We start from the raw sequence: 72,089 nt of genomic DNA on the forward strand, positions 1-72,089 counted from the left end.
TTGAGAATTGAGTTTTCAAATTAAATATTTGTGTGTCATATAACAGCTATTCTCTATTTAGTTTTTTTATGTGCATTTAAGGGAAAGCTGAATAATATGAGTTTTCAACAGAACTGCTTCAAATGCATATCTATTATGGGCTATGAAATTCTAATAGGGTGAGATGAATTTTAGAAATTTCTGATGATCACAATGGAATAAAAAATGTCAGAATCAATCCATGGTTTTCTATTGTTCTTTGAGACACATTCTGGAGCAGGGACCACCTAGAGGGCATTACTTTTAAAGTGAGGAAGCCGCCTTCCACAAGGTGGACCACAATAGCTCCACAGGAGGTGCTATCATCGGCCATGCCAATGATCCATACAAATTCTGTGGCTTATTGTGTCCGTGAGCCAAGGTGAGTGGATTATTCATATGTCTAAAGCCTTTGAAATCATATGTATTATCTTCTCACTTTTAAATCAAGGAGGAAGAGGAATTAATCATCAAAATGTGCATTATTATAAATTAAACTTCTCTAAAAATAAGTTTCATCATCAGAATTACTAACGTATTTGAAGAAGTAAAATATTGCCTGGTTAATTTATTTGAGAGATGATAGGTATAAGCCAAGTATGCTGTGAGCATTCTTAGGTTTCCGAGTTTCATGTCAAGGAGAGAGATTACAACATACATTTATCTAACAGTCCCTCAGGGAATCGTGAAAAACTGCAGACACTGAGTTAGCTGGGTCACTGGCCTAACCCTCCTGGTATTCTCCAGCAACTTGGGAAATTGTTTTGTGAATAGTACAGATATTGGTAGTCACCTTTATTTATAATTATGTGCCTCTAAATAATCTTAAAACTATGTTTGCATACATGATCCCTTGTAACATAGCAATCTTGTAAGAAGGCAGAGAATCTCATGCCCAAAGGAATTCTCACTTTGCTGAAATTCCAGAATTTCCTCATCTAAATGCTGTAAAACTAACCACCACTACTCCATGCAAAAATGAAGGACTTTGAGCCATTGTGGCCCTCGACGCCTTCCATCCCTAGTAGAAATTCAATATCACCAGGGCAGTGAGGTACCACCCACAGCAAGCTCAGACCTTCCTCCCTCAGAATATAGGAGGCCTTTTCTGACTCACCTCATTTCCCATGATGGTTCTTTCCAGCATGGTAAATGATGCTCATAGAGTCAGTACGATGAGCCACAAGACCCAGCACCTTCTCCTGCTCCTTGTGCCTGCTGTCTCTTGGTCATTCATTTGAACATGCATTTTTCTCATCAATAACAAGTTTGGTAACACCGATATTATGCAATATAGTTATTACTGATGCTCATATCAACATGGGTGGGCTTAATGAGACATACAATTAATTCACTCCAGCACCTGTTATGTGCCCAATGTCAAGATGATCTCCAGGGATAAGAGAAGGAAAAAATGCAGTGGATGACTTCAAGGATCACATGGGCTAGCATGAAAAGTAAACATTGTTTATGAGATTATAACAATAGTGGAAATGCATATTAAGGACAATGAAAGCATCTGAGGATGAGAATGTGTATTTGTTCTGCATGGGCTGGAATGAGGGTGGAAATTCAGAGAAAATGAAAGTGCATTCAGCCAGGTGCAGTGGCTCACACCTGTAATCCCAGCAATTTGGGAGGCAGAGGCAGGTGGATCAATGAGGTCAGGAGATCGAGACCATCCTGGCTAACAGGGTGAAACCCCGTCTATACTAAAAATACAAAAAATTAGCCGGGCGTGGTGGTGGGTGCCTGTAGTCCCAGCTACTCAGGAGGCTTAGGCATGAGAATGGTGTGAACCCAGGAGGCGGAGCTTGCAGTGAGTGGAGATCAAGCCACTGCACTCAAGCCTGGGCAACAGAACGAGACTCTGTCTCAAAAAAAAAAAAAAAAAAAAAAAAAACAAAAGAAAGTGAATATTCAATACAAATGTAAAGCATTTCACCACTGTCCTGTACTATAGTTATTTTATAACCCTCATAATATAAATAACCTTATCAGTGTCTTGCACTTATAACATATGAGTAGTATTGATTTCTGAAATGTATGTTAAATACCTCTTCAAAATCCAGTGTAGCATTTATGAAAATGCCTTGAAAATTTTCAAGTGCAATACAACCATAAGGTACATATATGTATACATACCAAAAATTTCCCCCAAATGTCAATTTTTAAAATATAACTAATATTTATTTCTTTAGCATCCAGTCTGGGACCAACATTGTCCCAAGTATTATTTCCCTTTCACAGATAAGAAGACTGAGTTTAGATATCCCAAGGAATTTGGCTAAGGTCATACCACTAAGCAGTTTTAGAGTTAATTTTGTTTTACAAAAGCAGTAATGGCCAGGCGCGGTGGCTCACGCCTGTAATCCCAGCACTTTGGGAGGCCGAGGCAGGCAGATCACGAGGTCAGGAGATAGAGACCATCCTGGCTAACACTGTGAAACCCTGTCTCTACTAAAAATTCAAAAAAATTAGCCAGGCATAGTGGCAGGCGCATGTAGTCCCAGCTACTCGGGAGGCTGAGGCAGGAGAATGGCGTGAACCCGTGAGGTGGAGCTTGCAGGGAGCCGAGATGGCGCCATTGCACTCCAGCCTGGGTGACAGAGCCAGACTCCGTCTCAAGAAAAAAAAAAATATATCCAGTAATTACCACAGCTATAAAGTAAATATCAAAATCAGAAAGGGTAAGACCTCTAATTTTGTTCTTTTTCAAGATTATTTTGACAAGTCAAGGTCTTTTGCACTTCCCTATATATTTTTAGAACCAGTTTGACCAATTCCTCCAAAAAATAAGACTACTGGGATTACGATTGACAAAGCATTGAATTAGCAGATCTGCTTGAGAATAATGGACATATTAACAATATTGTATCCTCCAATCAGTAAACATGATATATTTCAGCATTTATTATTTCATTGTTTTCTATCGGCAATGTTTTGTAGTTTTCAGTGTAGATGACTTGCATACTTTCTGTTACAGTGCACACTTAAGTATTTTGAAATTTTAGGTAAGTTTTAACTGTTTTATAAATACAATTTTTAAGTTTCTTTTTTCTAATTGTGTGCTGCTAATATTTACATATACAATTTTTATATTAACATTTATACTACAAGTTCTTTGTAGATTTCTCAGTTTGCCGGTAAATAATCTTTTCATTAAATAGAGTAATTGCATAACTGTACTTACCTCTTTTTCAACTTTGTAATGCATTTCTTTTTCTTTCTTTCTTTTTTTTTGCTTGTCTTGCCTTATTGAAATGGCTAGTATCTTGGGTATAACATTTGAGTACTAGTGGTTAAAGTAAACATTTTTGCCTTGTTCCCAAATGTAGGAAGAAACTGTTCAATATTAAACCTTTAACTATAATGTATTTTTTTTCATAAATTCAACTTAACAGATAGAGGGTATTTGCTTGGATTCCTTGTTTGCTGAGGATTTTTTCATAAATGAGTGTTAAAGTTTGTCAAGTGTATTTTCCACATCTATTGGAAAAATATATAAGTGTTCTTTTTACCTTGTTATTATGGTAAATTATGTTGATCATTATTCAAATGGTAGAGTAAATTTGAATTCCCAGGGTAACCTTACTTGGGCATGATATATTATCTTTTACATATACGACTGGATTAATGAATATTTTATTAAGGAATTTTACAGTATTTTTCATAATGAATATTAGGCTTCAATGTTATTAATTTATTGTTAAGTCTTTGTCATTGCAGCCCCATAAAATAAGAGTGCTTTCCTGGTATTGCATTTTCAAAAAAAATTCAATATGATATTGGCTTTAATACTTCACTAAGTATATTATATAACTGACCTCTGAAACAACCTGGGCCTGGACTTTTCTTTTTCAGAAGGAATTGACAACAAAATCAATATTTTTGCTAGATAAGGAGTTTTCAGATTTTCTGTTTCATCTTTATTAGTTTTGATAAGTTATATTTTTCAAAGAGTGTTTCTGTTTCTTCTAAGCTGTCCAATTTGTTGGCATCAAGTTGTCTGTAATACTGTCTTGCTTATTTTATTTTCAATGTCTCTATGATCTGTACTGATAACTTCTATTCATGACATTGGTTATTTCGTTCTCATTTTTTCTTCATCAGTCTAGGTAGTGGTTTATCAATTTTGTTATTCATTACAAATAATCAGCTTTTAGATTCATTGAACCTAAAATATTTGTCTGTTCTCTGTTTTACTTATCTATGGTTCTATCTTTCTAAAAAATTTTTATTTATTTATTTTTTGAGACAGAGTGTCGCTCTGTCACCCAGGCTAGAGTGCAGCACAGTGGTGCAATCTCAGCTCACTGCAAGCTCTGCCTCCCAGGTTCACGCCATTCTCCTGCCTCAGCCTCCTGAGTAGCTGGGACTATAGGTACCCGCCACCACGCCCGGCTAATTTTTTTGTATTCTTGGTAGAGACGGTTTCACTGTGTTAGCCAGGATGGTATCAATCTCCTGACCTCGTCATCTGCCCACCTCGGCATCCCAAAGTGCTGGGATTACAGGTGTGAGCCACCACGCCCGGCCTAATCTAGCCTTTTTCTACTATTTACATGAAAGATCTTTTTCTATCCATTTATTTTCAGCTTCTTTGTGTCTGTATAATTTGAATATATCTCTTATAGTTTATGGTTGTGTCTGTTGAATTTTAACCATCCTGACAATTGTTGCCTTTTATTTTGATATTTTTGTACATTACATTAAATAAGTTAAACTTAATTAAAATGATATTCATACATTAAATAATGATGTGGTTGGATTAGTGTCTACCATTTTATTTGTTTTCTTGTTTCTTTTGTAGTTTTTGTCCTTTTGTTTCTCTTTTGCTGCCTTCTTTGGAATTAAATGAAGTCTTGTTTTAACATGCTATTTTAATCATTCACATTTTGACTATAATTATTTGCATTTGTTTTTTTTTTTTGAGATGGGGTCTTGCTCTGTCATCCAGGCTGGAGTACAGTGGTGCCATCTCGGCTCACTCCAACCTCCACCTTCTGGGTTTAAGCGATTCTCCTGGTTCAGCCTCCTGAGTAGCTGGGACTATAGGCGCGTGCCACCACGCCCAGCTAATTTTTTGTGTTTTTAGTAGAGACGGGGTTTCACCATGTTAGGGAGGATGGTCTGGATCTCTTGACCTTGTGATCCACCTGCATTAGCCTCCCAAAGTGCTGGTATTGCAGGCGTGAGCCACTGTGCCCAGCCAATTATTTGCTTTTCTTTTTCTTTTTTTCTTTTCTTTTCTTTATCTTTTTTTTTTTTTTTCTTTTTTTGGAGACGGAATCTCCCTCTGTTGCCCAGGCTGGAGTGCAGAGGTGTGATCTCAGCTCACCACAACCTCTGCCTCCTGGGTTCAAGTGATTCTCCTGCCTCAGCCTCCTGAATAGCTGGGACTTTAGGTGCGGCCACCACACCCAGCTAATTTTGTATGTTTAGTAGAGACAGGATTTCACTATGTTGACCAGGCTGGTTCTGAACACCTGACCTCATGGTCCGCCTGCCTCAGCCTCCCAAAGTGCTGAGATTACAGGTGTGAGCCACCCCTCCTGGCCTGTTTGCATTTCTCTTTTTTTTTTTTTTTTTTTTGAGGCGGAGTTTTGCTCTGTCACCCAGGCTACAGTGCAGTGGCATGATCTCAGCTCACTGCAACCTCCACCTCCAGGGTTGAGGGATCCACTCCCATGACCCAAACACCTCCCACCAGGCCCCACCTCCAGCACTGGGGATTACAATTCATCATAACATTTGGGTGAAGACAAATATCCAAACTTTATCAGTGTGTTAGAGAGAAGTCAGGCCCTGTTCTCTTCCCTGGGGTGTGTAAGTATTTTGTGATGATGGTGATGATGATAACAATGGTGATGATGATGACAATGATGATGATGATGGTGATAATGGTGATGAAAATCATGATGACAATGATGGTGATGATGATGGTGATAATGGTGATGATGATGGTGATGGTGATGGTGATGGTGATGACGTTGGTGATGATGATGATGATATTGATGGTGGTGGTGGTGATTATGGTAATGCTGATTATGGAAGGACCTAGAAATGTGGGTTTGATGGAGAAGTTGCTAATTTGCTTGTATTTATGGATATTCAGTCTCTGGATTTCAGATAGTTCTGATTTCAGATAGTTCTGATTTCAAATATTCCATTCCATTCCATTGTCATGCCATATATTTCAGACCAAAATTTTGACATTGTTTGTTTGAAAAAAGTCTGTTAGCCATATTTTCACAGTTTGGAGATAAGGAGCTTGGGCCTACCTGCCCTGAATTTGTCACTGGTATGCAGTAAAATGAGAAAAATAATGTACTGGGGTTTTTAGAAATCCAAATGTATTAAATGGAAGGGCTTATCCTTTTTTCCCTTTAAATGAGGGTCTTTCTTGTTTTCTGATGATGAGATATCTTTTCTTTCATGAACTGGTGGTGACAATATGGTAGTTTGGGTGTACTGACCTTACTTGAAAAATTAAGAGTTGAGAACTCTTATCCTATTCCCTGAGTGTTGGGAAAATCGTACAGCTCTCTGAAATCTGAAAATCTGAAAACCGTAATCTAATAAATGTGTCATTTAGTTCTTTAATTTTGAAACTTCCTTCCTCTAAAGAAGAGGTAGAAGGTATGGAGGTGGTGAAATAGGAGGCATGCATTTATTAGTTTTGCTAAGTCTTGGATATTTTATAATGTTTTCTGATGACAATTGCAGTAAATTTTCTGTGTTGCAAAAACCCAATATCTTGTAATAAACTGAGATTACATGACATGTTTTATCTTTGAAATTATCTTTTTCCTCTGTGGTTTTAGGGAAAAATAGCTGGGGAGAGTAGTTGGCTGGGAGGAACCTGGTTTGAGTTTCTGATCTGATCTGATATCTGTTGTGTTCGAATATCTCATAGTCAGTGGGAGATGTATGTTTTGTACAAACATTTTGCGTTTTTCAAACTTGAAGTTTTCTCAAGCCTTGCTGTTGGAATAAATTTACCACCAATGCCTACTTGTAGGCACCTTTCTGAAAATGTTCTTATGAGCTTTCATCATTGTTTTGGAATATTTAGGCAAAGTGGTGAAGAAAACATAGCAACTATTCCCCATTAATTTATGTTTGGATAGTTTCCTTGAGACATGCTATTTCTTAGTCATGGGTGTCCTAGCTTTTTGCCTTGATTAGTTGAATGATTGCCTTAATTCTGCATTTGGCTTGGCCTGTGTCAATATAGTTTTATTTGAGGTTTTTCAGATCTTGCCTGATGGCCAAATTCAGTTCAAATTAAGGAAATAAATTATGGACAGTGAGTTTCTCTTCTGTTTTCAAAAGATTCCATCTAACATTTGTTTGGAATTTCTTCAGAAAAAAAATCTGGTTAGCTCTCTTTGATTTTCTTTTATAGATCCGTCATGTTTCCCAGTTTGGTTCTGTTTGCTTTTTCATGTTTATAGATTTTCCTCTTGTTTTCATGTGTTTGATTATTATAGTCAGGGCCACCTTTCTTAGGTCATTAACTTTCCTTTTCTCAAAGATTGCTGCTGGCTTCTTTTAAAGGGTTTCCAGTCTATTAATATCACTTAAAATGCATGTGACTTTTCTTTTTAAAAACAAAGTGACTTAGGACATCCTCTAGCCATTTCCTTTAGTATCTTGGAGTATTTGCTGGTGATGTATATGTATATCTGTATTTATAATTTCCTTTTCTTTTTCTTTTTTTTTTTTTGAGACAGAGTCTTGCTCTTGTCGCCCAGGCTGGAGTGCAGCAGCACGATCTCAGCTCACTGCAACCTCTGCCTCCAGGGTTCAAACGATTCTCCTGCCTCAGCCTCCCAAGTAGCTAGCATTACAAGTGCCACCACCACGCCTGGCTAATTTTTGTTTTGTTTTGTTTTTAGTAGAGTTGGGGTTTCTCCATGTTGGCCAGGCTGGTCTTGAACTCCTGACCTCAGGTGATCCACCCGCCTTGGCCTCCCAAAGTGCTGGGATTACCGGAGTGAGCCACCCTGCCCTGCCCCCTGTATTTATATTTTCTGAAAATTATTTCTTCCATGTTATATGTTCATGACTATTTTTCAAGGTCCTACTTCAATACATTTGCATTTTGCGTCATTATTCTAAAGTCAGGGCTAAGAACTTCCCTACTGAAGTATCTATTCTTTTAAAAAAGACAGACATGGTTGATAATGAGATTTGCATGTATTTTTTTTTTTTTTTTGAGACAAGGTCTCACTCTGTTGCCCATGCTGGAGTGCAGTGTCACAATCACAACTCATTAGAGCCTCAACCTCCTGGGCTCAAGCGGTCCTCCAGCCTCAGTTTGAGCAGTTTGGTATATGTTCTGAATCTAAGGTTTATTATTACTCTTTAGCACTCTAGTATTGCTCTGAGATCCGGAGAAAAAGAAAAAAGAAAATGAAAAAAGATCGGCACTTGACTATGGGCAGAAGTATTTGTTAATATATGATTGTGATTATTCTTGTTCTAAGAGATGCAGTATTTCAGAATAAAAGATGGTATATAGAATTCACTTTTTGGATACTCTTTTTTTTTTAAGCATCTACTTTTTTTTTTAGGAGATACAGAATAATCCCTTAAAAAATACAGCATTAACTATATTAATGGAGAAGTCTCTGGAAATGTCAATTCAGATGGAAACGTTTAGTGTGGATTTAACTTTTTATGGAATTATGCATGCAATGCCATTTGCATTTGCTGAGATTTTGTATTATTAATGGAATAGGTAAATCAGCCTTTTGTCAGTGTATGTAAAACTTTGCTTGTTTTTCCTGTCTTGATTGCTGGTTGCACATAAATTTAGAGTTAGGAAAAGAGTGTAGCACAGAATGGGAGTCGGATGAGTCAAGATTCCCCGCTCCGGTCTCTGCTCTGCTGCAGCTCCAGCTGGAGGCCTTCATTTACAAACTGTCAGACGGGGCCAGGCCAAGAGTCCATGCAGAAAAATCCCACAGTTGTGCCCTGGGGAAGCTGCTCATGGTGAAGGGCTTCATTTGCAGAGTGGAATTGCTATAAGGCCGGAATTTTGCTGAGCACTGGAGGAAAGGCTCTGACCAGCACTGAGTGACAGAGAGAAGCAGAACTCACTTGCCATACTCTGTGTCAATTTCCAGCAAGAGTGAAGTGGTGGGTTTCCGGTGGATTCTGCTGCGTTCATGGGCGTGTTCTGCCCTTTCCTTATTAGTTCAGCTGACCCTTCTCCAGGGCTTCCCCTTTGCTCCCAGCTTTCCATTGGATGTTCTGCCAAAAATGAGCCTCTCCTTGGGTGTGTCTGATTGTGTTGTTGGTAGACTCCCTAAAAACCTTCCAGTGCTAGCAATGCAGTACACTGCTGAGGCCCATGGAGATGGTGGTTAATGTTACTGGGGGTCTGGGGTCACACTGCTTGGGCCTGTGTCCTACTTTAGTGGTGGGACTTCGGACAAGTTCCTTAAGCCCCCGAAGCCTCTGTGTCCTCATCTGTAAAATGGGGACAGTGGTAATACTTGTCTCTCATAGGACATCCATGGGAGGAACTTAGCTCAGTGCCTGGCATACAGCAAGTTTTCAAAAAATATTAGCTGTCAATATTATTTTAATTACCTAAACACAGGGTGATGGACCCTATGACCTTCTGAGTCTTCTTCCATTCTGTGTGTGCATGTACGACAGAGAAAGAGAGAGAGAGCAGGAGAACTATACTGTGGATTTTGGGGGATATTCTGTGGATGTTTGAACAGAATGTCAGTGTCATGTTTTGAAGAGAGCAAGGAATTTTGGCCGTACTGCTGTGCCAGAGAAAACAGGTTCCAGAGAAAGAAAACAGAGGCAGGATCTCTTGCAGAGCAGGAGGTGACCAGGAGTTGTTTAAGGTGGCATCCAGTCAGGGGAATTGCTCAGGATTCCTCAGAGGGCAGCCTCTGGGGCTCCGGCTGAGGTGGGGAGATGGCTTAGCCCTGGGCTGTTGGCCTGGGAACTGGGATTCAGCCACAGTGACTTCCAAGCCTCCTGGTGTTTCCTCTGCCTCCTGTCTCCTTCAGAAATGAGGGCTGGGGCAGGCCCGAGGCTGGCCATCTGCGGAGTGTGTGAGCAAGGAACATGGAGGTCCTACAATGGAGTGGCCACACTCTAATGTGGAAGCCCAGTGGCAGTGGGTGTCTCTATGCTCATTATTATTATTCTTATTGCCCTTATTTTGAGATGGACTCTCACTCTGTCCCCCAAGTTGGAGTGCAGTGGCGTGATCTTGGCTCACTGCAACCTCCGCCTCCCGAGTTCAAGTGATTATCCTGCCTCAGCCTCCCGAGTAGCTGGGATGACAGGCACGTACGTGCCACCATGCCTGACTAATTTTTGTATTTTTATTAGAGATGGAGTTTCACCATGTTGGCCAGGCTGGTCTTGAACTCCTGACCTCAAGTGATCCACCTGCCTCGGCCTCCCAAAGTGCTGGGATTACAGGCATGAGCCAACACGTCCAGCCTCTATGCTCTTTAGAAGAAGGCCTCACCCTGACAGATGATGCAGTGAGCAAGAATGAATACACATCCCCAGGATGTGGGAGGAGAATTAATTACTTGGTAGGCCTCAGTCCAGTAGGTCGGATGAGGCAGAGAACATGCCATCAAAACTTATGACTGCATCACGGACATGCCTTGTGAAAGAAGAAAGCTTGGCCAGCTGTTGACTGATTAGAGATGGAGATGGGCTGGGCAGCTGGCTCATGCCTGTAATTCCAGCACTTTGGGAGGCTGAGATGGGATGGTCACTAGAGGCCAGGAGTTCAAGAGCAGCCTGGGCAACATAGTCACATCCCCATTTCTACAAAAAAATTTTTTGAAAAAATTAGCTGGATGTCATGGCACATGCCTGTAGTCCCAGCTACCAGGGAGGCTAAGGTGGTAGGATTGCTTGAATCCAGAAGTTTGAGGCTGCAGTGAGCTAGGATCGTGCACTGCACTCCAGCCTGGGTGACAGAGCGGGACCACGTCTCTTATTTTTTAAAAAAATTATTTATTAACTTGCACTCCTACTAGCAATGTGTGAGTGCGACCTTCTTATCACATCCTTGCAAGTGATCAGCATTAAATTTTTTTTTCTAATTTGCTAGTCCAAAATGAAACCTTTTAAAAATTATTAAAATTAATCAAGGTATTACCAGAAAACACTTGACTGGTCAGCTGAGCAAACATCCCAATTGCTGGGTGTGTTCTGGAATTGCTGCAGACCCCCACGTGGTGGGAGATGGGGAGTTACTGTCCACCCCTGCCAAGGGATGTCCTGCAGAGTGGCTGTAGATGGGAGGCCTCAGCCAAGGGCGTGTGTGGCCAAAGGCATTGCTCGCAGAACACTTTAGAACAGCTGCCTGTTTCAAAATGGTTGCATGACTTTCCCTATTGAATGAACTTCTCTGTCTCTTTTAGACTTAACATTCAGCAAGGTGCCTGAGAGGTCATCAGTTTCAAACTTCATCATCTCAAATGAATGGCAATCCCTCCTGCCTTTTAAAACAATGGGGATGGGAGATGTTATAAGCTTTAATTACCTTACCATATATTTTCTTAAAACTTGACAGCCATGATCTCATGAATACTCACCCCTACCTTCTGCACTTGTGGGGAAAAAAAAATAAGAAAGGCAAAACTGAGAAAAATAAGCCCAAGGAGGTGAGGTTGGGAGCCTGGGGCCACTGAACTGAAAGTTCCCAGAATAGAATTGGGCTATCCTGGCACCTATGAACACCGGGCAGTAATATTTTCCAATGTTGGTTAGCAACATTTTCCAAATTACTGTGAAAAATGGGAAAATCCACGAGATAACCAGAGCAAAGTCCTGTCTCTTGACTTGTCCACAGCCTTTCTTGACAATATGCAGGGCACATATTTGACATGAGTCACAGCTATGGTTTTCTTAGTCCATAATACTGCACAGCTCACTCCCCACCGGGCCTCAGTGGATTCTGAATGAAGCCAGAAAGTGGTTCAGTCTTAGATCAAAAGAGAAAACATGCATGTGCTTGCGCGCGCACACACATACCCACCCACACACCCAAAAAGCAAAAATACAGTTCCTGTTAACTTCTAGGTTGCAGAAAATACTGGGATTAGAAAAACTGGTTTTGCAGCTGCTTAAGAGTTTCATTGTATATATTGCGTTTTCTGGTTAGGTTTTCTCTTGTAAATAAATAGTTACCACAGTAGCTCTTCCACCAGAGAGATGACTCTGGGTGGATCCTGTTGTCATAGTGATTTAAGAAACTTAATTGAGTTTGTAAGAATTTTTAGTAAGCAGTGAAGAATTAGATAGAATACCTTTTTCAGCCTTAGTGAAAAATCACATCTATGTAACTTTAAAAATTATGGCATTGGCCAGGCGCAGTGGGTCACCCCTGTAATCCCAGCACTTTGGGAGGCCGAGGCAGCAGATCACGAGTTCAGGAGTTTGAGACCAGCCTGGCCAATATGGTGAAACCTCATCTCTATTAAAAATACAGAAATTAGCCAGGTGTGGTGGTGCACGCCTGTAGCCCCAGGTACTCGGAAGGCTGAGGCAGAAGAATCGAGACTCCGTCTCTATGGCATTTTAGTGATAGTGGTACTGGCAGCTGATGTAGTAGTAGTCCTTTTCAAATTACCCCTTGATGCTTCACTTCAAATGAATGAACTTTAATGATTTTACTTTAATAGTTCTTACTACTTTATTAATTATTTTGTTTTGTTTTCATAACTCCAACAGGGCATTATTGGCAATGGATTTTATAGATGAGTAAGATCTTGAGGTAACTGAGGTTTACTGATTTAATTGACCCTTGTTTATTGGTAGGACTGTTTGTTGGACAGCTTAGTCAAATATATTCTTTTTTTTTTTCAGTTGTCTAAAAAAATGGAATATGCCCCAAACCTACTTGGAGATTCTGCATGTTTCTAACAGCCTCTGTCTTGCTAAGAGCTTTTGGATAATCTAGGAAGACGGAGGTTCCAGGAGAAAATGAAGTATATTACATCAGTGCCGTGAAGACCAGTGCCAAGTTACTAACCTGCCTGAGAATGACTCCACTTTCCTCCTATAAAATGAAGTGTTAGATGTGTTTTCTTGCATTTGCAGAGGGCTATCATCTCTCCCCTGGGCTCATGTTGATATCTGGGACAACTGAGGGGTCCAGTACTCAGACAAGGAGGAGGTTAGCTGCTGCAGATGGGGCTCCTGCCGTGTCTGCTCTGTGAGCTCACCTCTTCCTTTTATCTGGGAGAGACAGGTGTATTGGTTTCCCTCATGCCAGAGAAGTCTTTTTATTTTTATTTTTTCTTTCTTTTTTTTTTTTTTTTTGAGACGGAGTCTCACTTTGACACCAGGCTGGCGTGCAGTAGCGCAATCTCGACTCCCTGCAACCTCCACCTCCCTGGTTCAAGTGATTCTCCCACCTCAGCCTCCCAAGTAGCCAGGATTACAGGGATGTGCCACCATGGCCAACTAATTTTTGTATTTTTAGTAGAGACGAGGTTTCACCATGTTGGCCAGGATGGTCTCAATCTTTTGACCTCGTGATCCACCTGCCTCAGCCTACCAAATTGCTGGGATTACAGGCGTGGGCCACCACGCCCAGCCCAGAAGTCCTTCTTGCTGGTTTGAACAGCCCCACTCAGAGCCCTGCAGGCTATATCATATAATCTCCAGCCTTCTACACCTTAGGAGACAGGACAGGCTGAATGGCGTGGTGTTCAGGTGAAGCCAAGTCCAGAATCCATCAATAAATCGAAGACCAAGTGGGTGTAAGCTTCAGGTGGCTGAGCCTGCTCTCCATCCTATGTTCCCATCCCAGGGTAGGAGTAACTTTCTCTCAAGCTCAGATCAGCCTGTGCTTTGATCTGAGAGCTTTACTTTGCAGAGAAAAATCCTGTCAATAAAGCATCTAGTTTCTACAGCTAATGCTGGGAGTCACAGTGTGTGTGGGCAGGACAAGCCCTGTGTGCTTTCCATAATGATATCCCAGAGCTTCAAACCCAGGTGTTCCCTAGCCACAGTGTAGCCAAGTCTAACCAGCATGACCAAACCATAGCCACTGTTTCAGTGTGGGTGCTGCCGTATTCCACTGTCTCCCCTTGGTCATGCTGGGCCATTTATCCAGATTTTTTTTTTTTTTCCTTGAAACAAGGCCTTGCTCTGTTGCCCAGCCTGGAGTGCAGTGGTGCAATCTGAGCTCACTACAACCTCTGCCTCCTGTGTTCAAGTGATTCTCCTGCCTCAGCCTCCCAAGTAGCTGGGACTACAGGCGTGCATCACCACGCCCGGATAACTTTTATATTTTTAGTAGAGACGGGGTTTTGCAATGTTGGCAAGGCTGGTCCTGCAGGACTCCTTTTTATAGTTCCTAATCATGCCCTTGTGTTTTTTTTTCTATTCCCTTGGGGGCAGGCATTTGGGAGGGATTTTTCATTGCTATTTGGTAGTTACATGGTATGAAAATCCTTCTTGATTCAACTGCTAGAAGGTGCTGAGGGGCAAACAAGTCTGGTGGTGATGACTATAGTCAGGATTTTAGTTGTGTATAACAAGAGGAACAAAGAAGGGAGTCTTGCTTTTCTCCGGTTATTCTTGATTTTCAGCATGTATTAGTAATGGGATAATTACACAGTCATCAGAAATGAACTCACTAGCTCTGATTGCAGGTGCCCTATGGCTGGGGCATTGCCACGTGAGAACAGGTCTTACGAGGGGATGTGATCCCTGGATGTGAATGACTGCTGCATTCCAAGCTGCAGTGTGTCCCCTGAGCACCCGGCCAAATGCAAGAGGCCTAGAGCTCTTCCCCTCAAAAAAGACCTTGCAGAGAAATGGAAAACAGGATTTGGACTTGTGGAAATATCTGACATTCTGAGCTCTCTTTGGGAAATATGCGGGTTAATGTAATTTTTTTTGTTTTTTTTTTTTGAGACAGAGTCTCCCTCTTTCACCCAGGCCAGACTGCAATGGCTCTATCTCGGCTCACTGCAAGCTCCTCTGCCTCCCAGGTTCACGCCATTCTCCTGCCTCAGCCTTCTGAGTATCTGGGACTACGGGCACCCGCCACTGCGCCCGGCTTTTTTTTTTTTTTTTTTTTTTGTATTTTTAGCAGAGACAGGGTTTCACCATGTTAGCCAGGATGATCTTGATCTCCTGACCTCGTGATCCACCGGCCTCAGCCTCCCAAAGTGCTGGGATTACAGGCGTGAGCCACCGTGCTGGGTCTTTTTTTTTTTTTTAAGATGGAGTCTCACTCTGTCACTCAGGCTAGAGTGCAGTGGCGTGATCTTGGCTCACTGCAACCTCTGCCTCCTGAGTTCAAGCGATTCTCTTGCCTCAGCCTCCCGAGTAGCTGGAATTATAGGCGCCTGCCCCCACGCCTGGTTAATTTTTTCTATTTTTAGTAGAGATGGGGTTTCTCCATTATTGGTCAGGCTGGTCTTGAACTCCTGACCTCAAGTGATCAGGCCTGCTTCGGTCTTCCAAAGTGCTGGGATTACAGGCGTGAGCCACCAAGCCTGGCCAGTGTAATGGTTTTTGTTGTTAATAATTTACACAATACAACTTGTTTCTTTTTGTGGGGGGGTTGCTTATGTACATGAAACTTGTGCTTGTAGCTAGAAAGTACACGATGTTTTTTTGATGCAGAACAAGGGAGGGAAAAAGGGATGTTTATGCCGCTTCTGTGTTCTACTTGGACTTGGGGGATTTCCTTTAGTACTATCCGTGGATCTCATCTAATATTATACTGGTGACCACTTAACTGTATCATAAAGAAAGGCCCCTTTGGCCATGTGCGGTGGTGCATGCCTGTAACTCAGCACTTTGAGAGGTCACAGTGGGAGGATTGTTTAAGACCAGGAGTTCAAGGCCAGTCTGGGCAACATAGTGAGATCCCATCTCTACAAAAAAGAAGAAAACATTTACTGGGCATGGTGGCTTGTGCTGTGGTCCCAGTTAGTTAGGAGGCTGAGGTGGAAGGATCACTGGAGCCTAGGAGGTTGAGGCTGCAGTGAGCTATGATCACAACACTACCCTCCAGCCTAGGGGACAGAGTGAGGCTGTCGCTAAAGAAAAAAAAGGAAGGCCCCTTCAGTTCTACCTTAAGACAAATAAATTCTATTACCGCCAGCCCCTGTGTGAGTTGCATGTGAATATCCAGAACTCCCAGGTAAAGGGAACCTCTGTTGCTCTGGAAGCGTCAGCGGCAGAAATTCAGTCTTCCTTTTCCCAATCAGATTCAAGCCAACTTGAAATGATAGCTTTGAATGTCTCAGATTTGGATAAAAGAAGCGTTTCCCCTCAGGGTTGTTCAGACAGCCAGGAATGCATTAGCCTAAGTTGATTATTTTAGGGTTTGGTTTCCTGTGGTGCCAAAATCTAGAAAAAGATTTTGAGAAAAAGAGCCTGAATGGTGTGCATCTGAAATGAGAAAAACCTTATGCCTGAGCCTCAGTGATTGAGTCTGCCGCTCTTCGGGGGGTCCTGTGCCTTCCTGTGCAGGGTCTTGAGCTGTGTTGTTTGGTCCCCCCAATCCCCATCAGGTGACATCCTCAAGGCCACCCGTCTCGCCATCTTTTGTCTCTTCATCCACGCCGTGCAGCCTGTACATCCTAACCAGCCATGGAAACTTCTCCCTGCCATGTCACCATCACTGCCCAGTCACGGGGGCACTCGGCGGGGTAATCCCCAAGCCCCCTTACCCAGCCCGGGCCCTCTTCCTGAGCTCTGGCCTGGACACCTCTTAAGTCAGCAAGCTGGACGTGAATCTAAATGAACTTTGTCGTCTGCTCCCTCTCCTCCTCAAACGCTCCCACCAAGTCTATCTCCGTGTGGCCTGACATTCTCCTCTCATCGGCCAAGTTGGATGTCTAGTTACAATTCTGGCTCCTTCCCCCGCCTCTCACCTCTCCTCCCAATCCCCCTTTTCTAATCCCTCCTCCAAATCTGATTGATACAACTTCTCAGATTTCAATTTAAATCTCTTGACCCTACCTATTTTTAGCAACCCCTTCTCCCACCAAACATGCATACTTACCCCTGAGCCCTCACCGCCTCCTCCCTGAATTTCTCCAACAGCACCTTCACTGGTCTTGCTTCCTTCCATCTTGGTCCCTGTCCAGTGTATTTTCCACAATGGGCCCAAAATGATTTTCCTAAAGTACAAATCTGACCATGTTACACCTCTGCTTAAAGCCAATCAGGGCCGGCCGTGGTGGCTCATGCCTGTAATCCCAGCACTTTGGGAGGCTGAGGCAGGAGGATCACTTGAGCCCAGGAGATCAAGCCTGCAGTAAGCTATAATTGCACCATTGCACTCCACCCTGGGCAATAGAGCAAGACCCCATTTCACACACGAAAAATAAAAACTCATTAGGGACTTCCCATCACCCATGAAGCTTAAACTCCCTCTTGCGTCATCTAATAGAGTGACAGACCATATGACGTCTGGTTTGTCTGGTTTGTCCTGGTATATATAATTTTTCCTGGTGTAAATGTATCACTCTTAAACACGTCCTGGTTCAGGTGATATACTGTATGGTTTCCCTATTTATAAGGCCTTCCATGATTGATGTGGCACCCACTTTATCTCTACCTGAGTCACATTCTGCTCCAGCCACACTGGATGGTACAGATTGTGCCACATCTTCATGTTTACCCCCGAGCCTTGACCACATGGCCCATCTGCATGGAGTCTGACCCACTGTCCCCTTTCCCCAGCTGGCTCCTGCACACCCTCTTGGCCTCTGGTTAGATCCCATGCCATGCCATCTGGGAAACCTTCCCATTTTTCTCTTCAGCACTAGATAAGGTGCCCTGCCCTGCCCTTTCTTTTTTGAGACAGAGTCTCGCTGTGTCTTCCAGGCTGGAGTGTAATGGTGTGGTCTCAGTTCACTGGAACCTCTGCCTTCCAGGTTGAAGTGATTCTCCTGCCTCAGCCTTCTGAGTAGCTGGGACTATAGACATGCTCCACCACACCCAGCTAATTTTTGTATTTTTAGTAGAGATGGGGTTTCACCATGTTGGCCAGGCTGGTCTCGAACTCCTGACCTCAGGTGATCCAACCATTTTGGCCTCCCAAAGTGCTGGGATTATAGGCGCGAGCCACCATGCCCAGCTAAGGTGCCCCTTTCCCTACACCCTCCAGAACCTCTACTTAGCCCTGTGCACCACTTACTGCCTGGGATCCAAATTGCCTATTTCTCCTGCTCCTCATCTAGAGCTTCTTCTTAAGGACAAGGATGATATCTTGGGCACAGCTCTCTGAGGTTAGTTGAGTGCCTGCCACATAATCAATGCTTGATACATACTTATTGAACAAGCGAATATATGATCGAGACAAAAGTGGGATTCATCCCAAATAAGAAAATATAATTTATCAGTTGCCCCAATTTATATATGATGACAGGCAGACTTTAAATCCTGCCCTAGGAACATTTTTGCACTCATTGGTGGAAGAACTGAGAATACAGACTGACTAGAAAATTCTCATCCTGCTGTTAAATAATTCAGGCTCACTGGAGAACAGCCCATGCCAGGTGTATGTCACCTCCAACATTAGCTAACTTTAGCTGATCTTGGTATTATTTTATAGTTTCCTCTTTAGTGCACCATTCATGATAAGCTGTTATTTTGAGCGTTGCAACAATTTCTCTTTCATGAGATGTCTTTGGGCCATTCAGTAGTTAGGCTTGATATGGAGTCAGCCCTGGCAATAGGAAGCTCATCCCCCAGCTCAAGACTTGCCTATTTAGGCTGTTGTATTTTTGCTGTGAAGGGATTTTTTTCTTTTTGAGACAGGGTCTTACTCTGTTGCCCAGCCCACGCTGGAGTGCAGCAGTGGGATCAGGGCTCACTGTCACCTTGAACTCCTGGGCTCAAGCGTTCCTCCCATCTCAGCTTCCCAAGTAGCTGGGGCCCCAGGTGCGTGCTACCACCCCCAGCTAACTTTTTTTTTTTTTTTTTGAGACAGAGTCTCGCTCTGTCACCCAGGCCGGACTGCAGTGGTGCAGTGGCTCACTGCAACCTCTGCCTCCCAGGTTCAAGTGATTCTTCTGCCTCAGCCACCTGAGTAGCTGGGACTGTAGATGTGCACCACCATGCCCAGCTAATTTTTGTATTTTTAGTAGAGACGGGGTTTCACCATGTTGGAGAGGCTGTTCTCAAACTCCTGACCTCAGGTGATCTGCCTGTCTTGGCCTTCCAAAGTGCTGGGATTACAGGCATGAGCCACCATGCCCAGGCTTAATTTTGTTTTTTAAAGAAATGAGGTCTCCCTGTGTTGCCCAGGCTGAACTCCTGGGGTCAAGCAATCTTCCTGCCTCGGGCTCCCAAAGTGCTGGGATGCTGTCAATGTTTTTCAGGACAACTGGGCATCGCTGGCATTTCAGATGGAGCCCTGGCAGGAAGGGGAATGCATTCCAGATGGTGAAGATGAAGAGATTTTGATGGAGGGACTGATTCCAGAGGGTGGGTAGGGTTAGGGACCCAAAGGCCAGTTTATCCCTAGGCAAAAGGGACCAAGGGAGGACCCTGGAGAGTCCTGGAGCCATGGTAGGTGGCTGCCCAGAGGGAACTGGGTTGTGGGGATGGCAGTGTCTCACAGCATGGAGAGGACAGGGAAGAATCCACTGATCTCTCTCTTCTTGTCCCCTGCTTTCCTGATGGTGTCTCCCATCAGCCAGTCCCAAAGGTGGAGGACAAGTGGCCTGGGTGATGCCATCTGCCAGGCTTGGCCTCCCAGGACAGGGAGGAGGTGGAGGACAGGACTGGGAGGGCAGAGAATAACGAGCGCCCTGGCCTGGCCTTCCACTGGTCCTCTTGGAGCCTGAAATTAGGCTCCCCTTCATTTGGTTTCAAGCATTTATTCCTAGAGGAATGTCATGGGGCTGGAGATACTTTCCTGGCTTCACTGAACTTACTCTTTCTTACAGGAAAGTGCTGGGTTGTGCCCAACCTGCCCAGAATCCCTGCTAGCTTTTCTGAGCTTTCTCGCCTGGGCTCTTTGTAAATTAGACGGGGAGCTTTTAGTCCCCTGAATGTAGATACTTGTTAAAGACTCTTGCCTCGGGGCAGTGGCTCACACCTGTAATCCCAGTATTTTTGGAGGCCGAGGCGGGCGGATCATGAGGTCAGGAGTTTGAGACCAGCCTGACCAACATGGTGAAACCCCATCTCTACTAAAAATACAAAAAAATTAGCCGGGCATGGTGGCCGGTACGTTTAATCCCAGCCTGAGGCAGGAGAATCACTTAAACCCAGGAGGCGGAGGTTGCAGTGAGCCAAGATCATGCCACTGCACTGCAGCCTCAGTGACAGAGTAAGACTCTGTCTCAGAAGGAAAAAAAAAGACTTTTGATTCTTTCTCACCAAAAATTATTTTCTTTGCCCACTTTCGATATTCTATCTTATGGTATTCTTCAAGGTGCCCGCTTCTCTCTCTCTGCTAATACCACTATGGTCTGAGACATCACCTTCTCTTTTCTGGGTAGATCCAATAGTTTTCCTGTGGTGTTCCACCTTTCATCCTGTTACTCTTCAACTTCACCTCCCCACTCAGCCAGTTCAGCCCCGGTAAGAGGGCAGCGGGATCTGGGCACTGTCCCATGTCAGGCTTCTGCTGTTGCCCACTGCCCTTGGAATACAACCCAGCTTCTTTACTGTAAGGCCTGGAAGCTTGTGTCCTCACAACATTTCTGTGTTGAACTTCTCACCCCCAATAGGATGGTGTTAGGAAGTGGGGCCTTTGGGAGGTGATTAGGTCATGAAGTGGGGGCCCTCCCAAATGGGATTAATGTCCTTATCAAAGAGACCGCAGAGAGCTGCCTCGCCACTGTGTAAGGAAACAGCAAGAAGGTGGCCGCCCACATCTGGAAGAAGGTGCTCACCAGAACCCGACCCTGCTGGCACCTTGACCTTGGACTTCCAGCCTCCAACCATAGGAAGTCAATGTGTGGTTTATGAGCCACCCAGTCTATGATACTTTGCTGTAGCAGCCTGAATGCAGGATGACACTCACTTTGGCCAGGAAGGCCTGCTCGCTGCCATCTCCTACGTTGTGCCTCCCCTCTACTGCCCACCCCTGACACTCTGGCTTGCTTTGAGTTCCTCAGCACCCAAGCCCTCTTTGATCTCAGGGCCTCACACACGCTCTTCCCTCTTTGCTGACCCCTCCTCCCCAACCCTTCTCTCTCATTCTCCAGCCTGCAGTGTGAATACCACCTCCTCCAGTCAGTCTCCCCTGACCACCAAATGTCCCATGCCCCCTCTTCCCCATTCCCCATTCTGTCTTTTTTTTTTTTTTTTTTTTGAGATAGAGTCTTGCTCTACTGCCCAGGCTGGAGTGGAGCAGCACGATCTCGGGTCACTGCAACCTCCGCCTCCCAGGTTCCAGCAATTCTCCTGCCTCAGCCTCCTGAGTAGCTGGGATTACAGGTGCATGCCACGATGCCCAGCTAATTATTTGTATTTTCAGTAGAGATGAGGTTTCACCATGTTGGCCAGGCTGGTCTCGAACTCCTGACCTCAGGTGATCCATCCACCTCGGCTTCCCAAAGTGCTGGGATTACAGGTATGAGCCACCGTGCCTGGACCCCATTCTCTCTTACAACATCCTGTGACCCTGCAGGACCTCCTCAGTCATTGAATTCACTGTGCCCAGCCCTTAGCACATGTGCTGATAAACATTAGCACTAAGTTCAGGTTAGAGGTGGGTAAGACTGAGACCACCGGGTGCATGTGGGAGATGGGGCAGGGGAAGTTGCTGCATGCAGCTGCACTCCACCCGAGGTTTCACTTCTGGTGAATCCCTCCACCGAGAATGCGTGAATGCTTGCATTAATGTACTTGGTTAGCATCCTTTGGACACATGGGCTGGGTGAATGCAGTTCTTAGAAGAACACTGCCCCTCCACAACACTGCCCCTCCCCACCCCAGGGAAACTCTCTCCTTTCACTTTGTCTCCCACACTCTCTCCTGCTTGCTTGCTTACTTTCTTGCTTCTCTTGCTGTTTTCCAGCCTCCTGACTTCCTCTGTTTCATGTTCTTTGCCATACACGGTGGTGAAAATGCTCACATCCCCCCACTGCCTTGCTGTTCTCTCTTGGATGGAAGTCAGTAACTGGTATAATCATAGAAAACCCCTGTTCTGATTCTGCTCTTTTGGGATTTGTGAGCATTTGGATGGGACCAAGCCCCTGTTGACCTTTGCATGCTCTGTGAAAAGTTGGATTGCTCAGCAAAGGACTGTGATCAGTAATTCCCAAATGAACGCCATCCACTCTCCCAAAGAGCACAGCCCTGCAGGGCACTGACCAGCCCTCCTTGTAGGTGGGCTTGCACGTAACAAGTCTGTGGGCACTTGCGCATCCTGTAGCTGTGAGTTTTTATATCTGATGCACTTGAAAGGGATCAGTGTGCTTCAGAAAATCTAGAGCTTTCACTGAATCAGATTAGTCTTTATCCCAAGTCATTTGAATTAATTACACGACTTTTTCTTTGTCCCGTCTGTGGGTCACATGCCAGAGTCTGAGAATGAGGCAGTACATTGCTGATTTTGCAAACAAAGAAACTGAGACCCGAGAGCTGCTTAGGCTGTGAACAACCACATGCTTCCTTAGGGCAGAGCTGGAGCTAGCATCAACTTGCTGAGTGTTGGATTTCTCTCTATTGCAGCTGTCTGGGGCTTTCAGGCTTGGAGCTGTGGTGCATACATGTGATGATGATGATTATTATTATTATTTTTTTTCTTAAGACGGAGTCTCACTGTGTTGCCCCAGCTGGAGTGCAGTGGTGCCATCTCGGCTCACTGCAACCTCTGCCTCCCAAGTTTAAGCAATTCTCCTGCCTCAGCCTCCTGAGTAGCTGGCATTACAGCTGCACACGACCACGCCTGGCTAATTTTTGTATTTTTAGTAGAGACGGGGTTTCACCATGCTGGCCAGGCTGTTTTCGAACTTCCGACCTCAAGTGATCTGCCCGCCTTGGCCTCCCAAAATGCTGGGGTTACAGGAGTGAACCATGTGCCCAGCTGATACATGTGATTATTATTTTTAAATGCAATTATTTTTATTTTTTACTATAAATTAGGAGATGAGCCTCATTTTCTTATTTAAAAAAATGATGCTTTCTCCACCTTGTTCTTACTGCCTTATTCTTGTAGTACAGAAAGGAAGAAAAATTAAAACAATAAACCAAAATGTGAAAGGCAGTTTTGTCAGGAAGTTCATCAAATACACATCTCACCTCCACTGCTGCCCCTTGGAAGCCTGGGGCAGTTTTTTGCAGCTGCACTCTAATCCCCGGTTATTGAGGGCACAGGTGGAAACTGAGATCGGCTCATGGCTTGGAAAGGAGCCGGGTGCACAGGTGGGTATGGGTGAATTGGAGGCTGTGATCAGTGTCTGAGGGGGAGAGACTGGATGGGGTGGGAGAGAGAGGCTGATTCTCAGACCCCCAAGAGAATCAGTTAATCATGTGCACTACCAAGAGGTAGATGCGATCCCCTCACTTTCCCGAGGAATAACTTGTTTAAAAGATACACTGATCCTCAGGGTAATCCAGGGAGATCCTTCAGAGTGCCTGCCTATTCTGCAGCACCTGAGGGCCCCAGGGAGGGAGGAGTGTGCTCTCTTAATCTGGGGCCAGAACTGGGGACGACCCTTCCCTACTTTAATAAAGACTCTGATCTCACCCGCAGGACCCAGTCTGACTTTTCCCCTTCTTTTCTACTTCCTGGAAAGTATTACTGGGAAAGCTAGAAGTGATGGCTATTATCCAGCTTTTCTATATTACATTTTAAGATTTACAACCTCCTCACATCCGCAGAGGATTTGGGGACATTCTTGGCAACCTCTGATGGTTCCTGACATTCCTCCTGGTGTCACAATGCCTCCAGCCATGACTTCCCTTTTGGCCATGCGGTGGAGTCTGGAGATACTCATCATGCCTGGAGAGAGGCAACCAAGAAGGCCTGACTGTGTCTCCTTGAGCAGAGGTCACTGTGGCCAGTCTTTAGCTCAGGTATTCTACATTTGGAAGAGGGGTTTTGGATACATTAGTAGAGAAGTGATTTCCAGATTCCATGGGCTGTCTGGAGACACTGGGCCACATTTCTCTGAGAGCCTGGGAGCTCTGATTTGCCTTTGGAGATGGTGATAGGGAGGGCGGGAACCATATGACCCACAGAGGTGGATTGGAATTTGCCCATGGTGGTGGGGAGACAGCCCCAGATAATTTTTCCTCAATCCCATAAGGCTGTGATTCTGAAGTTTCCTCCCATCAGCCCTATCTTCATTTGTAGGAAACTTAGTCCAAGGTTCATTTGTCTGTTGTCTGTGTGTGTTTCTGGCAGATCCAGCTGGGGCCTGGTTTGAAGCCTTTTGCTTTCCTGCCAAAGTGGGAATGAATAAACAAATGAGTACATGAATAAATGAATGAATGAATAAATAAATGAGTGAATGGATGAGTTAATGTGTGAACAAATGGGTGAGTAAATAAATGAGTGAATTAGTTGAATAAATGAATGAATGAGTGAATGGATGAGTTAATGTGTGAATGAATGGGCAAGTGAACAAATGAATGAGTGAATGAATTACTTGAATAATGAATGAGTGAATGAATGTATGATGTAAGGGTGCCAGCACTTGCCTTGCTTGCCCCCAAAGATTCCCCATTGTCCACCCTCACCGTGTCCTTGTCACTGATGCTCTGCCCTCATGGGGCTGGCTGGTGCTGGGCACTCTTGAAGCCCATATTCCACCCACCTGCTCCCAAGATGGTGCCATCTCAGCAACGGGAGCTGCTGCACAGTGTGGGATGACCCTTTGGGAGAGTCATGTACAAGGTCCGTGGGATTACAGTAAATGCCAGCGCTATGCAGGGATTTCACTGTCGCTGAGCCAGCTCACATGGATCATGGAAAAGAACCACAGACTGTACCCAGATGTGTTCTAGGCATGGGAGTAGGTGGGTCGTGAATTACGTAAGATCCAGAGAAAGAACCATAAAGCATACACCAGGTGCTTGGCCAGGTTTCCTCTCACAGCCTCAAAATTGCTCTCTTTATGCTGTTCTCCTTTAGAGGTTACAGGATCCCCTGTCTCCCTGCTGAAAACCTTTCCCACTCCAGCTGCTTTTTTGCCTACCACATTCATGGAGCTTTGCTGACCATTCTCATCTTACCATCTGCCCTCCCTTCTGCCTGCAGACCCCAGAACTTAATTACCAATGCCTGTTATCTTTCCCTCTGCCCTCATTTCCTGCTCCAGGTACAGGAAATTTTTTTTCTCAGGTGGAAAGGTTTGATTTTTTTTTTAATATTTCCTTTTTCAAACCAAACAGTCTATGCTTCCTTAGAGTCTTCTCCCTTAATTTTGCTTGGTTATTTAATCAACAAAAGAAGGATAAAACTGGGTCGAGGAAAGCAGAATCTGGTGCTCAGAATGCATGGCGTTTTGGAGTGGTTTTTCAGGATTCACCTGATTTGAAGGGGACTGGAGCCTGTGATTAGCATCTCACAATCAATGCCTTACATCCAGAAAGCTGGCATGTGGTTTATATTTGCTGAATGGAAAACCATAGAAAAGAAGGAAAAACAAACTCGTGGATTCAGAGCATTTTTGCAGTAATGTCGATGAACCTGCCAAATAGCCATACACTTAAGCCTCTGCCCCTGGGCATCCATCAGCTCTGCGTCTTCCTGGGGGCTGTGGTTTGCTAAACCCTCCCCTTGTAAGGGGTTATATTTCGAGTCCTAACATACACAGACTCCCTGTCCTTGGGTTGGGATCTCAGGTCCCCCAGTGCTTCCTTCTTCTGGATTTAGTTGCATCTACAGTTGTCTCCTCTGAAGTGGGACTGGGCTCTCTTGAGTTTTATTATGGTTATTGTGGGGAAAGGGTCTTGCTCTGTCACCCAGGCTGGAGTGCAGTTGTATGATCATAGCTCACTGCAGCTTTGAATTCCTGAGCTCAAGTGATCCTCCTGCCTCAGCCTCCTGAGTTGCTGGGACCACAAGAGTGCTTCACTATACCTGGCTAAGAGCTCTCTTACTTTTCTATTGCTTTCTTACTTTGACTAACTAGTCCTAAAATTTTTCTCTTCCAAATTAAAAAAAAAAAGTCTGTTGGTATATTTCTAAATTGTGACTGGGTACAGGATGATGGCACAGAGTTTTTGGGGTTTGGAGTCACACTCCTGACTTGTGACCCCAGGCAAGCTGCTTGGCTTTTCCGAATCTCCTCTGCAAATGAGTGTCCTTCAGGGTTTGAGATTTCCTGATCATGTGTACAAAGGGTCTGGCACTGAGCCTTGGTCATGGGTGCCCATGAGATGCCTACTGCCCTAGTAACCAGGAGTGGGGCTGGATCTAGGAAGAATTGTGAGGTTGGCTTGGCTCCTGGCTTATATAGCCAAGCTGTAGTTCCCACGACCATTACTGGCCTAGAATTAGTTGGTGGCTTTAGGGATAATGACATCCAGCAAGTGACTGCTTAAGGATTCCAAGGATTTAATGACCTAAATTAGCAAATCTCTTTCCATAATTGTAAAGTGAAAAACGTCCTTGTGCCGTTTTCAAATCTGTTAAATAATACTCTCAGCGGTGTGTAAAATACACATTTGATGTGCACCAAGTAATGCTACCCAATGCTGAGTGGTAGCTCAGACACCTTGATCACTTCCAGTCTGTGCTAGGTGTTCTGAGAATTGAAGGATGCAAGAATTGTCCATCTAGAAAAGGCTGGCCCTGGGGCATGACCGTGACCTCCCTGCAGGAGAGTTATCTTTGAGAAAACAGCCCAGGAAGAATCAGGAGGGTAGGGAAGCCCAGGCACAGTGGCTCACACTGGTAATCCCAGCACTTTGGGAGGCCGAGGTGGTTGGATCACCTGAGGTCAGGAGTTCAAGACCAGCGTGGCCAACATGGTAAAACCCTGTGTTTATTAAAAATACAAAAATTTGCTGGGTGTGGTGGCGGGTGCCTGTAATCCCAGCTACTCGGGAGGCTAAGGCAGGAGAATTGCTTGAACCTGGGAGGCAGAGGTTGCAATGAGTCAAGATTGCATCATTGCACTCCAGACTGGGTGACAAGAGCGAAACTCCATCTCAAATAAATAAATAAATAAATAAATAAAAAGAGGGGAGGGAGCAGGAGGCCAACTGCAGCCCCCCAACAAGAAGCCCTGTTGACACTGATGGATCTGCCCTAGGTTTCCATATTCCAAGCCTAACCCCAGGTTCTCTGCTTCTTCCATGGTTTTCTTACCTCACCTTCTCAGCACCTTTAGACAATCCTCATTTCCATCTGTTGTACTTCCTGGGTTGTTTTGGAAGGGCCTCCTGTAGATGCTCACCTTTGTGCAACAGGCTGGAGTTCCTGTTACCTCCAGATAACACCAGTGGCCTGGCCATCCTGTGACCTGCTTGCCTCCTCGGCTCCCAAGCACCCTGTCTGTTGGCAGCTCTGAGTCAGGATGTGAGACCTACTCTGTGACCAGCAGGTTGGAGGATGGCTTAGTGGTCATCTCCAGGCTTTTCTTGCTGCTTTCTACTCTCCTACCCTTTAACACCTGCCAGGATTCCAACAAGACCTCTTTTGTTTGCATTTTTTAACAGATGAGGGATGTAGGTCACTTGTGGCTGGGGGGGTATTTTCAGAGGTTACAGGGAATGCAGTTTTATAACTCAGAGGTGAGCTCTTTGAATGCTGCTCCAAACTCTTCTCATTGTCCTGTATTTGTGCTGCCTCCTGGCTGCCATAAGTCAGTGCTAAATGCATGAGCGGGTCCATCCTTGCATGTTCTTTTACAGAGTAGGTTAAGAAGACATCAGATGCTAGAGTTTGCTGAGGCTCCATCCTTGTTTGTATATGAGCAGAATGGGATTGTAGGGACAGTTGGAACTGAATCTTAGGCTGTCCAGCCCTGAGCTGTAACTGCATGCAGGTGAACAGCCTGAGAGGGCTGTACCCATGTGCCACACAGCTCAGGAAGGGAGGCTCACTTCTGGGGGTGGGAGACTGTGAGTGCCAATGCAGGCCCCCACTTCATCTGTGACTCAAGCCTGTCCTTGGCCTGAAAGCCACTCTGGTTCCTTGGTCTTCCTCTTCCAAGCAAACTCCTTGCATGTGCCCAGGGGTTTGCTCTAGTTCCCTGGGCCAGCCTGGGCATCCTGTCTGTAGAGTCTAGAGTCTGCTGTGGACCTAAGGGTTTGTGGAGTACCTCCTCCTCACAGTCACTAGAAGCCACATGCCCCTTCTCAGGGACATCTCTCAGCCTCGCTGGATGAAGACGTCCAAGGAGGATGAAGGGCAGTGATCCTCGAAGGAAATCTAGGAAGCTGGTGAGAGGCATTATTCTGGATTTTATTGAGGCTTGCTTGCTGATGTTGTTTTTTGAAAGAAAGGACAACTTTTGACTTCTGTGGGGTTTATGTTCACTGGTGGTGAGGAGGTGATGGTAAAGCCTTTGGGGGAAGAGGTTTCCCTACCTGGTGGGATGCCTGACATTCTGATCTCACAAGCCGGGGTGCTGTAGTTAGCCCATCTCAGGCCTCATGCAGGAAGCTGTCTCAGCAGCAGAGCCCCATGGAGACATCTATGCGGGCATGCTGGCATGAGGACTTGACGCAGGATCCCTGAGACCAATGGGTGGGCCTCTTTTCAGGATCTGTGACATTTTTAGAGCTTAGTTGATCAGTCACAATATATGTATTAAGTGCCCATGCATTGGCCCCCAGGACCGCCCCCAGGTTTGATGATTTGCTCCACGGACTCAAAGCTCAGCCTATGGTCATAGTCATGACTAAGATTTATCACAGTGAAAGGACACAGAGCAAAATCAGCACAGGGGAGAGGCTCCAGGGGCAAGGCACAGGTCAGGTGGGCACAAACTTCCCAGCATCCTCTCCCTGCGGGGTGGGCACACAGGACATGCTTAGTTCCATCAGCAACGAGTGATGGTGACATGTGTGAAATGGTGTCTACCAGGGAAAGTTGTTAGACTCAGCAGCCAGATTTTTTTTTTTTTAAACAGACTTTCTCTCTCTCTCCCTCCTTCCTTCTCTCCTTCCTTCCTTCCTTCCTTCCGTCTGTCCGTCTGATGGAGTCTCACTTTGTAGTCCAGGCTGGAGTGCAGTGGCACAATCTTGGCTCACTGCAACCTCAGCCTCCCAGGTTCACGCGATTCTTCTGCCTCAGTTTCCCAAGTAGCTGGGATTACGGGTACCTGCTACCATGCCTGGCTAATTATTTGTATTTTCTTAGTAGAGATGGGTTTTCACCATGTTGGCCAGGCTGGTCTCAAACTCCCGTCCTTAGGTGATCTGCCCGCCTTGACCACCCAAAGTGCTGGGATTACAGGTGTGAGTCACTGCACCCACCACAGACTTTACTTTTTAAAGCATTTTTAGGTTCATAGTAAAACAGCATGGAAGATAAGAAGTTTTCCTATATACTCACTATCCCCCACACATGTACAGGCTCCCCTACTATCAACATCCCCCACCACAGCTGTGCATTTGTTTATAGTTGATGAATCTGCAGTGACACATCACGATCACCCTGAGTCCATAGTTTACATTAGGGCTTACTCTTGGTGTTGCACAGTCTATGGATTCGGACAAATGCATAATGACATGGGGGATCCACCATGATCATATCATAGAGTAGTTTCACTATCCTAAATATCCTCCCTCTTCTGCATATTTTCCCCTCCCTGTCCCCAACCCCTGGCAACCACTGACTGTTTTCCTGCCTCCATATTTTGCCTTTTCTAGAATGTCACGTATTTGGAATCCTGTAGTATGTATTCACGTCAGCTTCTTTTTAGGGATCTTATTGAGAGCTGGTCACATAGGCACCTGCTGCCTAGCACAGACCCAAATTCCAGAATCTCAGAAGGAAAGGAGATGTTCAGCAAAAACCACTTTGCTTGCATAAACTGCTGAGGTGCAGTGAATTACTCTTCAGTTCGGATGGTGGGAACCCTCCCCAAATCCAAATTTTCAGGTGCCAGCCAAGGGCCAAACTTGTGAGGGGGCCTTTCGCAGCATGTGCTCTTTTCTGCACACCCCATGATGGGCCAGGCTTAGCAAAGTGCAGTTCAGGTGCTTGAAGTCATGGGTCCTTCACCTTGAGCATGGGGCCTTTTCTTTTTGTCTTTGATCACTGCATCGCTGACCTCCTTGAAGAAGGACCACATGTTAAGCCGCTCTTGGTGTCTTTTTTCCATCTCTGATACTTTACTTCCCCTGTCGTGATGGAATTATGCATGTGGCTATTATCCTTGCTGAATTGGGAAGATGAAAAAGGCATAATCCCCCATGACATTTATTCAGTTCCTTTCTTAAGAAGCTTCTAAGAAAACACTGTTTTTGAAGCATCGGGTATTCCATCAGTTGAAATTCCTGGATATATCTTTCTTTAAAAAAATTTGTTTTGAGGTCACATTTTCTTATCTTTACTGGGACCATTTTTACATGTTGTTTCACTGGTTTGGGAATGAAACATTTTAATGAAATTTGCAATGACTGCTGACCTCTTACCCAGGAGTAGAGGTTGTACATTTTTGCCATTGCACTAAGAATGACTTGAGACTTGGAATTCTCACCATGGCTTCTGAAGGTTGAAGCATTGCGGTAGAGAGATGGAATAAATTGTTTCTCCTTAGAGGAAGCGTTTGTTTTTCTTTCCTGCCTAACTCACTCCATTCTACTACACAGTTAATGGTCTTGATTTTGGTGAAACAACAACAGCAAACCTGCCTTTTGACGTTAAATGCAAACTGCATCCTTGGACAGCACTGTGTTACTTTAATTTTTTAAGAAAGACTTAATATTTCTAATTGATTTTTTGCTTTCTATGAAATTTTCCCCAAACCTCAACTTTCTCATGCAGGCTCTTTCCTGTATCTTCCCCTCCTGTTTATTAAAATAGAGTCATACGCCCGTCACGTGTGGGAGACTGTCGCCAGGGTAGGACAGACGTCAGGCACTATTGTCTATGTCTACCAGGACCTATTATCCCAGGTTCCATTGTGCAGGCTGAGGACTTTGCCTTGTGTCTCACAGACTAACATTATTTTTCCTTTTCATAACTCATATTCAAAGTCATTCTTGACAGGTGCTTTCTGTGGGTGAAAAGGCTGCATACATCTCAGAGCCCCGAGCCGTTGTTTGTTATGGTTTAATATTTAATGAAAGTTCTCATCTATGGGGGCACTTATTGACTGGAGGCCAGACTGGAAGAGCCACATGTTTTTCGAAATTACTCTGTCTGTGTGTACGTCCCTTTATTTTTTTCAGGGAGCATTATTGCCGTTTAGTGAGTGACAGAGGAGTTTAAACGGGCATGACTGAAAGGAGGTGCATTTTATTGTTTGCCTATGTTTTAGGGCTTGGCTATGATAACAGCTGTGGGGTTTGCTCTCACCATTCCTCCGCCCTGCTGTAGGTTGTGTTGTCAGTGTGCACGTCGGTGAAGGGTCCCGGCTGCAGAGCTGCACTGCTGAATGCTTTGCAGTTGGACTCACCGTCCCTGGAATCTTGAGAGGGATGGAGGACTTACTTGTTTCTTCTGCTGTGTCTTTGACATAAGACAATCCGAGGAGATTTTGTTTTTCTAAATAAAATGGAAAAAATGTTAGTGGTGTAGAATTGTTGTATTAGTCCGTTTTCATGTTGTTGATAAAGACATACCTGAGACTGAGTAATTTACAAAGAAAAAGCAGTTTAATGGAATCAGTTCCACATGGCTGGGGAGGCCTCACAATCATGGTGGCAGGCAAAAGGCACATCTTACATAGCAGCAAGAAAGAATGAGAGCCAAGTGAAAAGGGAAACCCCTTATAAAACCATCAGATTTTGTGAGACTTATTCACTACCAGGAGAACAGTATGGGGGAAACCGCCCCCATGATTCAGTGCTCTCCCACTGGGGCCCTCCCACAACACATGGGAATTATGGTAACTATAATTCAAGGTGAGATTTGGGTGGGGACACAGCCAAACCGTATCACTTGTCTTACTTTCTAGCAACAAATTCTCTAAGTCAGAGAAAGGCAGATATGGGTTTGGCCTGGGATTCATTCCTTGAAAGTCCTCATAAAAGTCTTACTTGAATTATGTCATAATTATGAAACAGTAGGTCTTTTTTCTGCCATTTCTACTATATGTTAGTCTTTTGGATATCTTTTTTTTTTTTTTTTTTTTTTTTGAGATAGAGTCTCACTCTGTCACCCAGGCTTGAGTGCAGTGGTGTGATCTTGGCTCACTGAAGCCTCCACCTCCTGGATTCAAGCAATTCTCCTGCCTCAGCCTCCTGAGTAGTTGGGACTACAGACACATGCCACCATGCCTGGCCAATTTTTGTACTTTTAGTAGAGATGGGGTTTCGCCATGTTGGTCAGGCTGGTGTTGAGCTCCTGACCTCAGGTGATCCACCCGCCTCAGCCTCCCAAAGTGCTGGGATTACAGGTGTGAGCCACCGTGCCCTGGATATCTATTTTTTTAATTTGGTGTTACAATAGTTGAACTCTTGGCACATTTTAAATGAATGCAGTTTACTGCAGATAAACTATACTTTGATAATGTATATGAGATGCTGTGCATGCCAGGTGTTGTGCTGAGGTCTTGGGAAACACACAGGTGATAGATAAAACATGGTTCCTATCCTGTAGGCTTCATAATGGAAAATGATCTGTGTTGATGATGGGATGCAGGAAATGCTACCTGAAAATATGGCATCTTGGCATACTGAATATTTTAGGCTGAAGGAAATGGAGAAAACTGCAGAAGCAGGAAGGTCACTCTCTAACCTTCTCTAACCCTTCTCCCCTAAAGTGGGCAAAAAAGAATTCTCTGATCTGCCTGAAAGTAGGTCATAAGACCCTCATTTCAGTGGGTTCTGCCCTATTCCCAGAGGCCAAGAAGAATTTGAAAAAGCAGGCCTTGCTAAGTTTCTCGTAGTTTATTACCATTAAATGATACCCCTTTTGTCCTCCAATCATACTTTAGCATGAGTGTCCATGCAAATAGAGAGTTTTTCCTGGGTTGTTTGGTCTTCCGTTCTGAAGGCTCTCATGTCACATATGACTGTATTAAATTACTGTTTTTCTTTTGGAGACAGAGTCTTACTCGTGTCACCTGGGCTGGAGTGCAGTGGTGCAGCCTTGGCTCACTGCAGCCTCCATCTCCTGGGCTCAAGTGATCCTCCTGCCTCAGCCTCCCAGGTAGCTGAGACTACAGGCACATGCCACATGCCTGGCTAATTTTTGTATTTTTTGTAGAGATGGGTTTTCACCATCTTGCCCAGACTGGGCTTGAACTCCTGGATTCAAGTGATCCACCCACTTTGGCCTTCCAAAGTATTGGGATTATAGGTGTGAGCCACTGGGCTTGGCCTTTAAATACATTTTTATGTGTTTTGTTTGTTAAAAAAGTTCTCACACCTGTAATCCCAGCACTTTGGGAGGCTAAGGCAGGTGGATCACTGGAGGCCAGGAGTTCGAGACCAGCCTGGCCAACATGGTGAAATCCTGTCTCTACTAAAAAAAAAAAAAAAAAAAAAAAAAAAAAAAAAAAAAAAAAAGATTAGCTGGGTGTGGTAGTGCATGCCTGTAATCCCAGCTACTTGGGAGGCCGAGGAACAAGAATCACTTCAATCCAGCAGGTGGAGGTTGCAGTGAGCCAAGACTGTGCCACCACACTCCAGCCTGTGCAACAGAACGAGACTCTGTCTCAAAAAAAAAAAAAAGAAAAAAGAAAAAAGAAAAAAAAAGTAAGGAGCCAAGCTCTTCCCCCCAACCACCAAGGCTAAACTTACCTTTTATTTTTATATTCTATTCCATACTCAAAGATGACAACTAAAATCCCCAGATAAACTGAGAAGCACTTGTTTATAGTCAGTTTCAGTCAAATCTCTAGGACACAGAATGGATTGGAAGTTGTATAAAATAAATTTTCTTGCACAAAAATGTGGGGATAAAAGGAAATGTGTACTTTATTTTTCAAGTTATAAAACAGAGTCTCTTTGATGGTATAAAATGCAGCAGTTAAAATTCTTCAAGTCTTATTATTAAAGAATTCAAATGGACCAAAACTCAATAAAATATAAACTGTAGGCTCAAGGACCTGTGAACGTAGTCTTTCTTAGTAACTTGTTTTTCTTAAAACTTTGATTTCTCTTACACATTACATGGAAATGGAATTTTATTCTATGAATGTGTTATTTCAGATAGACTTGCAAAGCCCTTCTATACATCGTCACTGTTTTTAGTTTTTAGTCACCCCAAACCTTGAATATTCATCTCAGCCTAAAAGACTTTCTAGACTTTTCCTGAGTCCAAAGTCATCCTGCTGATGTCACGCTTTAGGTTCTGAAAGGTTTTATCTGCAGTGTTTTTTTCTTCTTTCCTAAGAAGGAAAAGATCAGAAAGGAACTTCTAACCATTGTTGAGCATTTTGGGAAAAGTGAAAACCTACTTCATCTGTTTCGTTTGTAAGGAGAAGCATGCTAGATGTGAATATATTTGGAAGCATCCAAAATTTAACCATAACAGGAAACAGCAGTGTGATGGCAAATTTCAGGCCAAAGTCTGGTATTTCTTTGCTTTCTTCCCATTTTATCTTGTCTTCTCATTTCTTTTACTTTTCTACTTCTCTTCTATTTCTTTGCTTTCTAATGTTTCCCTTCAATTTTGAGCCATTTTCTTTATTCTCTCTACGTGTGAACTCACAGCAGTAGCAAAAACACTGACCTCTCAGAAATATATTTATCTATATATCTAAGGACTCTGGAAAACAGATTCAAAGACATTAAGCCTCAGTAGTGAAATTGTGACTTGGCTAGGAAAGATGTTTATGTGCAGCAGATCTTCTCAGGGTTTGTCTATTTGTAAAATGTATTCAGGATTCATGGAACAGATATGATGGGTGCCCACTCTACACCAGGCACCAGGGTCAAACACAGAGGGCTAACCTATGTTGCCTCCATTCTCAGGATCCCTGAGATGATGCAGGAGGGGACAGAAACATGGATAGAAATTTGTAGTTGCAATATAGTGTCAAAATGACCCTCATGAAGGCATGAGCCATGTGTTGTGATCCTACAGTCATGTTACAGGAAAGGGGTCCTGATCCAGACCCCAAGAGAGGGTTCTTGGATCTCACGCAGGAAGGAATTCAGGGCGAGTTTATAGAGTAAAGTGAAAGCAAGTTTCTTAGGAAAGTAAAGGAATAAAAGAATGGCTACTCCATAGATAGAGCAGCCCCAAGGGTTGCAGGTTTTTTTTTTTTTTTTTTTTTGGAGACAGAATCTCACCCTGTCACCCAGGCTGGAGTGCAGTGGTGTGATCTCGGCTCACTGCAAACTCTGCCTCCTGGGTTCATGCCATTCTCCTGCCTCAGCCTCCCGAGTAGCTGGGACTACAGATGCCCACCACCACGCCCGGCTAATTTTTTTGTATTTTTAGTAGAGACGGGGTTTCACCATTAGCCAGGACGGTCTCAATCTCCTGACCTCGTGATCCACCCGCCTTGGCCTCCCAAAGTGCTGGGATTACAGGTGTGAGCCACCGCGCCTGGCCTTTTTTTTTTGAGACGGAGATCTCTCTCTTTTGCCGAGGCTGGAGTGAAGTGGTGTGATCTTGGCTCACTGCAACCTCCACTCCCTGGGTTCAAGCGATTCTCCTGCCTCAGCCTCCCGAGTAGCTGTGATTATAGATGCTTGCCACCACGCCTGGCCAATTTTTGTATTTTTAGTAGAGATGGGGTTTCACCATGTTGGCCAGGCTGGTCTCGAACTTCTGCCCTCAAGTGAGCCACCCTCCTTGGGCTCCCAAAGTGCTGAGATTACAGGTGTGAGCCACCTCGCCCAGCCTGGTTTCCCATTTTTATGGTTATTTTTGATGATATGCTAAACAAGGGATGGATTATTCATGCCTCCTCTTTTTAGACCATATAGGGTAACTTCCTGTCGTTGCCATGGTATTTGTAAACTGTCATGGTGCTGGTATGAATTTAGCAGTGAGGACAACCAGAGGTCACTCTCATTGCTATCTTGGTTTTGGTGGGTTTTGGGAGGCCGGCTTCTTTACTGCAAACTGTTTTATTAGCAAGGTCTTTACGACCTGTATCTTGTGCGGACCTCCTCTCTCATCCTAGGACTTAGAATGCCTTAACTGTCTGGGAATGCAGCCCAGTAGGTTTCAGCCTTATTTTACCCAGCTCCTATTCAAGATAGAGTTGCTCTGGTTCACATGCCTCTGACAGTCAGGCATAAGAACCATCATGGAAACCTCCATTTCCTTAGCCTCTGAGACTTTAAGGAGGAGTATATGCTGATGTCGATGAAGGGAGTCAAACTCTTTAAAATATTTAAAGAGGTTTATTCTGAGCCAAATATGAATGACTAAGGCCTGTGACACAGCCGCAGGAGGTCCTGTGAACATGTGCCCAAGGTGGTTGCACTACAGCTCGATTTTATACATTTTAGGGGGACAGAAGTTAGAGGCAAACATCAATCAATACTGTATTTAAGGTGTACATTGGTTTGGTCCAGAAGGCCAGAACAACTTGAAGCAGGTGTTTCCAGGTCGTAGGTGCATTCAAAGATTTTCTGATTAGCAATTGGTTGAAAGTGTTAAGTTCTTATCTAAAGATGTGGAATCCATAGAAAGGAATGTCTGGGTTGAGATAAGGTGTTGTGGACACCAAGGTTTTTATTATGCAGATGAAGCCTCCAGGTAACAGGCTTCAGAGAGATCAGACAGTAAAGGTGCCAGACTCTTAGTTAAATCTCTCCCGGGACAAGAGATGTGGGAAGGGAATGGAATTCACTAAAGAATGTAGATTTTCCCCACAAGAGACAGCTTTGCAGGGTTGTTTCAAAATATGTCAAAGAAAAATATTTTGGGGTGAGATACTTTGATTTCTTTCAGGGCCTGCCATCTGTCACGTGATGCTATACTAGATACAGGCTGGAATTTGGTATCTTATTGATACAAAGCATTTGTTTTCTCAGTCTTTTCTGTTTTAATGTTAATGTATACTGGCCAGTGGTGCCTGAATACTGGAGGTTAGAATGAGGCATGTCTGGCCCTCCCTTCCCATCATGGCCTGAACTGGTTTTTCAGGTTTACTTTGGAATTCCCTTGGCCAGGATGAGGGTCCTCCATTCACTGCATTGGGGGAGCTTAGAATTTTATTTTTGGTTTACACTGATTAGAGTTCATGTGAGAGTTCTGAAATGAAACCACCTTGAAACCTGTTTAAATGGTGCATGACTACAATTTAGTCTGACTTAGCTTTGGTTCTACCATTTTTTTTTGGCTTCCTTTGGCATGAAGATAGGCCATTGTCCTGTTCCGTCTTGTTCCTTGGCTGGTTTCAATGTTAGCATCACCCTTACAGACTGAGTTGCAGAGTAGACAGACTTTCCTTTGAGCATTCAAAATATCACCATCAAGTACTGTTAACATGCTTTTTTACACTGGAAACTTTATCAAGGCCTTTTTTTTCCCGACTTGCCTTTAGCTATGATAATCATTGCTTTTGTACTGTCTGCAAGAATAAAAAGAAAAAGTTCCAAGTCCTTTTAATGTAAAAGTCATAAACCGTGGCCTGACAACTGCGGATAATTACATTACTCATTTGCTTTTATGTTAGTATAACTTTTAATTGTCTTCCATATCTTCGTGCCTATTGTTTGCTGGGCTGAAGTTAACGATGTTTTGAAAGCCAGTTCAGAGGTGAACGAATGGTGAGATCATAATGAGAGACAGGACTAGCTGGATTTCCTAGGCTAAGAATCCCTAAGCCTAGCTGGGAAGGTGACCACATCCACCTTTAAACATAGGCTTGCAACTTAGCTCACACCCAACCAATCAGAGAGCTCACTAAAATGCTAATTAGGCAAAAACAGGAGATAAAGAAATAGCCAATCATCTATTGCCTGAGAGCACAGCGGGAGGGACAAGGATCGGGATATAAACCCAGGCATTCCAGCCGGCAACGGCAACCCCCTTTGGGTCTCGTCCCTTTGTAAGGGAGCTCTGTTTTCACTCTATTTCACTCTATTAAATCTTGCAACTGCACTCTTCTGGTCCATGTTTGTTAGGGCTTGAGCTGAGCTTTGGCTTGCCGTCCACCACTGCTGTTTGCCACCATCGCAGACCCGCCGCTGACTCCCATCCCTCTGGATCCGGCAGGGTGTCCGCTGTGCTCCTGATCCAGCGAGGCACCCACTGCCACTCCCAGCTGGGCTAAAGGCTTGCCATTGTTCCAGCATGGCTAAGTGCCTGGGATCGAGCTGAACACTAGTCATTGGGTTCCACGGTTCTCTTCCGTGACCCACGACTTCTAATAGAGCTGTAACACTCACCGCATGGCCCAAGATTCCATTCCTTGGCATCTGTGAGGCCAAGAACCCCAAGTTAGAGAATACGAGGCTTGCCACCATCTGGGAAGTGGCCCACCACCATCTTGGGAGCTCTGGGAACAAGGACCCCCGGTAACAATAATAGCAGATATAGATGTGCTGTTGGCGTTTTGTGAATGTTAAATGCTAATTTAAACAATAACAAATTTTGAAAAAGAATGAAAAGTTCCCAGCAAGGGAAATAAAGGTATTCTGTATGAGAGGCACCTGTTATATGTGGATAGTACTGTTCATTTCTTTTGCAGATATGAAATATTGTCACTTTGCCTCAATTATTACTTCATCCTACAGTTTGCTCATGTTACAGGAAAGGGGTCTCCATCCAGACCCCAAGAGACGGTTCTTGGGACTCGAACAAGAAAGAATTCAGGGCGAGTCCACAGAGTAAAGTGAAAGCAAGTTTAAGAAAGTAAAGGAACCAAGAATGGCTACTCCATAGACAAAGCAGCGCTGCAGGCTGCTGGTTTCCCATTTTTATGGTTATTTCTTGAGGACATGCTAAACAAGGGGTAAATTATTCATTCCTCCCCTTTTTAGACCATAAAGGGTAACTTCCTTGCATGGCCATGGCATTTGTAAACTGTCATGGCACTGGTGAGAGTGTAGCAGTGAGGATGACCAGAGGTCACGCTCATCGCCATCTTGGTTTTGGTGGGTTTTGTCCACTTCTTTACTGCAACCTGTTTTATCAGCAAGGTCTTTATGACCTGTATCTTGTGCTGACCTCCCATCTCATCCTGTGACTTAGAATGCTTTAACTGTCTAGGAATGCAGCCCAGTAGGTCTCAGCCTCATTTTACCCAGCTCCTACTCAAGATGGAGTTGATCTGGTTCCAATGCCTCTCACACTAGTATTTGAGGAAGCTCAGATGTTTTTAAAGTATGGATAGTAGCCACAATATAAATCCTTTCTCTTTTTGCAGTTGGAGACTTTGCAGCAACCTCTGTGCCAGTGATTCCCAAGCCCTTTGGAGTTAAAACTCTCTTTGTTGGTCTGGTTTAAGTCTACCCTTCCTTCCCTGCTGTCAGGTACTATGTGCTGTATCTTAATTGAATATTGACTTCCTTTGAGAATTCTTTGACCTCTTCTGAGATTACATGAGATACCTTAAATGTATTCCTGTTGGGAATAATTTGACTAAATGTAGGGAAGGTATTTTGGAATAGAACTAGGCAACCAGTCCCAACTGGCAACTTCCCCAATTTATCGTAAGACATTTCACCGTTTCTAAGATGGGTTGTTTAAGACACCTCTCCTTTTCTGGGATCAGTTGTTTGGATCTAAGTTTTTTTGCACCGTCTCTCTCTGTCTTTTTTACTGAGTATATTCTTCTGCAGAATGGTCAGTGTCTCATTTTTGCTTTAGAAGGCACCACTTTGAAGAAGTAATTAAATTATAATGACTAGTCAAAGTCATTGTCAATACTGGAGAAGTTAGCAAAGGTATTGGAAGGCCAACTACATTCTTCTTTATTTCCCATGTGACTTTTTCTGTAGAAACTCACCTGTCTGACGTATCTTGGTGAGAGGCCTCTGTTGGCCACTGGGCAGCTTTCAGATAGCTTTTTCCTTTTTTTCTTTATTTTTTTGAGAAAGAATCTCGCTCTGTTGCCCAGGGTGGAGTGCAGTGGCGTGTTCTTGGCTCACTGCAACCTCCGCCTCCCAAGTTCAAGCGATTCTCCTGCCTCAGCCTCTTGAGTAGCTGGGACTACAGGCATGCACCACCATACCCAGGTAATTTTTTGCATTTTTAGTAGAGATGGGGTTTCATCGTGTTGGCCAGGATGGTCTCAATCTCCTGACCTCGTAATCCACTGGCCTCAGCCTCCCAAAGTGCTGGGATTACAGGCAGAAGCCACCAGACCCAGCTGTTTTTTCCTTTTTTAGAATGTTTAACTTTTAGGGCTGGGTGTGGTGGCTCATGCCTGTAATTCCAGCACTTTGGGAAGCTGAGATGGAAGGATTGCTTGAGACTAAGAGTTTGAGAACAGCCTGGGCTACATAGCAAGACCCTGTCTCTACAAAAAATTAAAAAATTAGCTGAGCACAGATGTGTGCACCTGGGGTCCCAACTACACAAAAGGCTGAGGTGGGAGGATTGCTTGAGCTGGAGAGGTTGGGGCTGAAGTAAGCCAAGATTGTGCCACTGAATTCCAGCCTTGGTGACAGAGTGAGGTCCTATTTCAAAAAAAATAATTTTTAATTAAAAAATTTTATAGCTCACTGCAGTCTTGAACTCTTGGGCTCAAACGAGTCTCCTGCCAAAGCCCCGAGTAACCAGGACTACAGGTGGGCACCACTATGCTTGGCTAATTTACTTTTTCACTTATTTGTATTATTATTTTTTGAGACGAAGATTTGCTCGTTGCCCAGGCTGGAGTGAAATGGCATGATCTCAGCTCACTACAACCGTCGCCTCCTGGATTCAAGTGGTTCTCCTGCCTCAGCCTCCCACGTAGCTGGGATTACAGGTGTGTGCCACCATACCTGGCTAATTTTTTTTCTATTCTTAGTAGAGATGGGATTTCACCATGGTCTCGAACTCCTGACCTCATGTGATCCTCCCACCTTACCCTCCTAAAGTGTTGGGATTACAGGCATGAGCCACTGTGTCTGGCCTTTTTTACTTATTTTTATTTTTTTCTAGAGACAGGGTCTCTCTATGTTGCCCAGGCTGATCTTGAACTCCTGGCCTCAGGTGATCCGCCTGCCTCAGCCTCCCAAAGTGCTGGGATTACAGGCGTGGGCCACAATGCCTGGCCCACAGAGTTCTCTGGAGGAGAAACTGAATAGCTGTCTGGACTTCTTGCCTAGCTTTGTTTGGAGAAGAGAGTCAAGCAGTACTTGAGTGATTTGAATTTTTGTTGAGAAAAACAAAGTGAAAAAAAATTTTTGACATCAGATATGTTGTTTTGGCCTCTGAGGCAGATTTTATTTTTCTCTTTTACATTTTGGTTTTATCCTTTTGTACTATTTTTAAAGACAGGAATGAGAAGAAATTATCCCCGAACCATTCCTCCCAGTGAAAAACATGAAATATGACTATCCGGAAATGGACTGTGATCACCGGAGCATGTATGGCTGAGTCATCCAAAATGCTGAGTGTAGTGTAGGTCTCTGTGGTTTTGGCGGGTTTCTTAAATTCTCTATGCCCTGGTTACTTCATCAATGCGATGGAGATAATAATCTCATCGGATGTTGTGATTTATTGAGATCATTCTTGTAAACACTTAGTCCCTGGTCCACAGCAAGTGGTTCATGATTATTATTGTATGATTATATACAGATTCTATTATGTCATGTTACTGTGTTATGAAAGATTCAAGTTCCTTGGTGTACTGATGTGGTCTTTGAAACTCAGAACAAATGTTACCTGGGCCAATGTGAAATGAGTATTTGGCCATTAAGATCAGAGAAAGAAGCCAACCTAATAACTTACTCTTTCATCGAAGTGTGGTTTGTCTGCCATCCTCATTGGGAGTACATAGAACCTCCCCAAGCTGATTGGGCAGGGTCCGCATCGCTGTCCAAAGGGCCCCGTCGTCTTGTGTAGCTGTTCCCGTGTTGAGTACAGCACATTGAAAACAGCCCTGGCAGGAACCACACTTGCTGTTAATCAGCTCGCCCACTAACAAGCTGTGTATACTCTGGGTCAGGCCAGCTGTTTATTTATTACAACTCACTCCATTAAAAAAAAAAAAAAAGTGAAGATATTTGCTGAAACAGCAGATCTCAAGTGCTATCATCACATGCACACAAGGGGTGAGGATGGCAGGTGATAGATATGTTAATTAGCTTGGTTGTGCTGATCGTTTCACTATGTATACATATATCAAAACACCATGTTGTAAACCCTAAATATATACATTTTTTATTTGTCAGTTGTACCTCAATAAAGCTTAAAAAAAAGGACACATGTCAGCAGGGCGTGGTGGCCCACGTCTGTAATCCCAGCACTTTGGGAGGCCTAGGCTGGTGGATCACTGGAGGTCAGGAGTTTGAGACCAGCCTGGCCAACGTGGTGAAACTCCGATTCTACTAAAAATACAAAAATTATCTGGGCATGGTGGCAGGTGCCTGCAATCACAGCTACTTGGTGGGAGAATCGCTTGAACCTGGGAGGCAGAGGTTGCAGTTTGCCGAGACTGTGCCACTGCACTCCAGCCTAAGCTACAGAGCGAGACTCCGTCTAAAAAAAAAAAAAAAAAAAAAAAAAAGACTCATGTATATTAAAAAACTGAATTAGAGACATCTTGATGTTACACCCATGCTAACAGTAGTGTTAATCTCTGTTGCTTCACCCAAGGAAGAAGGAAGGGAGGGAGGGAAGGAGGGAAGGATGGAGGGAGGGAGGAAGAGAGGAAGGGGAGAGAGAGAAAGAAAGAAGGAAAGAGAAGGAAGTTTCCATATGTAATCAAAATAGCATTATCACAACTAATACAATTAATACTAATTTCTTAATATCCAGTTTATATTCCAGTTTCCCCAGTTATAGGTGGGTTATATACTGAATTTATAGTTCCACAGTCACTTCATCTGGGGAATGAGGATGTGGAACTAACTACCTGATCTCTCAGGTTTATATAAGCATGAAAGTTTTATGTTTGGTACAATTAGGAAATGCTGTTGTGATTTTGTTAATTTCTTGTTCTTGAAGAAGGAGTTAAGCTTTAGAGACCTAAACATGGCTCTCTAGCAAGATGAAATGGAAATCTGGAAATTATTTGGTTAATAGAATAAATAGGGATGGGTTGGTGGTGTCTCCAGCTGGGCTTGGCATGTAGATTGGACAGATCACGCATTGACAGTGGTTGGATGACTTGTGTACTGGCCAGAGAGAAGGAGGCTGTGTCCTGGTCTGAGGCCCAGCAGGTTTTGGGTCTTGTATTTTCTAGTTCCATAAATGCTCCTAACGCCATTTCGAGTTACAGTGACGACTTGGACAACCCCTTGGATTTGGTTTTGTTTTGTTATTTGAGACTTCTTCAAGGAGACTAAATGCTGGACCTATTGGGTTACCTGTCTAAGGAAACTCCCATTGTTCCAGAAGAAAAGAGAAATGAAAAAGTCATGGTTTGACTGCCTGGTGGATATCAGGTGCTGCTGGCCCCAGAGGCTATGAGCCAAGTGGCATGTCCTGTGCCTTGTGTGGGCTTCCATTGTGAGAACTAGCTTTGAAGACTTCCCACCCAAACCTGCCTGCCATGTAGGAAGCACGGTGCTGGGTGTGTCAGGAATGGGTGGGGTAGTGAGGAGAACCATTCTTTCCCACATGAGCTCTGAACCAGTTGAGAAGTAGGGCTGAAGGGCCAGGCAGATGGAGATCAAATTGTTAAATTCATTCCTGATAAAAGTTCCATCGGAGGACTGGGACGTTTTAATAAAGGGCTTCCTCACTCTCAACCTCAGAAGCAGTCCGCCTAGCCCCCTGCAACCTCTTTCCCTGGGCCAGATGAGCGAAGTAGTCTGTGGGCTTCCAGCGGGTTCCCAAGAGAAAGGAGGGAGAAGGAGCTGGGCTGGTACCTCTCCATCCCATCCTGGCCAGTTAGGCAAGTCCATTCTTCTGGCCTGGGAGGAGGAAGAGGTAGGAGGCCCTGGGAGATTCCACTGTAGACATTGGGCATGTGGGATACCTGCTCCCTCTTCACTCTTGCCTTCTTCTTGGGACCTGGTATCCCCAGGGACCCAGCACGCTGGTCCTATTTGTGGATTTCCACCCGTCGGGCAGCTCTTTCCTATGTCTCAGCTTCACAGACTAATTTATTTATAGGGTGTGAGAAAAATGAGATAAATTCTGATAATAGTGGCACTTAATAAATTTTAATTGTCATTCGTATACATGATAGGCATTTCTTGAACTGGTAAACCTTTTAAAGAATTTATTTTACAATTTCTCTCAAACTCTGAAATTTGTGGAGTGAATGAATATACCAACCCTTTGTTGCATTGGGAGGCAGAGACTAGAGGATGGTTGTGTGTTTGTGTGTGTGTGTTGGAGAGTGGGTCAGAGAGGAAGTAGGACAGGGAGCTAAGGCTTCTGGAAGATTGCCTGGGGGATGCCCATGTTCTGAGTGTCCTGGGGGCTCCTGTGGCCAATGGGCCTTTGATACCCTGGGTCCCGGGAACCAGAGCAACATAGACATTGAGGCCTTGCAGCAGCACCTGTTCTGGGAGCCTCCTCCTTTCCTAAGTGGTCAGTAGTCCCTTCATTGAGGGAGAGGGTTGGGAGGAACCATCTAGGTTCAGAGACAAAGCCCACGTGAGAGGGGAGGGAGGAGAGGCTTGTGGAGCAGACGGGTCAGGTGGACGGCATTTGCTGATCTCTTCTCAAGCCTAGAATCCACACCTTGTTTTCAGGTATATTCTGAGAGCACAGTATGGAACCTGACAATGAGACAAGGGAAATGAGACCTGAAAACACACAAAATGATACAGAACTTGGAAGTTATAAGATCTTGTCATGGGTTAGCATTGGCAATCTTGGACTCTAAATGAAAGATTCTGTAACGCTGGTCATAAAAACTGGACTGCAACCATCAGTTCAGTTTACAGACTGTGCATTCGGATTGAAAGCCATTAGAAAGACCTTGCTATCCACCACTTTTTTGTTTGTTTTGAGACCGAGTCTCACTCTGTCACCCAGGCTGGAGTGCAGCGGGGCAGTCTCGGCTTACTGCAACCTCTGCCTCCCAGGTTTAAATGATTCTCCTGCCTCAGCCTCCTGAGTAGCTGGGATTACAGGTGCATACCACCACACCTGGCTAATTTTTGTATTTTCAGTAGAGATGGGGTTTCACTGTGTTGGCCAGGCTGGTCTCAAACTCCTGACCTCGTGATCTGCCTCCCAAAGTGCTAGGATTACAGGCATGAGCCACCACGCCTGGCCGGGTTCACCACTTTTTCACACCTCCTGTGGTTTCAAATGTAATGTGCTGGAAGAACCACCATACCTTCTGGGATATTCAAAGGAGGCCGCCTTGTTTTACCACTGCAGGCAGCACTATTCCAATTCTGTACAATTCTACAAATTGCATTGTGGACAGAACCCTCTGCAATTGTGCACAGAGACAGCCATGTTGATGCAAATCATCCCAGAGTTCTAGACTACAAAGAATTAACTGGAACTTAACATGTAGCATGGTGTAAAGGGCTTTGCCATTTTGGCTCCCTGGTGGACTAGAAACAGCCACAGCCTTAAATAACCCTCATCAGAGGCTCCACAGGAATGTGGGAGCTGGCCAGATATCAGTACCAGGTAGCAATGCTGACCAACTTGAGCTCTGCTTCTCCGTGATGCTGCTTAAAATGCCTGCCCATGTCGCATGGCTGAAGTTATTTCACCCTTGGTAGTAGGACACAGATTCTGATCTGCTTACATCTGCAGGTTCTGACAATATATTAAAATGAAGATAATAAAATGTTTGATATCAATAAACAATATAAATATCATATTCATCAATACACCCAAATCATAAAAACCTTTCTTTTGGATTTTGTTCATAAGTTAAAACTTTAAAAATATCAGTGTGGGATGGAAGCTTTTTCTTATTTCATGACTAATTATTGTGCAGGGTTACTGAAACTCTGCAGTAGTAACTTTTCAAAATAATTGGTTACTTGACTGAATTCTAGTATTTACAGATAAAAAGGTCTATTGATCACAATTAACTCCTCAATCAACAACAAAATGATTTAATATATATGACAACTGAAAAAAAGATGGCTCCTCTTTCTACACATAAAAGCAGAGAATTCACCTATCTTGAGAACCCCCCATAAGCTGGTCACTAATTGGGGTCTTTGAGTCCATCAGGACATAAAAGAGAAAGACGATAGACAGATCAAAGAAGCTGGTATTTAAATTATGGAGCCCACTTAATTCCTGTCCAAACACATTTTACAGTTTTTGCTCCAGGAAAACATACAAAGAAAAACTGTATTTCTGAAGATGCCTGAGAGAATTAAAGAGAAAAATATAGTAAGCCACCTAAGATATGCAGTCATAGGATGGTATTAAAAAAACTTGGTCAGTTACAACTACTTTGCAAACCACTGTACTTCCTTGGTGGGATAGAGATAGAGTATGAGTGAGATGCAATTGCTGCCCTCAATGAGCTTCCTCTACAATAAAGATATGAAATAAAACACTAGGATACAGTACAGACCATGATGGTGAATGTTATTTGTCAACTTGACTGGACTACGAGATTCCCATATAGCTGGTAAAATGTTCTTTTCCAGGGTCTGTGAGGGTGTTTCCAGAAGAGATTAGCATTTGAATCAGGGGACTGAGTAAAGAAGACCCACCCTCACCAATGCATGTGAGCAATAACCAATTCATTGAGTGCCTCAATAGAATAAAAAGGCAGAAGAAGGGAGAATTCCTGAAGATCCATCGTCTCCCGCCCTCAGACATCAGAGCTCCTGATTCCTGGGCCTTCAGATTCTGGGACTTGCATCAGTGACATGCACCTCTCTTGTGACTCTCGAGCCTGTGGTCTTGGACTAAATTACATCACCAACTTTCCAGGTCCTCCAGCTTGCAGACAGCACATCACGGGACTTCTTAGCCTCCATAATCACCTGGGCCAATTTCCATAATATATATATATATATAAAATATATATTTCCATAATATATATTATATATATTTCCATAATACATATATAATTATATATTTCATACATATTTCCATTATATAATTATATATATTTCATATATATATTTCCATTATATATAATTATATATATATTTCCATTATATATAATTATATATATATTTCATATATAATTATATATTTATATATATTTCATATATAATTATATATATTTATATATATTTCATATATAATTATATATATTTATATATATTTCATATATAATTATATATATTTATATATATATTTCATATATAATTATATATATTTATATATATATTTCATATATATATAATTATATATATATTAAGGAAATTGGCCCAGGTGATAATGGAGGCTAAGTCCCATGATATGTATCTATATATATCAATATATATAGATACAGATATATACATACATTGCCTATTGATTCTGTTTCTCTGGAGAACTCTGACATGCAGAAGACTTGTACCATAAAAGCAGTAAGCTGCTTTGAAACTCCCATTAAAAGGGAAGTGCCTGAAAGTTTTTTTAGGGTTAATAAAGCCTTCAAGGACCAGAGTCCATTTTATTTTATATCTAACTACCTTCCTACTCCGCCTCCTCCTTTTTCTTTTTGGCTTATTTGTATCGACTAATTTTTCTAGCATAAACTATTTTATTTGTGTAATACAAGACGTATGTATTATTGGAAATCATGGTTGTAGAATGTTAGAGCCAAAGGAACCCGAGAAATCAAAGAACTTAAGCTCCTCAATTTACAGATGAGAAAACAGTGGCCCACAGAAGTAAAGGAATTCTTCCAAGTTTCCACAGGCCACCAGAATCAGAACTGAGACTACAACCAAGGTTTCCAGATTCTAAATCTTGAGCTTCTTCTTTGCAAACTGGAAAAATAATATTGACACCTGGATAGAATGTTCTTTATAAGATGGCAGAAATTCCAACCATAATAAAAATAATATAAACCTGAACAGAAAATTCCTTCCTATCTAGAATAAAGCAAAAGCAAAGAATAGAATGCACAGTTCCTAGCAGGTGAGACTCACCCTGCAATCCCATGAGATCCTGAGAAAATCACTGGATTGTCCTGGAGCACAAATTCCTCATCTTTAAAATGAAACAAAAGAAAAAAAAGAATTAATATTTATGCAATGACCACTACATTAGTGTGTTGTACTGAGCACTCTATGTATCTGTTCACTAGAATCAAAAAGTGTTAAAACAGTCCCGGCACAGTGGCTCACACCTGTATTCCCAGCACTTTGGGAGGCCAAGGCAGGTGGATCACCTGAGGTCAGGAGTGCAAGACCAGCCTGGCCAACATGGCAAAACCCCATCTCTACTAAAAATACAAAAATTAGCCAGGTGTGGTGGCAGGTGCCTGTAATCCCTGCTACTCGGGAGGCTGAGGCAGGAGAATTGCTTGAATCCAGAAGGCAGTGGTTGCAGTGAGCCGAGATCATGCCATTGCACTCCAGCCTGGGTGACAGAGTGAGACGCCATCTCAAAAAAAAAAAAAAAAAAAAAAAAATTCAAAAAATTTTAAAATAAGGTAATAACAAACAACAATAGCTAATGCTTACCAAATGCTTAAAACATGACTAGCACAGTTCTAAGAACTTTATCAATTCACCTATTTCTCACAATAACCCTACAAGGCAATAGTAGTAGTATCTTCCTCCCTCTCAATTTTAGATGAGAAAAATGAGACACAAGAGGTTATATAACTTGCCTGTGGTTTCAAAGCTAGTGAGCAGAGAGAATCCCCTAAAAGCTGTTTCCAAACAAAAAGTTGATTAATTCTGATACTGTTTTACTGGCTAAACAAATATGCCACTGGTTGCATGCACAATTTGCCAATTACATGGCATTTTATGATGTTCAAAAGACAAGAAGGAGTTTAAGTCCATAAGTTCATTTTTTGCCAAAGTTAAGACATGAGCGGTATTAACTGTGCACACTTTGCATTTCAGAAAATAGGGTGTATCTTCAACCCCCAGGACCCCTAGATATAAAAAACCCACACTCTCTTCCCAGCACTCTCTTCCCAGGGGCTGATGTCAGACGTTTCTCTATGACTCTCCATCCTCCCCTTGAGCAGCAGCTCTCTGCAACCACCTCAACCTTCCCCCATACTTCTCACCTGAACCTGACCCCACATTTCCCTGGGAAAAGCAAACCTCCTTTCCAAGCAGGAGGTGCTGGAATCCTAAACCTGCTGCCTGTACAAAAGCCACATGGCTCTTGGAGCTCGAAGAGTTGTAAGTCCCTCAACAGTCACTAAATATTAGAAGACCACGGTGTGCCACCTGCTCTTACCCAAAGCCAAAACATAATTTGGTCTCACAGGCAGCTCAACCATTATTTTTAACCTTGGATTTTGATTCTCTCCCCACATGATCCCTTATCCTAGCCTCCAAGTGTTGCCTTCTCCAATCCTGTAACCAATCACCCAGATTGACATTGATCATCAACTGGCCCCTAAGTCAAACTTGGGTCTGTTTCTTCTGATCTGCTCCAGGGCCTCCCTAGACCTTCACTGTGCGTGATGTCCTTTTTTCCCAATCCTGCTCCAGTCCATTCCCTCTGCCTTTCTCTCAACACACACAGATGCAGCAAACAAATCTGCCATCAGTGACACCCACAAACCCACACTCTCGTCTCCTTTCCTTGCCCCAAAGGCCCATTAGACTCTTCACCCCCAAATCTCCCACCTCACAGCTTCCATAATAGCAGCTTCAAAACAGACAATGTCTCAGCTCAACAAGTATGAAATTGCCAAACTGTTCGTCACAATGTTTTGAGTACCTGGTCTGCATCAGATACTACAAAGACATTATCCTTCATTTGAGGAGAAGCATATTTTTCCCACTGTGCCAAGGAGGAAAAAGTGTGGGTACAGGAAACATGGAGGCAGCATGGTGGCAGATTTTAGGAATCTTGAACGCCCACATCAAAATAGGGAAACTAGGCGGCAAGAAAAAATTCAAGGACACACTTTACAACAAAACTAGATAAAGTGTCCCCACAAAACACTCCAAAATACAAGTAGATGAGGACAAGCTACCAATAACCCAAAGATTGACATGATATCAGCATGCATGTGATGAAAGCAGAGAGAACCAAAGGGGCATCTAACAAACTTGAGAACAGAGAACCCCCAAAAGGCTAAACAAATTCAGCAGAAAGCCCAGAAGACCTCTTTGAGAAGAGCAGCTGAAATTAAGAATGGTTTGTCCATTCCAACAGTGGGGCCTGCAGTAGGGTCTCATGGATCAGGACAAGTCTAGGCCCAGTGACCTGGAAACTGACCACCTAGGGCTCCCTTGCACGACAGGGCCTAGAATCAAAACTGGATAAGACAGAAATAATAGAGACCAAGGATGGAGGCACACTGCTTATAGGGTAGCCCTACTCCACAAGGAGCAGTAAATAACAATAAAAATGTAAAATATAAAAAGAGAGAAAAAAGAAGAGGCCAAGGATAGAGAAGATCCAGATAAAAGTGGGGAGAAGGACTGAACCAAGTCATCTGAAAGCAAGCCACTGTATTTTTGAAAACTACATAAAAATCAACCAGAGGATAGAGCTCTGTGAAGTTAGAAAATCTATCTAGAACTAAGCCTTCCTCTGAAAGTTTAGGAAAATTAATTTCATTTAAAAATGCGTGACATAAAAAATATTGGGAGCAAAACCCATAACGTTATTATGGAATAAATGGAAAAAGAAAGTGTAGAAGAACATAATTGACCATGAAAGCTCACTAACCAAAAAGAGATGCCCAGAAAACAGGGCAAAACTATAATTGACTATTTCAAAACAAGGTAAAAAGACATTACAACAATGATACATGACATAAAACAGAAACATAAACCTGATTTCCAAAGACTCAGAAATAAAGGGACAAAACTTGAGAAAAAAATTAGAAACCAAAAAATTATTTCAGAAATGAAAGCTAAATTCAAAGACATACAACAGCAAATAAACACAATACATAATACTTTTCAAGAAACATAAGTTAAAGTGGGGATTTCTTTTAAAACAAAGAAATGAAGCAGTAACAGAGATCTGGGAGAAAGTGACAAATATTAAAGGTGGGCAAAAAGATCAACATACAGACCCCAGAAAACCCCAAAGAAGAACATAAGGGAAGAGCTCATAGACTAAAAATCACAATAAAAATAATTTCTTGAAATCAAAACTATTTATAACTTTTGATGTGGTTAGGCTTTGTGTTCCCATCCAAATCTCATCTTGAATTGTAATCTTCATAATCCTCATGTGTCAAGGGAGAGACCAGGTGGAGGTAACTGAATCATGAGGGTGATTTCCCCCATGCTGTCCTCCTGTTAGTGAGTTCTCATGAGATAGGATGGTTGTATAAAGGGCTCTTCCCCCTTTGCTCAGCACTTCTCCTTCCTGCTGCCTTGTGAAAAAGGTGCCTTGCTTCCTCTTCTGCCATGATTTTAAATTTCTTGAGGCCTCCCTAGCCATGCTGAACTGTGAGTCAATTAAACCTCTTTCCTTCATAAATTACCCAGTCTTGAGCAGTTCTTTATAGCAGTGTGAAAATGGACTAATACAATTTTCAAACTACAAATTTAAAGAACATACTACATACCTGGGAAATAATCAGACCATAATGGCCTATACCCTACACCAAGTCATACTCCAGTAAAATTACAGGAAATAAAATTCTATCAACAGACTTTCAGACAACACTTTATGCCAGAAGCAATAAAGTAACACATCGACAGCACTCCAGAAAAGAAACTTTGAGTCTCTATACCTGTAAAATTGATTTTCATGTAAAAAGAACACAAAATTTTATGTACTATCCACAGGAAAAACTGGGAATATTATTCTCTTGATACCTTTCTGAGGAATATTCCAGAGTACAAGCTTCAGACAATCAAAATAGAGATACACTGACCTAAGGACTCTTGATGTGCATAAAAGATAGTGGTGCCTGTAGAACTAAGACTATGTGAGGGCTAAAGAAGAGAAAGTATCATAGGAAATGGCTATATGTGCTGAAAATCTAGATACAGTTCAAGTTCTAAGAAGCAGGGAGCCATATTTCCACAATTAAAAACAGATTAGAGATGTATCGTGTTTCTGGTTAGCAAATAGAGTCTGGAAGTTGTCACTACCATGCTCACAGTAAGAAAAAGGCTGAGCAAACAAAACAAACCACTCTTCTGTAGATTCATCAGAAAATTGAGGTCACAGGGCAAGCCACCATACTGAAAACTAGAGACAGGCAAACACAGAGAATCACAGCATACTAGGAGCAGAAATACCTGCTGGAGCCAGCAACCCGTAAGGAGGCTTCACGGATAACTGCCTAATTGCCAGAGACTGAGTGGTAGACTAGTTTGAGAGATTAAAAACAACAACAAAAAACAACTTCTGGGAGCCCGGTCTTAAGGGGTCTCCTGCACTTTGCTGAGTTTTACCTCCAAGAGCCCTATCAGTTTCTCAGGGTGAAAAAATTAGATAGGAAAAAAAAAAATCCCTTTGTGCGTCATGGAAGGGGAGAAGAGCAACCACTGTGAAATAAGCCCAAAGTATTCTGCTCTCCTTAACAAAGGAGAAATGATTTTAGCAGAGCCTAGGCTACCTGGGTTTTACCAGAGCCTGACCAATAGGAAGTAATGGAAATACCCAACTCCAGCCTGCTCACACCTTCCTGTCTCACTTGGGGGACATGCAGGGAAGCTGAGAAACAGCTGTGAAGGTCACAGCCAAGGCTCACTAAAGGACAGAGATCTAAGCACAGGATTACAGAGCATTTCCCTTTTCCCAATCCCGTCTCGTCAGAAGGGCTCCTATAAAGTAACATGGAATTATGGCAGAACTTCAATGCTCACACAGTATTTAAGGATTCAACAGGGAAACTCTAAGACAAAAGGGGAGGAAAAAACAAGGAAGACACAAGAGAAAATGTTACCCTCTGACACCCACAACTACAAAAATGTGAGAACTCACACTAAAAGCCTATTTACCTCAGTTCCTTTTACCCAATGCATCATGTCTGGCTTACAACAAAATTATGAGGTACTCTAAAAAGAAAAAAATACAGGCTGAGGAGAGAAATAAAGCCAAAGAAGCACACTCGGATATACAGCAGATATTTTAAAGTTATCTGACTGGGACTTTAAAATTACTATGATTGATATGCTAAGAGCTCTAATAGAAAAAGTAGACAACATGCAAGAAAAGATGGGTAATGTCAGCAGAGACAAAAAGCCCTAAGAGAGAACTGAAATACTAGAGATCACAAATACTGTCACAGAAATAAAGAGAGCCTCTGACTGGCTCATTAGTAGAATGGATACAGCCAAGAAAAGAATCAGTGATCTTGAAGACATGTCGACAGAAACTTCCTGAACTGAAAAGCAAAGAGAAAAAAGAAGAGTGGAAAAGTGAAACAGAATATCTAAGAAAATGGGAAAATTACAAAAGGCATAACATGCACATAAAGGGACTATAACGAGAGAAAGAACAGAAAAAAATATTTAAATAACTCAGAATATTCCAAAATTAATGGCAGAGACCAAACCACATATCCAAGAAGCTCAGGGAACACAAAAAAGGATAATTACCAAAAAATCTACACCTACACATATCACATTCAAACTGTAGAAAGTCAAAGACAAAGACAAAATATTGAAGGAAGTCAGAGAAAAAAAAAAAAAAACTTACCTATAAAGAAACCAGAACAAAAATTACATTGGATTTTTCTTAAGAAACCATGCAAGCAAGAAGAGAGTAGGGTAAAATATAAAGTGCTGAAGGGAAAAACACCCTCCAATCTAGAATCCTGTATTCACTGAAATTATCCATCAAATATAAAGAAATACTTTCTCACCAAAATAAAAATTGAAGAGACATAAAATGTGTTAAAAACAAGCTCGTCACAGAGAATAAAAACGATACAGCAGAAAATAGCATCTACATAAAGGAAGAGTGTTAAAGAATGAATAAAAGTAATATAAAATGGTTTATTGTTCTAACAGATCACAGATAGTTCAAAATAGTAACAGCAGCAATGTGTTGGTTGATTATGGTTTACGGATAAGTGAAATGAATGCTAGCAATTCTATAAAGGACAGCAGGAAGGAACTGGAAATGTTTGATTGTAAGGCATCTGCACTGGCTCTGAAGTGGCACAGTGTATTTAAAAGTGAGTTAACATTCATTGTAAATGCATATTGCAAACTCTAGGGCTATCATTAAGAAGTTTTTATTCCTTGACTTATCTTCTCTCTAAAAAAATAAATTTTTGGCCGGGCACGGTGGCTCACACCTGTAATCCTAGCACTTTGGGAGGCCGAGTGGAGCAGATCAGGAGATCGAGACCATCCTGGCTAATACGGTGAAACCCTGTCTCTACTAAAAATACAAAAAAAATTAGCCAGGCGTCGTGGCGGGCACCTGTAGTCCCAGCTACTCGGGAGGCTGAGGCAGGAGAATGGTGTGAACCTGGGAGGCGGAGCTTGCAGTGAGCCAAGATTGCGCCACTGCACTCCAGCCTGGGTGACAAAAATAAAAGTAAATAAATAAATTTTTACATGTAAGTTTGCTGAGAGGAGAGAAAATGGAATATGTTTTGAGGAGAGAAAATGAAATCATACAACATGCTCAATTAAAGCCATGGAAAGCAGAAAAAGAGCAGAAGACAAAAAAAAGAAGGGCAAGAATAGAAAACACTTATTATGTAGGTATTAATCTAAGTAATATCAATGATCACATTAAATGTTGATAACCAAACATATCAATTAAAAGACTATAAAAGACTATCAGGGTGGATTTTTCTAAAAGAAAAAAATAGGATCTAACAATATGTTATCTATAAGATATCCACTTTAAATATAAAATATAGAAACAAATTAAAAGTAAAGGGATGGAGAAAGATATATGACACTAAACACTAAGCAAAAGAAAGCTGGAGTAGTCATGTTAATTTCAGACAAAGCTGACTTCAAAGCAAGGAAGATTATCAGAAATAAAAGGGGATATTATATAATGATTAAAAGGTAAACTTTCCAAGAATATACAGTAATCCTTAATATGTATGCATCTAACAACAGTGTCAAAATAGTAAGACAAAAGCTTACAGAAATGCAAAGAGAAAAAAAACAAACCCACTATTATACTTGGAGACGTCAACACTCCATTCTATTTGTAACTGACAGATCCAGCAGGCAGAAAATCAGTAAGGACAGAGTTAAAAACACACCACCACCATCAATCAACTGCATATAACTGGTATCTATAGACTACTCCATCCAACACAAAAATACACATTCTTCTGAAGCTTGCACAGAACATTCATCAACATAGACCACATTCTGGGCCATAAAACACCCCTTAAAGAGAATACAAATTATATAATATATGCTGTCAGTCCACACTGGAATTAAACTAGAAATTAAACAGAAAGATAGCTGAAAAATCCCAAAACAACTGGTCGTTAACAACATATTTGTAAATAACACGTCAAAGAAATCTCAAAAAAATGTTTAAAATATTTTAATTAAATGAATATACTACTTATCAGAATTTGTGAAGTGCAGGGGCTGGGTTCAGTGGCTCAAGCCTGTTATCCCAGCACTTTAGGAGGCCAAGGCGGAAAGATCGCGAGGTCAGGAGATCGAGACCATCCTGGCTAACACAGTGAAACCCCGTCTCTACTAAAAATACAAACAATTAGCTGTGCGTGGTGGCGGGTGCCTGTAGTCCCAGCTACCTGGGAGGCTGAGGCAGGAGAATGGCGTGAACCCGGCAAGCGGAGCTTGCAGTGAGCAGAGATCATGCCACTGGACTCCAGCCTGGGCGACAGAGCGAGAGTCCGACTCAAAAAAAAAAAAAAAAGAAAAAATTGTGAAGTGCAGCAAAATCAATGCTAACGGAAATTTATAGCATTAAATGCATGTATTACAAAACAAGAAAGTTCTATTAGGTTGGTGCAAAAGTAATGGCTAAACGGCAATTACTTCTGCACCAACCTTATAAAACCAATAATCCAAACTTCTACCCTAGGAAACAAGAAAAATGAGAATGAATTGAACTACAAGTAAGCAGAAAAAAAATTAATAAATATTAGGGCAGAAATCAGTGATACTTAAAAGGGGAAATCAATAGAGAAAATGTCTGAGTCCAAAAGCTGGTTTTCGGAAAAGATCAATAAAACTGGTAATCCTCTAGGGAAGCTAGCCAAAAAAAAAAAAACTAATTACTAACAACAGAAATGAAAGAAGGGCCATTACTACTGATTTCATGGATGTTAAAGGGATAATAAAGTAACATTATGAATAACTCTATGTCCAAAAATGTTATAACTTAGATAAAATGGACCAACTGCTGGAAAGGCATAATCTACCAAAACTCACACAGGGAGAAATAGATCCTTTTAGTAGGCCTATGTCTATTAAAGAAATTGAATCAAAAATATTAATAACCTTCTAAAATAGAAAGCACCATGCCCAGATAGGTTTACTCATGAATTCTATCAAACATTTAAGGAAGAAACTATACCAATTCTCTACAATGCCTTTCAGAAAACAGAAGCAGGAGAACAATTCCTAGCTCATTCTATGAGGTCAGCATTAAGCCAAAGACATTACAAAAAGGAGAAACTACAGAGGAACATCTCTCATGAACATAGATACAAAAATTCTCAACAAAGCATTTGAAATTAATTCAAAAATGTATTAAGAGTATACACAATGACCAAATGGAACTTACTCCAGGCATGCAAAGGTGGTTCAAATTCAAAAATAAAAGCAATCCATCACTTCAAACAGGTGAAAGAAGAAAATCCACATGATTATATCTATAGATGCAGAAAAAGCACTGGACAAAATCCAACACACATAAAAACTCTTAGCCAACTAGGAATAGAGGAAAATTTTCTCAACTTAATAAAAAAAAATGTACAAAAAACCTACAATTAACATGATACTTAATGGTAAGAAACTCGTTTCTTTCCTACTATGGTTGGGAACAAGGCAAGGATGTCCCCTGTCACAACTTCTAGCCAAAATCATATTGGAAGTCTTAGTTAATGCAGTAAGAAAAAGCAGAAAAATGTATGCAGATTGGGAAGGATGAATTAAAACTGTCTTTATCCATAGAACATATGATGTCTATGTAGAAAATCCCAAATCATCAATAAAAAAGAACTGAAACTAATAAACAACTACAGCAAGGTTGCAGGATACAAGGTTATATACAAAGGCAATTGCTTTTCTATATAATTAGAATTTTAAATTATAAACACATCATTTACATTAACACCAAACAAATGAAATAGTTAGATATATAGCTAACAAAATATGTATAAGATCTATATGAGAAAAGTTTCAAAACTAGTATGAAACAAATCAAAGACCTAAATAAACAGTGAGATATCCCATGTTCATGAATAGGAAGACCCAACATTGTTATGAGGTCAGTTCTTCCCAAGTTGATCTACATATCAATTCCAGTCAAAATACCAGAAAGTTTATGGATATCAACAAACTGATCCTAAAATTTACATGGAAAGGCAGAACGGCCAACGCAATATTGAAGAAAATACAATCACAGCATTGACACTGCCCAACTTCAAAACTTAATATTAGAGTATGGTATTGGTGAAACAATAGACAAATAGATCACTGGAATAAAACAGCCCAAAAATAGACCATACAAATATAATCAACTAATCTTTAGCAGAAGTGCAAAGGCAATTCAGTGGGAAAAGGAGAGTCTTTTCAACAAATGATGCTGAAACAGATGGACATCAACACACACAAAAATCAATCTAGACAAAGACCTAACACCTTTCACAAAAATAAACTCAAATCACAGACCTATTATATAAAACACAAAGCTATCAAAATTTCTAGATATAACAAAGGAGAAAATCTAGTTGACCTGAGATTTGCCAATGACTTCTTAGATACAATACCAAAGGCACAACTTATGAAGGAAAAACTTGATAAGTGAGACTTCATTATATTTAAAAATTTCTGCTCCGTGAAAGATATCATTAGGGAAATGAAAGACCAACTCAAACAAGGAGAAAATATTCGCAACACACATATCTGATAAAGAACTGGTATCCAAAATATATAAAGACGACTTAAAACTCAACAACAAAGAACCCAATTAAAAAGTACATAAAAGATCTGAATGGACAGCTCACCAAAGAAGATATACATATGGGAAATAAGCATACGAAAAGATGCTCAGCATCATACAGTCACTAGGGAATTGCAAATGGAAACAATGAGATACTACTGCATACCCACTAGAATGGCTAAAATCCAAAATACCAACACCACCAAATGCTGGTGAGGATGTGGAGCAACACAAAATCTCATTCTTTATTGGTAGGACACAAAATGGTACAGCCACTTGAGATGACAGTTTGATAGTTTCTTCCAAAGCTAAACATAGTCTTATCACATGATCCAGTAATCACATTCCCAGGTATTCACCCAAAATCTGCACAAGAATGTTTACAACAGCTTTATTCATAATTGTCCAAATTTAAAAGCTGCCAAAATGTCATCCAACAGGATAAGCACAGTATGGTACATCCAGACAATGGAGTATTATTCACTGCTAAAAAGAAATGAGTTATCAAACCACAAAAGACATGGAGGAATCTTAAATGCATATTGCTAAGCAAAAGTAGCCAATCTGTAAAGACCTTATACTGTATGATTCCAACTATATGACATTCTGGAAAGGGTAAAATTATAGAGACAAAGGCAAACTGTAACATTTTAGTGGTTGTCTGAGATTTAGGAGGTAGATAATGAGGGAGAGGGGATGAAGAGGTAGAGCAGAGAGGATTTTTAGGGCAGTAAAACTGTTCCATATGATACTGTAATGGTGAATACATGATGTTAATTTGTCAAAACCCATAAAACTATACTACATAGAGTGAATCCTGATGTTAGCTATAAACTTTAGTTAATAATAATGCACCAACAGCCTGGCCAACATGGTGAAACCCCGTCTCTACTAAAAATAAAAAAAAAAATTAGCTGGGTGTGATAGCGCCCACATACCTGTAATCCCAGCTACTTGGGAGGCTGAGGCAGGAGAGTCACTTGAACCTGGGAGGCAGAAGTTGTAGTAAGCCGAGATCACACCATTGCACTCCAGCCTGGGTGACAGAGTGAGACTCTGTCTCAAAAATAAAAATAAAAACAATAATAATGCATCAATATTGGTTCAGCAATCATAGCAAATGTAACACACCAATGCAAGATGTTAATATGGGAAACTAGGAAGGGGATATGGGGGAGAGGTGTGAATCTTTACTTCCTGCTCCAGTTCTCTGTAAATCAAAAAGTGCTCCTAAAAAAAATAAAGCCTATTTTTTTTAAAGAGGGAGAATGAAGATAGCATATGCATAAAACAATTGTTTTTAGCAATACTGACATTAGTAAAATTAGTACTGTTAATTGCGTGTCAGGTACCAAATATGTGATTGTGAGATGTCCTAATTCTATCATCACCGAAATCTGTGAGAGGCAGGGTTCTGAGAGGAAGGGAGGAGGCCCAGATGAGGCATAGAAGGAGTTAAATAAAAGCCTTGTAGTCTGTTATGTATTTCCATTGGAACTACCAGTATAAGCTCACCATGCTGGCAGTCTCATGACTTAAAGGGAGAGTGACTGGGGAGAGCAGGAGCTCCCAACCTACTAATGTTTCTTGCTTTGAAAATCTGTCAACTTGTACTGTCATATATGCACTTATCTATATGAATACTTCCGTAAAGTTTTTTGGAGTAGGATTTTTTAAAAACTATGTGTAAGTATTTTCAGAAGATGAAGGTTCATGTTTCCCTGGTTCAAATGGTATCAACATAGGTAGGTTGCGTCCCTGAATGCATTCCTAAATCAATACAGAATCATTAGCCCAGACACAGGGCAGCTACCATAGCTTCTAGATCATGACCAGATGGCCGCAGGCACTCAGCATGCTTGCTGAATTAGCTGTTCATCCTCTTCTCCTCCACAGGGTATGTGTATATGACTGTCAGAAACGAGTAAGGCAAAACAGGATAAGCTAAGAACACTGCTTCTGAAGTCTGCTGGCGTGGGTTCAAATTGGGGCTCTACCACTTATTTTCTGGGTGACTTTAAGCAAGTTAATGAAGCTCTCTAAATCTGTTTCCTTACCTATTAGATAATAACAATTAAACTGTGAGGTTTGAAAGATTAATCCATACAGAGGGCTTAGCACAATGCCTGGGACATTAATAAATGTGTGTGTGTATTAATATACCCCATGCATATATGGCATGGTATTTCAATCATATTATCTGTTATTTTCATCCTCCTAAGGGTGTACAACTTTGTAGAATACAACTATATAATTAATCATATAGGTATCTTTGACATGGCCTAAAGACTTAAGCATTTACAGCTGTTTTATTATTTGTTCATTTATTTTGAAACAGAGTCTCACTCTTGTCACCCAGGTTGGAGTGAAATGGCATGATCTTACCTCACTGTAGCCTCCATCTCTCGGGTTCAAGTGATTCTCCTGTCTCAGCCTCCCAAGTAGCTGGGATTACAGGCGTGGGCCACCATGCACAGCTAATTCTCATGTTATTTGTAGAGACGGGGTTTCACCATGTTGGCCAGGGTGGTCTCAAACTCCTGACCTCAGGAGATCCACCCACCTTGGCCTCCCAAAGGGCTGGGATTGCAGGTGTGAGACACTGCACCTGGCCTCACTTACAGCTGTTAAGAAAACCAAGTTACATAGACTACCGTTCAAATATTGAGAATGAAAACCACATTACCATTCTCTGGTCTGCACTATGTCCTGAAAAACTATGAGGCCAAACCCCCGTTCCAAGTAATTGCCCATTCTGATGTGTGCCTTTTATTTGACCTCACCCTTAAAACTATAAGCTATACAGAGTCCAAAGGAATAATTAATGGATATGCAGAGAAATAGATGAAATAAAAAGGATATTTATGAGGTATGGGTACTATAACTAAAACTACCATTTAATGTAATTCACGTTTATTCTGTTTGATACATGAACCAATATTTCCCCAACATAATCTTTTCCAGCACCACACTTTGTACTGTTTTAAGCTAATGTTCTAAGTTTGAAGACAGAAGAAAATGAATTAATATATGGTATAAAAAGATCTCACATCTGATCATTCCATTCTGTTAATAGTTTTTTGGAAACCATGAAGAAAGTGGGGACGGTTCTGCTAATATTAATCAGATGGAGATTAAGTTGCTTCTTATTTTTTTTCAATAGTTAAAGCTCTGCAATCATCCTGTAAATCCAAGTTTCCAAGCTGGCAGGGTTTTCAATTATTATCCATACCAATTGTAGCACTGGTTATAATGGCAAAGCAGTGGGTGTTAACGGTTTCTTATGGTGAAAAATTAACTACTTCACCATCTAATAAACACCTTATCATCATCTTAACACAGCAAATAATACTTCGTCACTAGATAATTTTAAAATTCAATATAAAGCTGGGCGAAGTGGCTCACACCTGTAATCCCAGCACTTCAGGAGGCCAAGGCGGGCAGATCACTTGAGGTCAGGAGTTCGAGACCAGCCTGGCCAACATGGGAAAATCTCGTCTCTACTAAAAATACAAAAATTAGCCGGGCATGGTGGTAGGCACCTGTAATCCCAACTACTTGGGAGGCCGAGGCAGGAGAATCACTTGAACCCGGGAGGCAGAGGTTGCATTGAGCCAAGATCGCACCACTGTACTCCAGCCTGGGCAACAGAGACTGTGTCTCAAAAAATAAAAAAACTGAAAAAATAGAAAAAATAAAATTCAACACAAACTCCCAAATGGACTCTGCTTACATAATGCCTATCATAAAAAATACATTCAATAAGTTGTTATTGCAGGACATAGAATATTTTAATTATTACTGGAAAAATTACCAGTTTCCAAAGCATGTCTTTCATTCTCAACAGAAACTTGGCCGCAAGCACATCCCAACAAAAATCCTGCTGCTGTTCCCCCAGCCACCCCCGGGCTATCCACAGCTCTGAACTCACTAGTGTGTGGCCATAGCTGTTCCTCTTGACCCCAGCACACTGGGCCCAGCCACCCAACTTCTCCTGGGAATTCTGAATCAGATGAAGAATGAGGCAGTGGGTGTGCTGGTACGATGAGACCATGAGACAGGTGGGCAAAGACCACTGAGAAGTACCATCACTAAGATTTCCAAGAAATAAAGAGATATTGTTTTGCACTGGTTATATTATCACAGATAAAACGGTTTTTAAAACAGTCATGCACCGCTTAATTATGTTTCACTCAACAATGGACCACCTGGGAGGCCAGGGCAGGCAGATCGCTTGAGTCCAGGAGTTCAAGACCAGCCTGGGAGACACAGCGAAACCCAGTCTCTATAAAAATTATCTGGGAGCGGTGGCATGTGCCTGTAGTCTCAACTTGGGAGGTTGAGGTAGGAGGATCACTTGAGCCTAGGAAGCCAAGGCTACAGTGAGGCAAGATCATGCCACTGTAGTCCAGCCTGGGCAACAGAGTGAGACCTTGTCTCAAAAAAACAAACAAACAATAGACCACAAATATGACAGTGGTCCCATGAGACTACAATAATGTACTGTATTTTTGCTGTATCTTTTCTATAAAGACACAAGTACCACTGCTACAATTCCCTATGGTATTCAGTACAGTCACATGCTGTGCTGATTTGTAGTCTAAAAGCAAAAGCCTTAGTCACAAGCATACCGTCTAGCCTAGGAGTGTAGTAGACTACACCATCTAGGTGTGTGTAGGGACACTATATGATGATCGCACAATGACAAAATCATATTAAGCATTTCTCATAACATATCCCCATCATTAAGTGACACATGACTGTACTAATAGCGAGTATTATTAAGACCAATAGGTACCAGGTGGTATGCTAGGCCCTTATAGATATTAACTCACAACAACCCTATGAGGTGCTCTTATTATTCCCAATTTATAGATGAGGCACCTGAGGCACAGAGAGGTTAAGCAACTTGCCCAAGGTTACACAGCTAGTAACAAACAAAAAAGATGCTTACAAAAAAGCCACCGTGGCCACTGGGGCCGGAATGTCAGAGGACTGAAAAACAGTCAAATGTCATTACTGGCTCAGTTATACCAAAGAGGCTACAACTTTTGTTTCAATGAAACATTTCCAGTTTTAACCCTATCCTACAATCAAAAATAGAAGTTGTCAGTTCCATCTTGTTCCTGATAGCTGGAAACTACTTCACTCTGGAAATTGGGGAGAAGCCTGCAAGAAGGAGACAGAGTACATGCTCTTTCTCCAGAGCTATGCTTTCTTCATTAACTAACCTGAATCTCTTTACTAAAAGCAGTAACATTCTTTCTTCAATAAATTTTTCCCAATCACTATGCCAAGTACAGAGACACTTCAGCTAGGTTGGATGGGATGGTGGGTCAGAACTGAGTATACTCGAGGGGCTTCCTGGAGGAGGTGACATGAAATGGAGTCACGTGAATAAATAAGTCCTTCCTTCTTTCAACAAGCACTAACTGACAAGGGGGCAAGGGCTAGCTGGAGAGAGAAAAAGGAAAAGAGCTTCTCAGGCCAGGATGTGGCATGTTTAAAAACACAAAGGTGTGGCCGGGCGCGGTGGCTCAAGCCTGTAATCCCAGCACTTTGGGAGGCCAAGGCGGGTGGATCACGATGTCAGGAGATCTAGACCATCCTGGCCAACATGGTGAAACCCCATCTCTACTAAAAATACAAAAATTAGCTGGCTGTGGTGGTGCACACTTGTAATCCCAGCTACTCAGGAGGCTGAGGCAGGAGAATCGCTTGAAACCAAGAGGTAGATGGAGGCTGCAGTGAGCCAAGATCATGCCACTGCACTCCAGCCTGGGCAATAGAGTGAGATTCTGTCTCAAAAAACTAAATAAATAAAAAATAAATGATTTTAATAAAGATTATAGCTAAAATTACAGGTTCTCCCCAGCTCTTTTATCTTTCCCCCAAAGAAGGTCTACATGGATGGCATGTGTTCTAGGCTTAACAAGATTTTGAGACAGCTCTTCCAGATAACCCATGATCATATTTGTTTACTATTTTGCCTGGTCCTTTAGAAAGACCACTCACTTCCTTGAAAGCAGGTTGTTTTTCAAGATTTATCTGAAAAATATCAGTCTAACCTGGAAAAAAAATAATAAAGGCTTGGCCACCCAGAGAGGGCAATAAACTTGAAGAGATTAAAAAATTAGGAAACAAGAGAAATGAAAGAAAGTTCCCCTGGCTGCAGCTGGGATTCTGTCTCTATGGAAATGGAAGCTGATTACAGGGCCCTTCAAAAATCAACTTTATCAACCAGCTGAAGACAGTTGCTGCTTGGGAAAGAGTTTCTGCAGTGAAATCTCTTTAATAAATAAAAACAGCAGCATTACGATTATGCTTGGAAGCTTTTTTTTTTTTTTTTTTTTAAAGAGGCAAGGTCTTGTCCTGTTGCCTAGTAACAGGATCATAGCTCATTACAAACTCAAACTCCTGGGCTCAAGCAATCCTCCCACCACACCCTCCCTGACAGCTGGGACTGCAGACTTGCACACCACCCTCAGCTTGTTTTTTAATTTTTTGTAGAGATGGGGTCTCACTCTATTGCCCACACTGATCTTCTTGGAAGCTTTGAGAATGTGTGTGCAAATTACATGTCATGTTAAAACAAAAAGAAAGAAAAGAAATAAATCAGGACAAATTTTAAATAAATAGCTATCTAAATCAATTAGAACCCTAGGCAAAAGTACCAAACACTACAGGTTCTAATAAGCCACACAAAAAATCCCAACACCATTACAAATGCCTTACCCAGTCTAGCTAATGAAGTGAAATTCTTAGTTCAGGCCATTGACTATGTTGGAACTGGGTATGTCTGAGGCATTTGGGCCTATAGCTGGATATTCACATTAATAGTTAACATTTAATGTACATTATTGCATCTAACACTAAGTAGTTAATAACTAACATTTAATGTGCATTATTGCCTTTAAAGTGAACCATTAAACCAGTCTTATGAAGTGGTTACTTAGGTTACCATTTGTTAAGGAACTTGAGGATCAGGGAGGTTAAGTAGCTTCTCTAGATTACATAGTACTAAGTAGCAGAATTTGAACCCACATCTATCCAAATCCAAGTTCCCCTCATATGCTCACTGTACTCCTCTGCCTCTTACAGTAGGAACTGAGCATTTCTAGAATCTGGCTGGACTATAAGAAAACTGTAGGATCTGTCTAATATATGTCTCCAGCCTAAGAAGTTTTCCCCATCAGGAAGCTCTTGGTACCTCAACTCCTCAAAACAGCTTTCAAAGGTAATTTGCTGTCTCTAAGGAAGTGCTGCGTTAGAAGATACAACTCTCCCAAGAAGAAAGACGGGCATCTCATACGCTTAGTAGTACAAAACCTTACTGTTATCTTCAAAGCTTAGTTCTTACCTTTTGAGAAATTAAAGTAAAATAATGAAGGGAAAGCTTGAGATGCAAGAACTATTCTCTGTACATGCCAGTTAAGTGTTCCCTGTGTTTAATCTGGATACTAATATATAAAACTTCCTGGTAACAGCTAAAATTTTATCAGTAAAGAAATATGGAGGAAGGTGTGGTGGCTCAAGTCTGTAATGCCAGCACTTTGGAAGGCCAAGATGGGAGGACTCCTTGAACCCAGGAGTTTGAGGCCAGCCTGGGCAGCATAGCAAGACCCCATCTCTACAAAAAAATAAAACCATTAGCCAGGCATGGTGGTGTGTACCTACAGTCCCAGCTACTCAGGAGGCTGAGGTGGGAGGATCACTTGAGCCTTGGAGGTTGAGGCCACAGTGAGCTGTGAATGCACCACTGCATTCCAGCCTGGGTGACAGAGCGAGACCCCGTTTTCAGGAAAAAAAAAAAAATTTTTTACACTTATAATTAATGTAGCCAAGTGAAATATTTTAATACTTGTATATATTAAGCACTGTGTCACTGTCTGTGCACTGCTGAGAACTGAGCCCTAGTGGAGGCTCCAAAGAGCATCCTGGAACCCCCTAGGCTCCGAGGAGTCCCGAGGGTAGGGAGTTTGCAGAGAGCAGCCTTGGGTCAATGCTACAGACGCCAGAGGAGGTGGACTCTTGAAATCTCCAAATTCACTTCCACCCAACTTCCCAAAAAGCACTATTATTCTTCGTTAGCTACTTCTTTAGGAAAATTTAAGAATGATCTTGCTTTTCAGTACCCAATGTTATACCGGAAATATACTTCAGGAAGCAAGTGGCTATCTTTTCTTCCCTAATAAAAGCAAAGGCTTCAAAGAGATAACAGAGCTGAACCGAAATAGCTAAGCCACTCTCCCCATTTATAAATATTACATAAAGTCAGTGGAGCCAAGATGGCCGAATAGGAACAGCTCCGGTCTACAGCTCCCAGCCTGAGCGACACAGAAGATGGGTGATTTCTGCATTTCTGTTTGAGGTACCGGTTTCATCTCACTAGGGAGTGCCAAACAGTGGGTGCATGACAGTCGGTGCAGCGCACTGTGCGCGAGCTGAAGCAGGGCGAGGCATTGCCTCACTCGGGAAGTGCAAGAGGTCAGGGAGTTCCCTTTCCTAGTCAAAGAAAGGGGTAACAGACGGCACCTGGAAAATCGGGTCAGTCCCACCCTAATACTGCGCTTTTCCAACGGGCCTGGAAAACGGCACACTAGGGGAATGTGTCCCGCACCTGACTCAGAGGGTCCTATGCCCACGGAGTCTCGCTGATTGCTAGCACAGCAGTCTGAGATCAAGCTGCAAGGCGGCAGCGAGGCTGGCGGAGGGGCGCCCGCCATTGCCCAGGCCTGCTTAGGTAAACAAAGCAGCCAGGAAGCTCAAACTGGGTGGAGCCCACCACAGCTCAAGGAGGCCTGCCTGCCTCTGTAGGCTCCACCTCTGGGGTGAGGGCACAGACAAACAGAAATTCAGCAGGAACCTCTGCAGACTTAAATCTCCCTGTCTGACTGACAGCTTTGAAGAGAGTAGTGGTTCTCCCAGCACGCAGCTGGAGATCTGAGAACAGACAGACTGCCTCCTAAAGTGGGTCCCTCACCCCCAAGCAGCCTAAGTGGGAGGCACCCCCCAGTAGGGACAGACAGACACCTCACTAGGCCGGGTACTCCTCTGAGACAAAACTTCCAGAGGAACTATCAGACAGCTGAATTTGTGGTCTCATGAAAATCCGCTGTTCTGCAGCCACCGCTGCTGACACTCAGCCAAACAGGGTCTGGAGTGGACCTCTAGTAAACTCCAACAGACCTGCAGCTGAGGGTCCTGTCTGGTAGAAGGAAAACTAAGAAACAGAAAGGACATCCACACCAAAAACCCATCTGTACATCACCATCATCAAAGACCAAAAGTAGATAAAACCACAAAGATGGGGAAAAAACAGAGGAGAAAAACTGGAAGCTCTAAAAAGCAGAGCACCTCTCCTCCTCCAAAGGAACACAGTTCCTCATCAGCAACGGAACAAAGCTGGACAAAGGATGACTTTGATGAGTTGAGAGAAGAAGGCTTCAGACGATCAAACTACTCCGAGCTATGGGAGGAAATTCAAAACAATAGCAAAGAAGTTAAAAACTTTGAAAAAAAATTAGACGAATAGATAACTAGAATAACCAATGGAGAGAAGGGCTTAAAGGAGCTGATGGAGCTGAAAGCCAAGTATCGAGAACTACGCGAAGATTGCAGAAGCCTCAGTAGCAGATGCGATCAACTGGAAGAAAGGGTATCGCTGACGGAAGATGAAATGAATGAAATGAAACGAGAAGGGAAGTTTAGAGAAAAAAGAATAAAAAGAAATGAACAAAGCCTCCAAGAAATTTGGGACTATGTGAAAAGACCAAACCTATGTCTGATTGGTGTACCTGAAAGTGACGGGGAGAATGGAACCAAGGTGGAAAACACTCTGAAAGATATTATCCAGGAGAACTTCCCCAATCTAGCAAGGCAGGCCAACATTCAGATTCAGGAAATACAGAGAACGCCACAAAGATACTCCTCGAGAAGAGCAACTCCAAGACACATAATTGTCAGATTCACCAAAGTTGAAATGAAGGAAAAAATGTTAAGGGCAGCCAGAGAGAAAGGTCGGGTTACCCACAAAGGGAAGCCCATCAGACTAACAGCTGATCTCTCAGCAGAAACTCTACAAGCCAGAAGAGAGTGGGGGCCAATATTCAACATTCTTAAAGAGAAGAATTTTCAACCCAGAATTTCATATCCAGCCAAACTAAGCTTCATAAGTGAAGGAGAAATAAAATACTTTACAGACAAGCAAACGCTGAGTGATTTTGTCACCACCAGGCCTGCCCTAAAAGAGCTCCTGAAGGAAGCACTAAACATGGAAAGGAACAACTGGTACCAGCCCCTGCAAAAACATGCCAAATTGTAAAGACCATCGAAGCAAGGAAGAAACTGCATCAACTAATGAGCAAAATAACCAACTAACATCATAATGACAGGATCAGATTCACACATAACAATATTAACTTTAAATGTAAATGGGCTAAATGCTCCAATTAAAAGATACAGACTGGCAAACTGGATAAGGAGTCAGGACCCATCAGTGTGCTGTATTCAAGAAACCCATCACACGTGCAGAGACACACAAAGATTCAAAATAAAGGGATGATCTATCAAGCAAATGGAAAACAAAAAAAGGCAGGGGTTGCAATCCTAGTCTCTGATAAAATAGACTTTAAACCAACAAAGATCAAAAGAGACAAAGAAGGCCATTACATAATGGTAAAGGGATCAATTCAACAAGAAGAGTTAACTATCCTAAATATATATGCACCCAACACAGGAGCACCCAGATTCATAAAGCAAGTCCTCAGTGACCTACAAAGGGACTTAAACTCCCACACAATAATAATGGGAGATTTTAACACCCCACTGTCAACATTAGACAGATCAACCACAGAAAGTTAACAAGGATATCCAGGAATTGAACTCAGCTCGGCACAAAGTGGACCTAATAGACATCTACAGAACTCTCCACCCCAAATCAACAGAATATACATTTTTTTCAGCACCACACCACACCTATTCCACAATTGACCACATAGTTGGAAGTAAAGCTCTCCTCAGCAAATGTAAAAGAACAGAAATTATAACAAACTGTCTCTCAGACCACAGTGCAATCAAACTAGAACTCAGGATTAAAAAACTCACTCAAAACCGCTCAACTACATGGAAACTGAACAACCTGCTCCTGAATGACTATTGGGTACATAATGAAATGAAGGCAGAAATAAAGATGTTCTTTGAAACCAATGAGAACAAAGACACAACATACCAGAATCTCTGGGACACATTCAAAGCAGTGTGTTGAGGGAAATTTATAGCACTAAATGCCCACAAGAGAAAGCAGGAAAGATCCAAAATGGACACCCTAACATCACAATTAAAAGAACTAGAAAAGCAAGAGCAAACACATTCAAAAGCTAGCAGAAGGCTGGAAATAACTAAAATCAGAGCAGAACTGAAGGAAATAGAGACACAAAAAACCCTTCAAAAAATTAATGAATCCAGGAGCTGGTTTTTTGAAAAGATCAACAAAATTGATAGACCGCTAGCAAGACTAATAGAGAAGAAAAGAGAGAAGAACCAAATAGATGCAATAAAAAATGAAAAAGGGGATATCACCACCGATCCCACGGAAATACAATCTACCATCAGAGAATACTACAAACACCTCTATGCAAATAAACTAGAAAATCTAGAAGAAATGGATAAATTCCTCGACAAATACACCCTCCCAAGACTAAACCAGGAAGAAATTGAATCTCTGAATAGACCAATAACAGGTTCTGAAATTGTGGCAATAATCAATAGCTTACCAACCAAAAAGAGTCCAGGACCTGTTGGATTCACAGCTGAATTCTACCAGAGGTACAAGGAGGAACTGGTACCATTCCTTCTGAAACTATTCCAATCAATAGAAAAAGAGGGAATCCTCCCTAACACATTTCATGAAGCCAGCATCGTCCTGATACCAAAGCCTGGCAGAGACATAACCAAAAAAGAGAATTTCAGACCAATATCCTTGATGAACATTGATGCAAAAATCCTCAATAAAATACTGGCAAACCGAATCCAGCAGCACATCAAAAAGCTTATACACCATGATCAAGTGGGCTTCATCCCTGGGATGCAAGGCTGGTTCAACATATGCAAATCAATAAATGTAATCTAGCATATAAACAGAACCAAAGACAAAAACCACATGATTATCTCAATAGATGCAGAAAAGGCCTTTGACAAAATTCAACAACCCTTCATGCTAAAAACTCTCAATAAATTAGGTATTGATGGGACGTATCTCAAAATAATAAGAGCTATCTATGACAAACCCACAGCCAATATCATACTGAATGGGCAAAAACTGGAAGCATTCCCTTTGAAAACTGGCACAAGACAGGGATGCCCTCTCTCACCACTCCTATTCAACATAGTGCTGAAAGTTCTGGCCAGGGCAATCAGGCAGGAGAAGGAAATAAAAGGTATTCAATTAGGAAAAGAGGAAGTCAAATTGTCCCTATTTGCAGATGACATGATTGTATATCTAGAAAATCCCATTGTCTCAGCCCAAAATCTCCTTAAGCTGATTAGCAACTTCAGCAAAGTCTCAGGATACAAAATCAATGTAGAAAAATCACAAGCATTCTTGTACACCAATCACAGACAAACAGAGAGCCAAATCATGAGTGAACTCCCATTCACAATTGCTTCAAAGAGAATAAAATACCTAGGAATCCAACTTACAAGGGATGTGAAGGACCTCTTCAAGGAGAACTACAAACCACTGCTCAATGAAATAAAAGAGGATACAAACAAATGGAAGAACATTCCATGCTCATGGCTTGGAAGAATCAATATCATGAAAATGGCCATACTGCCCAAGGTAATTTATAGATTCAATGCCATCCCCATCAAGCTACCAATGACTTTCTTCACAGAATTGGAAAAAACTACTTTAAAGTTTATATGGAACCAAAAAAGAGCCCGCATCGCCAAGTCAATCCTAAGCCAAAAGAACAAAGCTGGAGGCATCACGCTACCTGACTTCAAACTATACTACAAGGCTACAGTAACCAAAACAGCATGGTACTGGTACCACAACAGAGACATAGATCAATGCAACAGAACAGAGTCCTCAGAAATGATGCCGCATATCTACGACTATCTGATCTTTGACAAACCTGACAAAAACAAGAAATGGGGAAAGGATTCCCTATTTAATAAATGGTGCTGGGAAAACTGGCTAGCCATATGTAGAAAGCTGAAACTGGATCCCTTCCTTACACCTTATACAAAAATTAATTCAAGATGGATTAAAGACTTACATGTTAGACCTAAAACCATTAAAATCCTACAAGAAAACCTAGGCAATACCATTCAGGACATAGGCGTGGGCAAGGACTTCATGTCTAAAACACCAAAAGCAATGGCAACAAAAGCCAAAATTGACAAATGGGATCTAATTAAACTAAAGAGCTTCTGCACAGCAAAAGAAACTACCATCAGAGTGAACAGGCAACCTACACAATGGGAGAAAATTTTTGCAACCTACTCATCTGACAAAGGGCTAATATCCAGAATCTACAATGAACTCAAACAAATTTACAAGAAAAAAACAAACAACCCCATCAAAAAGTGGGCAGAGGACATGAACAGACACTTCTCAAAAGAAGCAGGAGAATGGCGTGAACCCGGGAGGCGGAGCTTGCAGTGAGCCGAGATTGCGCCACTGCACTCCAGCCTGGGCGACAGAGCGAGACTCCGTCTCAAAAAAAAAAAAAAAAAAAAAAAAAAGAAGACATTTATGCAGCCAAAAAACACATGAAAAAATGCTCATCATCACTGGCCATCAGAGAAATGCAAATCAAAACCACAGTGAGATACCATCTCACACCAGTTAGAATGGCCA

The sequence above is a fragment of the Symphalangus syndactylus genome, chromosome 4, assembly GCF_028878055.3.
Source record: "Symphalangus syndactylus isolate Jambi chromosome 4, NHGRI_mSymSyn1-v2.1_pri, whole genome shotgun sequence".
NCBI classification, from domain to species: Eukaryota; Metazoa; Chordata; class Mammalia; order Primates; family Hylobatidae; genus Symphalangus; species Symphalangus syndactylus.